At 44.3% G+C, this 72,089-nt stretch overlaps 1 protein-coding gene across 1 annotated transcript; it reads left to right on the top strand.

Annotated features, from left to right (window-relative positions):
* The first annotated feature begins 30,340 nt into the window (after positions 1 to 30,340).
* On the top strand, positions 30,341 to 60,363 carry LOC133364419 (5-hydroxytryptamine receptor 7-like). Its single transcript, XM_061584903.1, has 2 exons — positions 30,341 to 30,849; positions 59,510 to 60,363. The coding sequence occupies exons 1-2, from the start codon at positions 30,341 to 30,343 to the stop codon at positions 60,279 to 60,281; spliced, it is 1,281 nt and encodes a 426-aa protein (XP_061440887.1). The 3' UTR covers positions 60,282 to 60,363.
* Positions 60,364 to 72,089: the final 11,726 nt, after the last annotated feature.

Genomic DNA, 72,089 nt, shown 5'->3' with positions numbered 1-72,089 from the left:
TCAGCATCAAAAATAGAATTTAGGGATTAGATGGAAGTGTTTGATTAGTAATTTGTTTAATGCCCTTAAATACTTTTTTCCAAAATTGCTGAGCTCTGCGTCAGGACTACCACAAGTGGTAAAAGGAACCAAAGCACTTATCTCCAGTCCCCAAGATTCTGCTAAAAGTCACTGAGGGTACATAGACCAGTTATGGAGATGTTTAATGGTATTTTCCCATGCCCTGGCAAAGACTGCTTTTAAGGGTAACTTCCCCCACAAATCAGACCAGTCCTCATCAGCAGTATAATCCCCCAAAATCACAGCTATTCTTTAGTTCTTCATTATTGTTGTTGTTGTTGTTAGAACTAGAATTTATTACTCGTCCTTCACCCAAAGGTCCCAGGGCAGGTTACAACAATTTTAAAACACAGAATTAAAAACAGCCTAAGCATTGTGTATTAAGGATTCAGATGAGGTTAGCAGCCTAGTGGCCCTGGTTCAGCACAGTAAGGGTGGTTATCAAATGAAGAATATGTAGCCAATTAAAGTGTCTTTTCATTTTGAGTGAATTTGTTCACCTGTTAAATGTGTTATGCTTTTACAGAAATCTTTAACAGTACAGAGCTCAGCTGCTTCCCAATTTTCAAAATGATGAAAGCTGCCGACGTTGTAGAATTGAGGATGAGCAATAATAGGAGCTGTGGGGGAATCTGGAATCAAAGCAGATTCTGAACTCGTATTTTCAACATCATTTTTCCTTCAGCACCAACAAGATGGTTAAAAACAGAGCCATATTATAAAAGTCAAGGCACTAGCTTTGTTAGTCGGTTCGGTAATCCGGCCTTGGTCAAAACAGTCCCAGCATCCATTGTCAGAAAGCATAAATCAACGGTAGAGCATATCCTTTGTGAAGTCCCAGGTTGAACCCCAGGCATCTCCAGGTAGGGCTGGGACTGGGAGAGCCAATCAGTGTAGGCAAAACTGAGCTAGATTGACCAATGGTCCAACTTGGTCTAAGGCAGCTTCCAAGGCTAGGCCTATAGCTGTGGTAGGACGTCTGTGTGCAGAAGGTCCCAGGTTCAGTCCCCAGCATCTCCAGGCAGGCCTTCCTTTGCCCCTATGTTCCTACGGGCAGGGTCAAGCACAGACTTTCTTGACTATTTCATGGTCTTTCCACAGAGCCCTTGAATGGAAGAGGCTGACCACCAGCGTCCTGCTAGCTGCCCTTTGAGAAGCTCTGTTTTAAGAGCTTTCTACCCACTCAGGGTGACTTACAAGAAGTTAAAACTGTGGTGAAACAAATTAAAACAAAACAAATTAAAACATGATATAAAAGTATGACAGCAGTCAAGAGAAATTAAAACAACAACACGAAGCACAACATAAAAGCAATTTACAGAGGATTTTAAAACCTGTGGAAATACAAAAGGCTCCATCAGCTAGTCTCAGGGTAGAAACACACTCCCTGTTCTGCGGGTTCTGGTGCGCCTCCACCTCTCTCTTCTGAAAATGGGGGCACATGATACTAGGCAAACCCTGCCCCTTTTTACTGTCAAACCTGCTGGGAGCAGCTTCAGTGCGTTTTATTTTTTAAAATTCAGCTTCAAAGAGATTTCGCAACTGATTGGCAGATCAACCCGTTCCCCCTCCAGGTGTTGCTAATGGAAACGTTTTGCTGTGTTCACAGCCCCAAAATTACAAAATAATGTGGCAGCTGAGTCTCTCTGAGGAGAGCATTTCACAGTCAAGGATTATGTAACTTGTCCCTCAGGTCCTCCTTCGTGCCCGAGGACTGGAAAGTGGCAAATGTAACACCAATCTTCAAAAAGGGATCCAGGGGGGATCCCGGAAATTACAGGCCAGTTAGCTTAACTTCTGTCCCTGGAAAACTGGTAGAAAGTATTATTAAAGCTAGATTAACTAAGCACATAGAAGAACAAGCCTTGCTGAAGCAGAGCCAGCATGGCTTCTGCAAGGGAAAGTCCTGTCTCAGTAACCTATTAGAATTCTTTGAGAGTGTCAACAAGCATATAGATAGAGGTGATCCAGTGGACATAGTGTACTTAGACTTTCAAAAAGCATTTGACAAGGTACCTCACCAAAGACTTCTGAGGAAGCTTAGCAGTCATGGAATAAGAGGAGAGGTCCTCTTGTGGATAAGGAATTGGTTAAGAAGCAGAAAGCAGAGAGTAGGAATAAACGGACAGTTCTCCCAATGGAGGGCTGTAGAAAGTGGAGTCCCTCAAGGATCGGTATTGGGACCTGTACTTTTCAACTTGTTCATTAATGACCTAGAATTAGGAGTGAGCAGTGAAGTGGCCAAGTTTGCTGACGACACTAAATTGTTCAGGGTTCTTAAAACAAAAAGGGATTGTGAAGAGCTCCAAAAAGACCTCTCCAAACGAAGTGAATGGGCGGGAAAATGGCAAATGCAATTCAATATAAACAAGTGTAAAATTATGCATATTGGAGCAAAAAATCTGAATTTCACATATACGCTCACGGGGTCTGAACTGGCGGTGACCGACCAGGAGAGAGACCTCGGGGTTGTAGTGGACAGCACGATGAAAATGTAGACCCAGTGTGCGGCAGCTGTGAAAAAGGCAAATTCCATGCTAGCGATAATTAGGAAAGGTATTGAAAATAAAACAGCCGATATCATAATGCCATTGTATAAATCAATGGTGCGGCCGCATTTGGAATACTGTGTACAGTTCTGGTCGCCTCATCTCAAAAAGGATATTATAGAGTTGGAAAAGGTTCAGAAGAGGGCAACCACAACGATCAAGGGGATGGAGCGACTCCCTTACGAGGAAAGGTTGCAGCATTTGGGGCTTTTTAGTTTAGAGAAAAGGCGGGTCAGAGGAGACATGATAGAAGTGTATAAAATTATGCATGGCATTGAGAAAGTGGATAGAGAAAAGTTCTTCTCCCTCTCTCATAATACTAGAACTCGTGGACATTCAAAGAAGCTGAATGTTGGAAGATTCAGGACAGACAAAAGGAAGTACTTCTTTACTCAGCGCATAGTCAAACTATGGAATTTGCTCCCACAAGATGCAGTAATGGCCACCAGCTTGGATGGCTTTAAAAGAAGACTAGACAAATTCATGGAGGACACGGCTATCAATGGCTACTAGCCATGATGGCTGTGCTGTGCCACCCTAGTCAGAGGCAGCATGCTTCTGAAAACCAGTTGCCGGAAGCCTCAGGAGGGGAGAGTGTTCTTGCACTCGGGTCCTGCTTGCGGGCTTCCCCCAGGCACCTGGTTGGCCACTGTGAGAACAGGATGCTGGACTAGATGGGCCACTGGCCTGATCCAACAGGCTCTTCTTATGTTCTTATGATTCCACTACCAAATAGGTCCTTTTCCATCATAGGCACTGGCCACATCCTAGATGAGGGTGCCTGAAGAAGGACCACCCTCATCATTTTGGCCACACCCAGAGCCAATTCTACATTTTAGGAGGTCATTGGCAGAGAGCTCTATTGTCAGCTCTTTCCAGTATTTGATGGACTTCCTACGTAGTGTTGGTTTCCCTAGCATCAACTGCAAACTGCTGCAAAATGCCATTTGGAATTTCCCACAGTGTTCCAGTGTAGCATCACTCCAAATATTGTGGGGAATTCTAAAAGGTACTGTTGGTTGATGGGTTATCCACCCAGATGAATAGTGCTCAGCCTATTTTACATGAGATTGCCCTCCCCCTGAAAGGATCAGGCTCACAGGCTGAGGGTGTTTATTGATCCAGCACTGTCTTTAGAAGCTCAAGTGACCTCAGTGGTTGAAGGTCGCTTTTTATCAGCTTCTGCTGCTGATAGGTCAGCTGCAACCTTCCCTTCGCCCCAATTAGCCATATTCTGCTAACCTCCCATAAAGACAGTGGTGTTGCACGTGGGGCTGCCTTGAAAAATGGTATGAAAACTGCAGTTGGTCCAGAACAGGGCCAAGAGATAATTGAGGCCACATCCAGACCCCTTTAAACAGGCATGCTTCCCCCAAAGCATCCTGGGAAATGTAGCTTGTGGAGGGTGCTGAGAATTGTTAGGAGATGCCTATTCCCCTCAGAGAGCTACAATTCCCAGGGTGGTTTAATACTCAATCCCTCTTCAAAGAGACCTCTAGGAATTATAGCTCTGTGAGGGGAATAGAGTTCTCCTAAGTATTCCCAGCATCCTTGTGAAACTACAGTTCCCAGGATTCTTTGGGGTGGGGGAAGCCATGTTTGTTTAAAGTGATTTGTGTTTTTTTTGTTTTTTAAAAAAATCCTCATGAAAATTCTTCAGCATTTTATTTATTTATTTATTACATTTCTACCCCGCCTTTCTTCTTCATGATAGATACCCAAGGCGGCTTACATATGGTTCCCAGGCGGTCTCCCATCCAGGCGCTGACCAGACCCGACCCTGCTTAGCTTCAGCAAGGAACTGGCCTCATGTGCCTTCAGACCATAGCCTGGGAATTTATGCATATTTCTCCTAGTAAACACATTTTTGTAGGCCTTTTTGACTCATGCACACATTTTGCAAGCAATTTCTCCTAAAACAATGCATGCATTTGTATGTTGTTTTCAGTCATGAATTCATTTTTATGCACATTCTCCCCTAATATCTGCATTTCTGTAAACATTGGTTGGTTCGAGGACTGCATCACAACATTTGGATAGGTGAATTTCAAAGGAGGGCAGTGTTTCAGTTCCCATACCACTTCTGAAAGCGTGCATTTAATAGATTCAGCTTCAAATGTGAATTTCTCCCTCCAGCTCTGAATGCTGAAGGTGCACCTCTTTAACCTGGCCTTTGACAGTTATTTTTGTGGGACCACCTCACCTCTCTTTTGTTAAACCTGCACTGTGCTGCATTTTTTGGCTTCTTTTACTTCTTATTATTATTTATTTACTATTGGGTTTATTATTTTATTTATATCCCACCTTTCCTCCCAGCAGAGCCCAGGGCAGCATTTATGATTGCATTAACTGTTTTACCTGTTTTACTTATTTTAATTGTACAGTATGATTACGTTGCTGTAACTCACCCTGCGATCTTGTGGTAATGAAAGGGTGAGAAATCTTTAGAAATAAATAGATCCTAGAAATCGGGGGTTCCTCAAAGAAGCTGATTGGCGGCAGGTGCAGAGACTGACTAAAGGCTGATCATCTTCACACAAAGCATAATTAGCTTGGGGAAGGCCAGGCCTGGGCAATAACAGAGTGGCAAATTCAGAAGTGCAGGATTCCTTCATGATAGTCACAGCCACATAAACACACCTCTTTTTTTGCTGCTGGGCTAAGAAAGAGATTTTATTTATTTATTTATTTAATTACGCTTGTTATTTAAGATGCTTGTTAGTACCCTCTCCCACAACAATATATGTCCCTAGGAGCCAATCAGCATGGAAAGGGAAAGTGTTAGCTACTGAAAAGAGTCTTCTCAGTGGCTGAATCACCTCATTTCACTCTGATTGGCTCCAATCAGCAGAAAATGACAAGGAAGCATGTTAGAAGACTCATCTCAGTGGCTAACACACTCCCCTTTCATGCTGATTGGTTCATTGGATGCTGGAGACATAGAGGCCCCTGCTGGGACCCTGGTCCCAAAAAAGTAAGGGGTTTAAGACCCCTCCAAGACCTCGGATGGCTACATCCCTGGGCCTGGGTTACAGGCAACAGTCTGGGGTGAACCAGGAGCCATCTGATGAGCCAGTAGTCAGGATCAAAGTGCAAGTCAGGCCCGAAGGACAAACCAAGAGGCAAGAGTAAGAAGTGAAGATGGAAGAAAAACAAAGCTCAGCTGGAACAGGAAGGCAGTGTATAATGTAGTGGCTCTAGCATATCAGGCTAGGATCTGGGAAACCAGGGTTCAAGTCCCCACCAGCCATGTGACTTTTGCCCAGTGATCTGGCTGACCTTGGCCCAGTCACCTTCTCTCAGCCTAACCTACCTCACAGGTGTTAGGTCCAAACCCAACACGCAAGCCGCCCTGTCTACCCCAACTCGCTTATTACACCCGGGAAGAGTGCGGAGCTGAGTGCAAATGAACCCACTATCAGAGATCAAGTAACACGAGACAAAAACCTTTGCAAAGGGGACCCAATACTTACAAGCCGAAGCAGGCCAGCATGGGAACCTCATTTATTGGTGTTCAAGGGTTTATATAGGCTTACCCCGAAGTTTACAATATCGGGTTCACGTCATAAAACGCAAAAGAAGCAATTGCTAACTGTCATAGCTTTGGGGCATATGTAAGGAGGTAAAGGGGTACAGGGGGAAGGACAAAGTGGAAACATCAAGGCTATCTCTCAGACTCTATGTCTGCATACTTCGCATGTCCTTGAGATAAGCACTATGCAGGAGCAGACAAAGGCAACTATTGAGGGGAGGCCCAGCTGCAACCGGGCACCCCCTAAACTGGAGACAGACATGATATTACTCTGCTTACATATCAAAGGAGTAGTACAAGTCAAGGATATGAGGGGCATTGGAATAGCGTTTGACATTTCTATGCAATGCACGTTTGTAACAATAAGCAAGGCCATAAGCACAAATGTGATACAGAAATGCATAGTAGGGAAGTTTCCAGCTTAAACCGGCTTTTATTATGCGAGCCACTGGAATGTAGGTAAGGGTCAGGTCACCAGGAAATAAACCGACATTTTATATCAAGAGTCAAATAAAGGCCACTTTGGTTCTATTTCCCATAAAGCCCAAGCTGGTTTAGATAGGACAAGTGAATTATAGTTTTACTGGCACTGGGGGTTTCAATTTATCCCTAACACAGGGTTGTTGTGAGGATAAAATGAGTGAGGGGTAGAATCATGTTTTGTGTGCCACCTTGAGCTCCTCGCAGGAACGGCAGGATAAAAATTTAAATAAATAAATAAATATACATTTTGCTGTTGAGGAGGATCCAATGGCACACCTGAATGGGTGAAGTCAGTCCAGGGCCTGAAGGTACTTTACTGAGAAGTTGCCATCTGCGGTTCACTGGTTCACCACATGGGAGAGCTGCAGAGAGATCTAGCAATTCCCAACAAGGAATTGTCTCCTGCATGTTGTGTGAATGGCTGCTAGCTTAGATGGCTTTAAAAAAAGAAAAAATTAATGGAGGGAAAGCCTATCAGCAACTGTTAGTCATGATAATGAACCTCCACTTACAGAGGCAGTGTACCTTTGAGTAATAGAGAATCAGGGCAGACTACAATGACAGTTGCCAATTTTATGTCCTGTTTGGGAGCCTTCAGTGGAAACTGGTTCGCTTTGGTTGGGCATAAAATGCTGCACTAGGTGGGACTGGATCTGACTGGGAGGGGAACCTGGCCTTGGCCTGGTGGGAGAGATGGAAGTAGAACAGGACCCAGTGAGCTTTCAGGAGGTTAATATCACAGGCAATCAGAAGGAGATGGTAGGAGACAGCCTCATTGCAAAGGCAACAGGGATGCCAGGATACTTTCCTAAGAAGCTATGTCTACTCCCAAGCAACGAGAGGGGAGATAGGCCCTACTCACAAATGAAAAACTGACATATCAACAGGTCCAGATAAAGGTTGCCAGGCTGAGGGCCTGAGACTCATCCTGTATCTTTAGGAGAAGAGAAAGTCAGCCAAGTACAGGTGTTCTTGCAACCCTGTAATGGGAAAAAACACAAGGTAGAATTCTCCCTTGCCCCTGCACAACTTTTAAAGATACAGAAGACCTTGTGGAGGCCGGGCCTGGCAACCAAGAGATCTCCTGTATCTTTAAAAGTTGTGGAGGGGGAAAGTAGAATTCCACCTTGTGGTTTTTCCCATTACAGGGTTGCAAGAACACCTGCACTTGGCTGACTTTCTCTTCTCCTAAAGATACAGGATCAGTCTCAGGCCATGAACCTGGCACCCCTAGTCCAGATGGTACCCACCCAAAAGCTCTCAAAGAACTCAGATGTGAAATTGCTGAACTTCTAACAAAAATGGGAAATTTGTCCCCAAATTCGGTCTCTGTACCCAAGGACTGCAAGGTGTCCAATGTAATCCCCATTCTTAAAAAGGGTTCTGCGAATTTACAGGCCAATTAGTTTGACATCTGCTCTGGGAAAACCAGTGAAAAGCATGAGCAAAGATGACACTACTGAGCATATAGAACAGTGGTTCTCAAACTTTTTTGGTTCACAGCGCACTGTAAAACATATAAAAATTTTCTGGCGCACTTCATGTACAAAATTGAAAATATATTAATATATTTTAAACTATGAATAAAAATAGCTAGCTAACTTTTCAGTGTGACACATTCTGTACTTGGATTTTTAAAAATATTTTGATAAAGTTCTTTACCAAAAAAACCCCCAACCCTCCTGAGTAAGCTTAGCAGCCATGAAATAAGAGGACAGGTCTTCTTATGGATCTGTAAATAGTTAATTTTCATGGAAAGAGTTCAGATTATCTGTGAGAGGTATCTCTCACAGGTCGATCTCTGACTATGTCCCTGGTACATTGACAATGGCGTTGAACGGGGGGATTCAAGTAGACTTGGAAATCAACAGTCACCAACTTAACCCTGACTGCCTATTCTGAACATCATTGCTGCATTATGCCCCTCTAAATAAAGTTTAGTGGTGGACACAGAAAAGGAAGACTTGGGTTCAAATCTACACTCTGCCATGAAACTGACTGGGTGATCTTGAGCCAGACACACTCTCTCTCCCTCCCTCTCCCTCTCTCTCTGCCTAACCTACCTTGCAAGATTGTTGTGATGATAAAAGGTAAAGGTAAAGGTGTCCCCGCACTTATAGTGCGAGTCGTTTCCGACTCTTAGGGTGACGTCTTGCGACGTTTACTAGGCAGACCGTATCTATGGGGTGGGATTGCCAGTTCCTTCCCCGGCTTTTTCTTTACCCCCCAGCATATGCCGGGTACTCATTTTACCGACCACAGATGGATGGAAGGCTGAGTGGACCTCGACCCCTTTTACCGGAGATTCGACTTCCTCCTTACGTTGGAATCGAACTCCAGTCGTGAGCACAGCTTCAGCTGTGTTACCCCCTCTTACCTCTCTGCGCCACAGAGGGTATGTTGTGATGATAAACTGGGATAATTCCCCTGACTTCCTTGGAGAAAGGATGGACTATAAATAGATATGATCAACTATTAATCTCTCATTTTGTGAACAGTTTCAGTGTCCCACAGGCCAGATGGATAGATGAATCATCTCATATATTTTGAAGAGATAACAAAGCGCTTGTTAATAAGTCAGGATATTTTTGGGCCCACATCTTATCATCAACTTCCTCCACACTGATTCCCAGGCAGAAAAGTTCTTGGCAAACAGCCCGTCCTCACAGTAAGCCATAACTTTACTCGTGGTGGAGATCTTTAAGGAGCAGAAGGGAATGTCTGCGTCTCTCTTGGCTGGAACAGATTCTTGAGAATATTTCTCTTTCTGCCTTTGATTTACTCGTTGCCTGATTCTGGCCTGCACTTCTCGTGACTTGCCAAGCCAAAAGAAGCCCTTCAGTCATGCATTGTGAACAAAGGAACATGGGAGGCTGCTGCATACTGAGCCAGATCATGGGTCCACCCAGGGCAGCATTTCCTACACAGACCCCCCAGGATTTCAGACCAGAGTCTCTCCCAGCCCTATCTGGAGATGCCAAGGATCAAACCAGGGACCTTCTACATTCAAAGCAGGTGTTTTAAGCACTGAGCTACAGCCCTTCCCTTAAGACATAGAATCCACTGGTTAGGCCTCATTTTGAATACTACATCCAGTTCTGGTCTCCGCACTTCAAGAAGGATGCAGACAAACTGGAACAGGTTCAGAGGAGGGCAACAAGGATGATCAGGGGACTGAGGAGAGACTGAAAGAACTGGGCATGTTTAGCCTGGAGAAGAGAAGACTGAGGGGAGATATGATAGCACTCTTCAAGTACATGAAAGGTTGTCACATAGAGGAGGGCCGGGATCTCTTCTCAATCGTCCCAGAGTGCAAGACACAGAATAATGGGCTCAAGTTGCAGGAAGCCAGATTTCGGCTGGACATCAGGAAAAACTTCCTAACTGTTAGAGCCATACGACAATGGAACCAATGACCTAGAGAGGTAGTGGGCTCTCTGACACTGGAGGCATCCAAGAGGCAGCTGGACAGCCATCTGTCGGGAATGCTTTGATTTGGATTCCTGCATTGTGCAGGGGGTTGGACTTGATGGCCTTATAGGCCCCTTCCAACTCTTACTATTCTATGATTCTATGAAAGCTGCCTTATGCAATGTCAGGCCATTGGTCTGTCTAGCTCAGTATTGTCTACACTGACTGGCAGTGGCTCTCCATGATTTCAAACAAGGTTTCCCCCGAGACCTACCTGGAGATGTCAAGGATTGACTCCGGAGCCTTTTGAAGGTGAAGCAAATGCTCTAGCGCTGAATTTACGCGGTCCCAGGCAGCCAGCAAAATCAGAATGTTCATCACACCCTTGCTTCTTTGCTTCTTGATGGCTCACAAGTTAGGCAAATCTGGATTAATCATTCCCAGTAGTTCTGCTTGCCATGAGCAAGCGAAAAGCCAGGTTGGCTTCAGATATCAGCAGGAACCAAGGGTGGCTGGTAGCTCCATGTGAGAGGGCAGTGGAATCTGCTCCAGGTTTTAATCCGAATTGTCTTGGACAGCTCCTTGGAAGTTTGGACTAAAACCTGGACTTCCCGGAAGTGAGTGCTCAGCTGGTGATTGTCTCTGAGAGATCTCTGCCTCATAGGAAGCTTTTTTCAGTTTAAAAGCCAGCCAAGAGGAAACTTTGACTGGCTTAAATGTTCTCCAAGGTATAGGTGAACCGATCAGATTTTCCACAGGACTTCGTTGAGCTGTCGGCTGCTGGAATTGATCAGGAATTCCCTGAGATAAGAAGGCATACCGATCAGCTGAAGACGGAGTCAGGACTTCCAACAAGCTGTACTGAAAAAAAGCGAAGCGTTTTTTTTTCTTTTTAAAAACGTTCTTAACCAGCAGCCTCCTTCTGTCTAAATCTTATCATTTGGCTTAAATTACTACAATAAAAGGGATTTGTTTACGAATCAGCAACTGAGAAATCTGGGTGAGCCATACTTTTTCTCTTTTAAATATAATTAAGGAAGAAAGAAAATGTAAACAATTTATATATATATATATTACAACAAAAAGCTGGCCTGAATTTGGAGTTTTAAAGATTAAAAACGGATGAGAGGTAATTATTATTTGATGGAAATATATTTTGGACTATTTTTCTCCTTGGATTATTTCTTTTTGGACGAATCTGCTGTTCGTATATGTTACTAATCGCTGGGTGTTGTGAACCAGAATTGTTTTGCATTCCTGGACGTAGATAAGAACTGTGCTGGCCGGACTATAATAACAGGCCTGGAATATTAACTCTTTTGTTGGTGGAGGAAAAAAAAAGAAATAGACTGCCTCTAGGTTTTGGAACAGTGGTTAATATCAGAAATTAAAGGCTCTTTTTGAGAATGACAACCAGAAAAGCAGCTAAGGCTCAGGAGCGAAGAGGTTCAATTGATCCACAGGAAGGGGCTTTACCCCCAGATATGTTTCAAAAAATAATGGAAGGGATTAGTGATATAAAACAGGAAATGAAAACTGAATTGATAGATATAAAAGACTATATTAAAACACAAGTGGATGAGATTAAAGGGACAATTGGGCAAATAACAGAGGATGTAAAAAATACTAAAGAAAAGGTACAAATCTTGGAGAATAGAACGGATATATTAAATCTGGAATTAGAAAAAAAATTGGACTACATGGCTGTGATTGAACATGAGAAATAAAGAACATTGTTTGAGATTCCGTGCAATCCCTGAGGAAACAGGTGAAGACATCAGAGATAAAATTGTTAATGCTTTAGTAAAATTTCTGGATTTGAATGAAGATCGGATGAAATTTGAAATAGATAAAGTTTATAGAATTAATTCCAGATATGCAACAATGAAAAAAATTCCAAGAGATGTGCTTGTTCACTTTATAAAAAAGACGACCAGAGATATGGTATTACAACAACACTTCAACAATACCTTTAAAATTGATGGTAAGGAAATACTGGTGATGAAAGAAATTCCTATTAGACTTTTACTTAAGAGAAAAGAATATGCTTTCTTTACAGAAAAATTTAAGCAAAGATATGGATATAATTCCTGGGAAACAAAGTCAACAGGAACATGCAGAGGAGGGGAAGGAAGATGATGGATTAAAGGGAGCATCAGGTACATTTTAAAATACATGCTTAAAGATGGATTACAAATATCTAACTTGGAATATAAATGGAGCCAACACGGCGCAGAAGAGAAAGAAAGTGTTTCATTATTTGAAAAAATTAAGATTGGATATAATTTGTTTACAAGAAACTCATATTAAGAAGAAAGATTCCAAATATTTGATTTGTAAAAATTTGGGTGAAGAATTTATTTCGGCTGGATCAAAAAAAAAATGGAGTTGTTCTTTACATTAACCCACAATTGCTTCCTAAATTGATATTACTGGATTATAGTGGTAGATTTGTTGAAATTACTTTACAGGGCATAAAAATTTTGATAGTGGGTATTTATGCCCCCAATGAAGATAAAACAAGGTTTTACACAGGACTTATGGAAAAATTGTCAGAGTTTTCATATGATAATTGGTGTGTTATGGGTGATTGGAATGGGGTAATCTCACCAAAAATTGATAGACTTTCTGAAAAAAATATTAAAGAGACACAGGGTAAATTACCGAAGATTTGCTTTGAACTGATGGAAAATTTAGAATTGGTGGATACCTGGAGATATATAAATGATAACGCAAAGGAATTTACTTATTTTTCAGAAAGACATAAAACATTCTCGAGGATTGATATGATTTGGATGTCTAAAAATCTAGTGAAAGATATTTTTAAAATGGATATATTACCAAAAACTTTTTCAGACCACAATCCTGTGATATTAACTTTTTTAAAAAAAAATCTTGGATTTAGATGGAGACTAAATGAATCTTTATTACAGAATGACAAAGTAGTACAAGAATGTAAGAAGAAATTAAAAGAGTTTTTTGAACATAATTTACATAAAGGAACAGATGAAAATATTGTTTGGGATACAAGCAAGGCATTTATGAGGGGATATTTTATTAAATGTAACTCTGAATTTAAAAAAAAGAAACAACAGAAAATGCAATTAATTTTGGAAGAAATAAAACAAAAAGAGGAAGAATTGAAAAAGAATCCAACTAAAGTTTCTATTGTAAATCAAATTAAAATGTTACAGAATCAAGTATCAATGCTGACAGTTAGAGAAATTGAAAGGAAACTAAATTTTGCTAAACAAAGGACTTTTGAATTTGCAAATAAACCGGGGAAATTGTTAGCATATAAATTAAGAAAAGAACGTCAAAAAATATTATTTTAAAGATACAAGAAGGAGATGAGATGCTGACAGATAACGTAAAAATCAAAAAGATTTTTCATCAATATTATTCATCATTGTACAAGTGTCAGGAAATCCCATCTGAAAAAATAGAAGAGTATATATCTAAACAGAATTTGCCTAAAATTACAGACTTTCAGAGACAAGCTATTAATGGCCCTATCACGTCAAGAGAGATATCTGAAGCTATAAACAAAATTAAATCAGGAAAGGCGCCAGGACCAGATGGGTTATCTGCAATGTACTATAAATGTTTGGAGGAAGAACTCTTGCTACCTTTACAGTATACAATGAATTCTATTTTGCAAGAGGGAAAGATACCGGATAGTTGGAAAAATGCTAACATAACATTAATACCTAAAGAGGAGCAAGATTTAACTAAAACAAAAAATTATCGGCCGATATCTCTATTGAATAATGACTATAAAATTTTTACAATGATCTTGGCAGAAAGAATGAAAATAATATTGCAACAATTTATCCAGGAAGATCAATCGGGGGTTTTACCTAAAAGACAATTACGTGACAACGTTAGGAATGTCTTGAATGTGTTGGAATATTTAGAACAACGAAATGATAAACAAGCAGCTTTGATTTTCTTAGATGCTGAGAAAGCATTTGATAATTTGAATTGGAAATTTATGTTTCAGGTTTTGGAGCAAATGGATTTTGGAGACAATTTTATAAAATGGATTAGATCGATTTATACATCTCAGAAGGCTCGGATAATTGTTAATGGAGATTTAACGGATTCATGTGAAATACAAAAGGGTACAAGACAGGGATGTCCATTATCTCCCCTTCTATTTATTCTGGTCTTAGAAGTGTTGCTTAGAGATATAAGGCAAGATAAAAGGATTTCGGGATTAAAGATAAAAAAAGAAGAATATAAACTGAGAGCATTTGCTGATGATTTGATAATTGTATTAGAAAACCCTTTGGAAGGAATTAATGTATTGATGGACAAATTAAAAGAATTTGGACCGTTAGCAGGATTTAAGATCAACAATCAAAAAACAAAGATGTTGGTGAAAAATTTAACTTTAAGGGAACAGAAAGAGTTAATGGACAAGACAGATTTTACAATAGAGAAAAAGTTGAAATATTTAGGTATCATTATGACAAATAAAAATTCAAAGTTGTTTCATAATAATTATGAAAAATTATGGACAGAGATTAAGAAAGATCTGCTAAAATGGGATAAACTACAATTGTCATTAATGGGTAGAATATCTGTGATAAAAATGAATGTATTACCGAGAATGATGTTTTTGTTTATTTTATTTTATTTATTTATTTATTAAATTTATATACCGCCCGACTAGCAATAGCTCTCTGGGCGGTGAACATAAAATAGCATAAAAATACAATGAATAACAAAATAATACTAAAATACAATCAACAATCCAATACAATAAACATTTTTAAAATTAAATCAGTGTAACTTAAAATGCTTCAGAGAATAGGAAGGTTTTGACCTGGCGCCGGAAGGAGAGCAGAGTCGGCGCCAGGCGTACTTCCTTAGGGAGACTGTTCCATAGTTCGGGGGCCACCACTGAGAAGGCCCTAGTTCTTGTCATCACCCTCCGGGCCTCCCTGTGAGTTGGAACCCGGAGGAGGGCCTTCGTAGCAGAACGTAGTGCACGGGCCGGTTCATATCGGAAGAGGCGTTCCGCAAGGTATCGTGGTCCCGCACCGTATAAGGCTTTATAGGTTAATACCAACACTTTGAATCTAGCCCGGAAACATATTGGCAACCAGTGCAAGCTGGCCAGAACAGGTGTTATATGCTCGGACCGCTTGGTCCTTGTCAGCAATCTGGCCGCCGCATTTTGCACTAGTTGTAGCTTCCGAACTGTCTTCAAAGGTAGCCCTACGTAAAGCGCATTACAGTAATCCAAATGTGAGGTTACCAGAGCATGTACCACTGATGTAAGGTCCTCTTTACTCAAATAGGGACGTAGCTGGGCTACCAACCGAAGTTGGTAAAACGCATTCCTAACCACCGAGGCTACTTGAGCCTCAAGTGAGAGGGAAGAGTCTAAAAAGACTCCCAGACTACGAACCCGGTCCTTTAGGGGGAGTGTAACCCCGTCCAGGACAGGGTATATATCCACCATCCGATCAGAGAACCCGTCCACCAACAGCATCTCAGTCTTGTCTGGATTGAGCTTCAGTTTGTTAACTCTCATCCAGTCCATTGTCGAGGCCAGGCAACGGTTCAGCAAATCGACAGCCTCACCTGAAGAAGATGAAAAGGAGAAGTAGAGCTGCGTGTCATCAGCATACTGATGACAACGCACTCCAAAACTCCTGATGACCTCTCCCAACGGCTTCATGTAGATATTAAAAAGCAGGGGGGACAAAACTGACCCCTGCGGGACCCCATATTGGAGAGCCCGCGGTGTCGAGCAATGTTCCCCAAGCACTACCTTCTGGAGACGACCCGCCAAGTAGGAGCGGAACCACTGCCAAGCAGTACCTCCAACTCCCAACTCTGCGAGCCTCTCCAGAAGGATACCATGGTCGATGGTATCAAAAGCCGCTGAGAGATCAAGGAGAATCAACAGAGTTACACTCCCTCTGTCTCTTTCCCGACATAGGTCATCGTACAGGGCGACCAAGGCTGTCTCAGTGCCAAAACCGGGCCTAAAACCCGATTGAAATGGATCTAGATAATCAGTTTCATCCAATAGCGCCTGGAGCTGGCCAGCAACCACCCGTTCCAAGACCTTGCCCAGGAATGGAACATTCGCCACTGGCCTGTAGCTGTTAAAATTGTCTGGGTCCAAGGAAGGCTTTTTCAGGAGTGGTCTCACCACTGCCTCTTTCAGACAGCCCGGGACCACTCCCTCTCGTAAAGAGGCATTTATCACTTCCTTGGCCCAGCTACCTGTTCCATTCCTGCTAGTTTTTATCAGCCAGGAGGGGCAAGGATCCAGTACCGAAGTGGTTGCACGTACCTGTCCAAGCACCTTGTCCACGTCCTCGAGTTGAACCAACTGAAGCTCATCCAACAAAACAGGACAAGACTGTGCTCCGGACATCTCACTAGGATCTACTGCTATAACTTGAGAGTCTAGGTCCTGGCGGATACATGAGATCTTATTCTGGAAGTGATCGGCAAACTGATTACAGCGGGCCTCCGATGATTCCACCGTGTCTGGAGGGTTTGAATGGAGAAGCCCCCGGACAACTCGAAAGAGCTCCACTGGGCGGCAAAGAGATGATTTAATAGTGGCAGCAAAATGATGTTTTTTAGCTGCCTTCACTGCTCCTACATAGAGCTTAGTCGAAGCACTAACCAGCGCATAATTGTATCCGTCGGGAGTTCGTCTCCATTTCCGCTCAAGCCTCCTCCTATCTTGCTTCATCGCTCTCAGCTCCGGAGTATACCATGGAGCTGTATGAGCTCTACACAGGAGAGGGCGTGCAGGAGCGATCGTGTTTACAGCCCGGGTCATCTCCGTATTCCACAGAGCAACCAGGGCTTCAGCAGGAGCGCCAGTCCTATCAGTCCTTTCAAACAATACCTGTAATATCCTCTGATTTACCTTTTAAACAATGGCAAAAAGAGATCTCTAAATTTGTATGGCAAGGAAAAAAACCAAGAGTTAAATTTAAATTACTACAAGACGCCAAAGAAAGAGGAGGACTGGGATTACCAAATCTGAGACTTTATTTTGCTGCCTGCTGTTTAGTCTGGATAAAGGAATGGATTTTATTGAGGAATAAAAGACTATTGAATTTGGAGGGCCATAACCTGAAGTGGGGATGGCATGGATATCTATGGTATGACAAAGTAAAAGTAAATGTAGACTTTAATAATCATTTTATAAGACGTCCTCTGTTGAAAATATGGAATAGATATAAACCAAGGTTCTATTCGAAAATACCATTATGTGTCTCAAGTCAAGAAGCGTTTTACAGAAGAGAAATGGCTGGAAAAGAGAAATGGTTAACTTATCAAGAACTATTAGAAAATGTACATGGAGAATATATAATGAAAGAGAGAGAACAACTGATGAAGGATATAGTTCTCAATGGTTTGCCTATTTACAATTGTTAGAAAGATATAAAATGGACAAGAAAATGTATGGCTTTGAAATAAGTAAATCTGATTTTGAAATAGGTTTGTGTACAAATGATGAAAATATAATTGCGAAAATGTATAAACTCTTACTGAAAATGGATATGGAAGAAGAACAAGTAAAAGAGTGTATGGTAAAGTGGGCAAAAAAATTTGGTTATAACATACAAATGGATCAATGGGAAAATATGTGGAAAAAAGGCTTGAGATTTACATTATGCTATAATCTTAAAGAAAATTTTTATAAAATGATGTACCGTTGGTACATGACTCCAGAAAAGTTGTCAAAAATGTATAGTAATGTTTCTAATGTTTGTTGGAAATGTAAACAACAAGAAGGATCATTTTATCATATGTGGTGGCTGTGTAAAAAGGCAAAATCATTTTGGGCACAGATAGGTAGGATGATGCAAAAAATTCTAAAGATAAATATTCAGTCAAAACCAGAATTTTTTTTATTGGGTTTTATGGATAAACAAATAGAAAAGAAATATGGAAGAATAATATTATATATGATTACGGCAGCAAGATTATTATATGCACAAAAGTGGAAAATGGAATCAACACCAACAACGGAAGAATGGCTATTGAAATTAATGGACTTAGTAGAGATGGATAAATTGACATGTCTACTTAGAGAAAAATCGACAGACACATTTCTTAAGGAATGGAAGCCTCTCTTAGACTTTTTGTTGAAAGATCAAAATAAAATGATGATATTGGGATTTGACGATTAACTAAGATAGCCCATGGAGAAAAGTGATCCTATATGTATATATTAAGGGACAGGTTTGATGTATATTATATACTTATAGCTTGTCTGCGACAAATCGGAAGTCAACTATTTTATTTTTATTTTTTTGTTGTCTTGTTATGTTTTTTACTTTGTTTTGTTTGTCTTTTGAAAAATTTGAATAAAAATTATTTAAAAAAAAAAGGAAGTTTGGACTAAAACCTGGAGCGGATTCCACTGACACGGAGCTACCAGCCGCCACTGGCAGGAACCAAGGTCTGTCTTTGCCTAGTCAAAGTCCATAGCATCTAAATTTATTTTAGCAGCCAATGCAGAAAAGGGGAAGGGCTGTAGCATCTGTTTTGCAGGCGGATGGTCCCAAGGTCCATCTCAAGTATCTCCAAGTAGAGCAGGGGAAGACCAGTATGGACAATACTGAGCAAAAAGAGTTTGGGTCTGACTCCATATAAGACAGCTTCCTATGTAAAGGACAGGCTGTGCTTTATATGCAGAAAATCTCCTTTATATGCAGAAAGTCCCAAGTTCAATCCACAGCAACTCCAGTCAGTGTAGACAGTTCTGAATTAGATGGAGCAATGCTCTAGTTCTGTGTGAAGCAGCCTCATATGTTCCCAAACCAGTTTATGAAAGGAAAAGAATAAACGATATGAATCATCCTAAAATAGCAATAAATGCTGACAGCTTGGAACAGCCGCCAAATTAAAACCAGGATGCATCCGACTGACGATCTAACATTGTACATGAAAAGCACACTGATGGACTCCCAGTTTGCTTTTTAGAAAAGCTGTGCATTGCAGGATGATGGCTTTTAAGAGTATGCAGCATACATAATGCACAAAGGCTCATTCAAACACAAAAATCACTTGATAGATAAAACTAATGCATTTCCTAAACGATCCTTTTGGAATGCTCTTATTGTTAAAACACCTCTGCTTACGTCTTGCTGAAGGGACCATTTCTGGATATCTGTTCAAAAGGCACATTTAAGCACGAACATAAAAAGGAAAGAAAATCAGAAGAGGTTGAAAGGGTGAGGAGGGGGCTAGGAATTACCTTAGGCTTTCCTGATGTTTGTGATCAATTTGAGTACGAATGTGCCTTTTCCCTGGGAGTGCCTATTTGGCTACGGGTGCCTATTTCCAGGTCTGGCTGGTTCACCAACTACAGCCCCTTTTGGACAGAGATGACCTGGCCATGGTACTCCCAGCTCTGGTAACTTCCAGCCTGGATCGTTGCAATTTACTATACATGGGGCTGCCCTTGAATACATCACAGAAACTCCAGCTGGTCCAAACTGCAGTGGCTGGAATTCCCTTTAGAACTCATATAACTCCTGTTTTAAAACAGCTGCATAGGTTGCCAGTTTGTTTCCAGGCTTAATTTAAGGTGCTCACCTTAGTGTTTGAAGTCCTAAACGACTTAGGTCCCAAGTATCTGAAAGATGACCTCCATCCCTGCAGACCCTCTCTGGTGTTAAGATCAGCAGAGGGGGGCCTTTTGGCAGTTCCACCACCCTGAGAAGTTTGGGGGTGGCCCAGGAGAGGGCAACCCCTAAATTGTGGAGCTACCACCCCACAGAAATGCACCTGGCACCTTCATTATATAGTTTCTGCCATATGCTGAAAACATACCTCTTTACCTTGGCCTATGACACCTGAGGTTTATGTTTTCTCGGACCCACCCTATTCCAGTAGATGTAATTTGTTGTAAGCTGGTTTTAATAGAGTATACCTCAGTTAACAAATCCTCCAGGAAGGACGCTCCTTTTAAGGAAGGTTCTTTTAAAAGGTGAAACCAGCTTTGTTTTGCTATGGATAAACTTTCAAGCCTGTGTCTTTGCTTTAAGGTGAAATTGACCATCCTGTGTCTTTGCTTTAAGGTGAAATTGACCATCCTGTGTCTTTGCTTTAAGGTGAAATTGACCATCCTGTGTCTTTGCTTTAAGGTGAAATTGACCATCCTGTGTCTTTGCTTTAAGGTGAAATTGACCATCCTGTGTCTTTGCTTTAAGGTGAAATTGACCATCCTGTGTCTTTGCTTTGCTATCAATAAACGTATATACCTCTGTCTTTGCTTTACTAAGGTGAAATTGACAGTCCTGTGTGTTTGCTTTGCATTAAACAGATTCCTTACTTTCTCCCAAAAAGAAGAAAGGGAGGGAAGGATCCAATACCATTCAGAGGAGGAGAAGGAGGGGAAGGGGGTGCTGGGTAGTCACCCCTTAAAGCCCCTCTTAAAGCTGCCCCCACCATCTATGAGCAGGTATAGCAACCTATCCCTATTCTTTCCATGTTATTCCTACCTCTGGTACCAAAGTTTCTGCTAAAGAAGTGATGTCCAGGAACACATCAACTTTGTTAACTGAGGTATTACTGTATTGAATTTTAAATTGCATGACTAATAAACATTTTTTTTAAAAAAAACACTGGCTAATTCTGTTTAGGAGCCTTGCATCTCTCAACCAAGATGTGTGTATCGGTGGCAGGAAGGGAATTTGCACATTCTTTGTGTCATTTTCCACTTCAATATTACTTCACATGCTCTGTGGCTGAGCATTAGGATTGAAAACAGGCTCTTGAATGGAGATCTGGCTCAGATTCAGTCCTGGGGAAGCGGGGGTGGGAAGAGAGAACTCAAAATACAGCTTAGGTTTTACAGAATCCTCTATCCTGTGCCAGAGTGGAAAGGTTTACACATTATTTGAGGTGAGTTTTTAAAATTTGTTTTGATTTAACTGATTTTAAAAGAAAAAGGATGGAAAAATTCATGTATTCAGACATGGGAGGAAAGATAGGGAATAAATGTCTAAGGCAACATTGTAAGAAAAAAAAGAAAAAATATTTAAATTTTTTAATAATGTTTGAAGATGAACATTTTATATATGTTGTTGTTGTTATGTGCCTTCAAGTCAATTACGACTTACGGCGACCCTATGAATCAGTGACCTCCAAGAGCATCTGTCGTGAACCGCCCTGTTCAGATCTTGTAAGTCCAGGTCTGTGGCTTCCTTTACGGAATCAATCCATCTCTTGTTTGGCCTTCCTCTTTTCCTACTCCCTTCTGTTTTTCCCAGCATTATTGTCTTTTCTAGTGAATCATGTCTTCTCATTATGTGTCCAAAGTAGGATAACCTCAGTTTCATCATTTTAGCTTCTAGTGACAGTTCTGGTTTAATTTGTTTAATTAATTTGTTAATTTATTTTACATATAAATAACAGTTTTTTCTCATTACTTCCCAATGTTTAATGCTGAGCTTTTGATACCCTGATCACTTTGATCAGATGAAGCAGCCCTCAAATCTTACTAACTCTTTCTCAGTCTCAGTCAGGTTTTCTGATTGCTTGTACAAATGTTCCATGCTGACTTTAACATGTAAAGAAAAGGTTCTTGTATACACAAGGTATATTTTTAGTCTAGTTGAACAGAAATAATTGTGGGTCTGGCTTAATCTGAAGATGAAAGACTTTAACTGATAGTGTTAGTGACACCATTTCCCAAGATCTACAATACTATTTTGGCAAAGTTCCTGCAAGGTGTCCCAGACCAGCTGTCCCCATTGGGATTTATGCATTCCCAAAAACCAAAGATCCACACCAGACAATTACAGATTCTTGTAATCCTGGCAATGTTTTTCTCCCTTTAGCTTTGCCTCCAGCAGCACAAGTTGCAGCTGCGAGCAAGGATGATACAGGAGGGATCCAGACAGGCAATATTTTGATTCAATGACTTTCTATTAGGAGAAATGGGTGAGGTTTTTCTAGCTTTCCGGAGGAGCTGTCCCTCCTGAGTTTCTCGGCAGCCTTAAAGCTCTGCCTTGGCATTGCTTTGCCACTCTCTCTGTCTGCAGCAGCCAGAGAACTGGAAAAGATGCTTACGAGGTGAAGGGGGGTTGAGGCAGCCTGCCTCTTTGCATCCTGTCCTCTTGCTATAACAGATCTGAGGTTGCCCATGAAAGAGGCAGCATTAGAGGCAGCCTCCAGGGATGTAACCTAGCATTCCTTCCTCCCTTCCTTGCAGCCTGATGTCATCGTCATCACTGTTGGAGCCTCCATGGGAACATTTGGACCACTAAAACTCGGTGACCGCACTCTGTCTTCCAGGCAATTTAAGAGTCCAGCAATTTTTAAAACAGAAAAAAAGACTCTGCTCCTAGACAGAAGATGTCCATATCAAGAGATCAGGTGAAAGGCATCTCCTGCCTATTATTTCTTCCCTCCTGCTGCTCTAGAGGTAACACTTGTTTAAAAAATTGTTTTGTAGGAAAGGTATATTATTTGTGGGGCAGCCTTTCATGTGCTTCATGGAGCAAGCCAATCTCAGCCTGGGATTTTGCGGGGAGTGGGGGAGGAAGGAGAGAAGTTTTACTTCTTCTGCAAACATTCATTTGGCATTTGATAAAGTGTTTGTTTTTTTATCGGTGGGAGTCTTTGGGGGGAAAAGATAGTTCTTCTAAGGACTTCTCTCCTAAAAGGCAGAGGATTCATTGTTAAAAGCCGAGGGAGAAGGGAGATAGATGTGGGAAATAATGGGCACTCCGCAAGATATCTAATCTGGGGTAATGCTCACAGAGAGTGGGTAAGTGGATATGTAACAGTTCATCAAGAAATGCGTAACTCTACGGGATGGCAAGGTTGCAACATGTAGATGTGTTGTATCCACAGGATACATAGAAACGAAAATGGTTTCACTGGTCTGGGTGTCTATGGTTTTTAAAGTGATGGATTTGGGAGAGTGAGGTCTACGGCTCTGGGACCATGGTAGTGCCAACTCTCTTAAGACAAACAGGGAACCATTAGGTCCTCCAGTCTGACCTCCACAAGCTTCCATTCTTACCTACCCCATTTAAAAATCAAACCTTCACCACATTGTACATTGGCTGAAGGTGTCCAGTCTAGACTTGTTGGCTGCCAAGATCGAATCCACTCTCGCCCTTTGGCAATCCGTGTCTGTTACCTTAAGAGCATGTTCCTATATATCAAATGAATTTCTCCAGCAAATTGATTGCTATAGGCCAATTTGGTGCCCTCCATATGTTTTGGACTACAACCCCCATCAGCTGGGGCTGATGGGAGTTATAGTCTAAAACAGTGGCTCCCAAACATTTCCCCCCATGGACCACTTGAAAATTGCTGATGGTCTTGGCAGACCACTTAATGATTTTTCTGCCTGCTGTAGCAATTGTAATGCACTGTGCTTGATACTGTGTGATTCTGCATTGCATTTCATTGCTTCTTTTGCTTCTTATATATTGTTTTCAGTGCGTTGCAGTTTGCATTCAATCAAATTCAAATTGCAGTACAATAAAATACAAGATAAGAAATGTAAAACAAACAATAAAATATGATTAAAAGTCAATACGAACATTTCATGCAGAAGTGCCACAAACCACATGAATGAAGCTTGATCCATGGGCCACAGTTTGGGAAACCCTGGTCTAAAACATCTGGAGGCCCTCCAGGTCAGGGAAGGCTCTTACGGGGTTCCTTAATGCATAATGTGTTAAATATAGGACATATTGTTTAATACCTGTATAGTACCATCAATGTAAGCTGAGGTCCCTGACCACAAGGAGTTTCCAGTATAAGTGTTGGGATGGGGGCAGAGACAAAAGGAAAAAAATAATCACAGAGATATATGAATGTAATTACCTCCTAGTATAATAAGTTAGAAGCCTTATTGATGCAGCTCAGGTATCTGAACTGCTTGATGACTTGAATTGCTTCCTACAATATATATTATGTCAGTGGTGGCTGATGCAGCACCTTAGACAGCTCCCTGAAAGTTCAGACCTAAAACCCGGAGTGCATTCCACTGCCCCACTGACATGGAGCAAGCTGCCACTATATTTTATACATTAACTTGCCATGTCGATTTATTCACACTTGAGTTATTTTTATGAAGGGCAGTGTGTGTGTGTGTGGGTATGTGTGGGGTGTGTGTGTGGGGTGTGTGTGTGGGGTGTGTGTGTGGGGTGTGTGTGTGGGGGGGGTGTGGGGGGGTGTGGGGGGTGTGGGGGGTGTGGGGGGTGTGGGGGGTGTGGGGGGTGGGGGGTGTGGGGGGTGTGGGGGGTGGGGGGGGTGGGGGGTGTGTGGGGGTGTGTGTGGGGTGTGGGGGTGTGGGGGGGTGGGGGGTGGGGGGTGGGGGGTGGGGGGTGGGGGGTGGGGGGGTGGGGGGGGTGTGTGGGGGGTGTGTGGGGTGTGTGTGTGGGGTGGGGTGTGTGTGGGGTGTGTGTGTGTGTGTGTGTGTGTAATGTATGTCAATAATTCACACATGACTATACAAAATGAATCCAATATTAGGTTTCCCAACCCCTTCCTCCATCCCTTTCCAATGATTTGAGCACAATATTTTATCTAGTTCTCTAATTAGAGGGGAAAGGGTAGGGTAGGGAGTCCCTTAATGAAATTCACAAACCTTACCCCTCGACTCTCTCTTCAGTTCCAGTCAAATCATGCCCTCCCCAAAGTCTTCTAAAAACAGTAAGTAAGGAGATCAGGTCCCCTCTGCCCCTTCAGTAATTCAAACATTGAACATTTGTCTGATAGATTCTGCAACAGAAACAGAAAAACAGGATTAAGCTTATCTTGCATAGAGAAACTGATGTGTAACACATTTAACACATCTCTTCCAGTAGGGCTGGGTGAGAATTTCAATTCCATTTGCATTTCAAGATGAATCTATCAAATTCACACTTTCAAAACAATTTGAGAACCAAAACACAGCCATCCTTCAAAATTCACACTTATTCAAATTTTGCAACACAGTTTACCAACCAAACAATGTTTACACAAATACATAAATTTAAGGGGAAGTGAGCATAAAAAGGAATATATGAGTGAAAATAGCCTGCAGAAATGTATTACAAGATGAGAAACAGCTTGCAAAAATGTGTACCTATGCAAAACTGGTTACAAAAATGTGTTTATTGGGAGAAGTTTGCACTAAGATGCTGGAGAATTTTCATGAGGATTTCTTAATGAAAAATCTCATATTGCTGCAGAAATGTAGAGAACTGAATTTAAGATTGGAAAAACTGACACTGACAGATCTTTCTGGCCCTAACTTTCATTGGGGAGTTCTGAGCAAGCCACATTGAAATGAAAGGAGGCTGTGTTATAGACAGTGGAGGCCAGTCTGCAGCCTTGACGCTTCCAAGCCCGTCTGCCTTCTTAATTGCAACCAGCCCAGAGGGTGCCCCTGGCTGCCTACTTCCTACTCCTTAAGTCTCAGGTTTGCCCATGTAGAACTCAGCCAGGAGAAGGACGGGGAAGGGGGAGTAGAATTAGTTGCCTCCACCTTTCACTGGCTTTGGTGCCACCTACTGTTGGCCTCCTTCTTTTTCGCCCTACCAGCCCCTATGGGCACCACCCACCACTGTGTGCAGGAGCACAGAAGAGAATGTCCAGCTGGATTGTGCCCATTATCTGGGGCTACGGTATCCAGTGTTAGCCAATGTGGCGCCATCCAGATGTTGTTGGGATGATGGGAAGGTACCACAAACAAGGAAAGGGGAAACCGTCAAAGTGCCTTGCCAATCAGAGTGAGACTTCCATTAGATTGCCCTTGATAAAGGGTCCTTTCCACCCGAAACGCGTCAGGCAGCAATAAAAACACTTTTGTTTCCACCTTTGGCTTTTCACTGGCAAGGCACTTTGAGGGTTTCCCTTCTCCTTGTTTGTGGTACTTTTGGGTGCCTCCCTCCTTGCTTTTCCGATGATGGGAAGGTGCCATGTTGGCTATCCCTGCTGTATATTGTTGTTTGCTGGGAGAGGGTGCAACCCAGAATTTGTTCACAATAAAAGTTAATATTTCTAAAACGAACAAGAATAATCTAGGATGTCCTTTGATATAAACAACCAACACATCTTTTAAAAGTGAGGAGATTTGTTGGGGGAGAGTCAGTTAGGAGCATCCTTATACTACACCCCTCCCCAACCTGGTGGTCTGCAGATGACCACTGGCTATGATGGCTAAGGCTGATGGGTGATGTAGTCCAACCACAACCATTAGAGGGCACTAGGTTGGGGTAGGCTGCTATCAGTCGTGGGTGGTGCCCATTGGGAATGATAGGGTGGAAGGCAGGAAGGCCAACAGTAGGCGAAGCCAAAGCCAGTGATAGACAGACACAGAGCCAATGACAGGTGGAGCCAACTAATTTTACTTGTGCCCCCATCCTTCTCCCTGTTGAGTTTTACATTGGCAAACTCTCCCTGGGTCCAGAAAATCTAAATAATTATCAGCCAATCACTAATGTTCCCTTCTTGGGCAGGGTCCTGGAATGCTTGGTTGCAGGCCAGATCCAGGCTTTCTTGGATGAAACTGATTTTCTAGATCCACTTCCATTGGAGTTTAAACCCAGTTTTGGCACAGAAACTGCCTTGTCACCTTATATGATGACCTATGTCAGGAGAGAGACAGGAGGAGTGTGTCCCTACTAATCCTCTCTGATCTCTCTGTGGCTTTCAGTGCCATTGACCGTGGTGTTCTTCTGGAGCAGCTGTCCAAGTTCGGGGTGGATGGCACTGATTTGCAGTGGTTCCAGTCCTACTTGGATGGTCATCTTCAGAGAGTGGCGCTTGGGGAATTCTGTTCAACCCAGTGGAACCTTCAATGTGAGGTTCTGCAGGGTTCGATTTTATCTCCCATGCTATTTAACATCTACATGAAACCGCTGAGAGGGGTCATTTGGAGTTTTGGAGTACGCTGTTAGCAAAATGCTGATGACACACAACTCTCTCTCCTTTATATCTCCAGGTGTGGCAGTAGATATGATAAACCAGTGTCTTGACTCAGTAATGGATGGATAAGAGCCAATAAACTGAAGCTCAATCCAGATAAGACTGAGGCATTGTTAATGGGCGGTTCCTTAGACTGGGTGGAGTGGATGTGGCCTGCTTTTGATAGGGTTACACTCCCTCTGAAGGAGCAAGTACATGGGGGTACTTCTGGATCCATTACTGTTGCTTGAGGCTTAAGTAGCCTTAGTGGCAAGGAGCACCTTCCATCAGCTTTGTATGGTGGTCCAGTTATGACCCTATCTAGACAGGGATAGTCTGTTATTTACTTTCTGGCAACCTCTAGGCTAGTTTAGTGCAATGTGTTTCACACGAGGCTGCCTTGGAAGACAGTTTGGAAACTGAAGCTGGTGCAGAATTCAGCAGCCAGATTGCTCAATTTAAGCAAATAACATCAATTTTGACACAACTGCACTGGCTACCAGTTAGTTTCTGGGCTCAATTCAAAGTGTTGGTTTTGACCTATAAAGCTTTATACGGCTCAGAACCCCAATACCACAAGGACCACCTCTCCCCATATGAACCAACCTGGATCCTGTATTCAGCATATGAGGCTCTTCTTCATGTGCCTCTTCCAAGGAGGATGCAGATGGTGTTGACATGAGAGCAGGCCTTCTCAGTGGTGGCCCCCATTTATGGAATGCTCTTCCCAGGTAGGCACACCTGGCACCTTCATTATCTATCTATAGACACCAGGCAAAAAAACACTTGTCTTCTCCCAGGCATTCAGCTCTTAATTTTGGAGGGGTTTGTTGGAGGGGTTTTGATGTTGTAGTCTCTTTTAGGGGTTGGGATGCCCTTTTAAATTTATTCTATTGTGGTTTTTTCAACACTTTTTATTTGGTTTAGTTTTTAATATTGATTTGAATCTTTTTATTGATTGTAAGTCCCTTTGGGTTCCCTATTGTGAAGAAAAGTGACTAATCAATTTAATAAATAAATATAAAACCTGAGACTTCAGAAGACGGAAGTATAGAGCCAGAGGCACCCTCTGGACTGGTTGCGAGTGAGAAGGCAAGTGGGCTTGGAAAAATCAAGGCTGAGGTTGGTGGGTCAGTATCCTATTTGTCTTGATGGACCAGGCCTCCCCTGGTTGTAACAGCAAGCACGTCCAACTGATTACTGACAACTATGATGGGCAGAGGAATGTGCATCCAGCTCTCTATAGAGTACAGTATATCATCCTTTTGTCTGCTTCTACGTTAAACAAAAAGAAAATTCTTTATAATATTTTACTACAGCTGTGATGTTCAAATGACTCATCAGTTAGATTTGGCAATTTAAAACACTTTTGATCTACTGAAAGGATGCCCGAGGCACCAGAATTTTAAAAAGGTATTACTATTTTTTAAATAAAAGTGCTTCTAAAAATTGCAGTCAGCAAGAAACATCTTAAAAGAGGCACCCACCCCACTTGCCTTTCATGCTGGAGAGAATGCCTCTTTTTTGAGAATGAAATCATCACCTAAGTACGCTTTTTGCTTTGGAACAATTGTTTTCACTCATTTGCAAATGTATGCAAATCGTATTAATATTATTATTAATTACATTTGTATACCACCCCATAGACGAAGCTTTCTGGGCGGTTTACAACAATTAAATACATTAAAAACAAATATACAAATTTAAAAACACATTTTTAAAAAACAATTGAAAAACACATGCTAAAATGCCTGGGAGAAGAGGAAAGTCTTGACCTGGTGCCGAAAAAATAACAGCGTTGGTGCCAGGCGCACTTTGTCAACAAGATCGTTCCATAATTTGGGGGCCACCACCGAGAAGGCCCTCTCCCTTGTTGCCATCCTCCGAGCTTCCCTCTGAGTAGGCACCTGTAGGAGGGCCTTGGATGTTGAGCGTAGTGTACAGATGGGTTTGTGTCGGGAGAGGTGTTTCATCAGGTATATTAATTGATCAGTTGATGATTCAGCATAGACCTATATTGCCTGTGTCGGTTTTGTTAAATTGTTGGACAATCAATACTGCAACTGGCAAATTATTTTTAAAAAAGGAAATGAATAAGAAGACTTAGGGCTGCATGGCTCTGTTTGTACAAGCTACCTTAACTGCTTAGTCTGTTAGCATAGGTCAAATTCTCTGTGCACTCTGAAACTGGGCAATCCTTGTCTCCAATAGTATGATGATGCTTCATGTGAACTTAAAGAGAGTGAGCCTTAAGCACTTATGATAACAGTATATTTGCCTGCAGTCTATTTAGCACAGAATTCACAGCAGATATGGCTTTGCCAACTTTCCTTTCTCTCAGTCGGATCAAGGCAGGCTGTGATTTTTCAAACCTCCTTGGCTACAGGCTTGCAAGAGTACTTCATTGATTTGATTGAAATGAGCCCTCCTTAGCTATTGCTTCATCTGCTGAGGGGTTATGGAGTGTTTATCAATACTTTCCAACTGATTAGAAGTTTCAAGAAGTTTCAACACACAGAGCCCCAGGGGACAACTGGGGCTCTGTGCTGTTGGTGAGAAAAGGTGAGCAAGGAAGGGAATAGGCAACACTTCCGTTGTTGCTGAACTCTTAGACCAGCCTTTGCCAACCTGGTGCCCTCCAATACCACTTGCTCACTGGGGCTGATGGGAGTTGTAGTCTAAAACATCTGGTAGGCATCAGGTTGGCAAAGGCTGACTTAGACTCTGTGTGTGTGTGTGTGTGTGTGTGTGTGTGTGTGTGAGTGTGTGTGTGTGTGTGTGTGTGTGTGTGAGTGTGTGTGAGTGTGTGTGTGTGTGAGTGTGTGAGTGTGTGAGTGAGTGAGTGAGAGAGGCACGTGAATGGTGTCTAGGGCTGGCCATTATGCTGCCTGGGGCAAAGGAGAAGATGGCGCCCCCTCCCTTCCACTTAGAGATGCCAAGTGGACTGGAAGTTAAATCCTCTTTTAACACTGACTGTGGGACAGTGTTCCCCACCATCCCTGAGGATAACAGGTGAGCAATCTGTGTGGCATAAAACAGCTCTGTTCTCCAACAGAAAGGATCGGCCATGACGTTCTGGAGGAATGGCAGGGGACTGGCAGTGCTGCACCCACCCACATGCCTCAGAACGTGCTTCCCAAGGCAGCCACCTCACCCTGCCTAATGGTAGGGCCGGCCATGATAATATCTCTATATGAGTGTTGCATTTTAGTGTGAGTAGGAGAGTCTCAGAGTCTGAAGGGGAATGGACAAAGCACATCTGTGAATCTGCATCAGTCTCCAACTGCAAAGATAAGCCTCCGGCAAGTTAGATGCAACAAATGAAAGACGTTGACCTTAAATAGCAATAATAAGTTTGTGTTTCTTCTCTGCACAGTGGTCTGCTTGAAGCATGTTGATCAGGATTGGCCCCACTCAGTTTTCGGAGCATCATCTTCCTGTTGTGAAGAACGTGGGGCCAGAATATCCCACCCAGAAGTCATCCCCAGCTCCATTCATGACTGAAGGAACTTCTACATCAGTTGAGCTAGACTTGCAGCCCTCCAATGCCACCAACACCACGGACTGTGGGGAGGATATCTTGCTGTATGGGGACACTGAGAAAGTAGTCATTGGGACGGTCCTCTCGGCCATCACCCTGTTGACCATTGCCGGCAACAGTTTGGTTGTCATCTCTGTCTGCATAGTGAAAAAGCTCCGTCAGCCGTCCAACTATCTGGTGGTCTCCTTGGCTGCTGCCGACCTGTCTGTGGCTTTTGCCGTCATGCCCTTTGTTATCATCACGGACCTGGTGGGGGGGGAGTGGCTCTTTGGGGAGGTCTTCTGCAACGTGTTCATTGCCATGGATGTCATGTGCTGCACAGCATCCATCATGACTCTCTGTGTCATCAGCGTGGACAGGTAAGGATGTGCTCCTCAGAAATCATAGAATCACAGAATCGGAGCGGGCTTTGCAGGCCTCTTCTTCTTCTTCTTCTTCTTCTTCTATTATTATTATTATTATTATTATTATTATTATTACATTTATATACTGCCCCATAGCCAAAGCTCTCTGGGTGGTTTACAACAATTAAAAACATTAAAAACAAATATACAAATTTAAAAAACACATTTAAAAAAAATTAAAAACTCATGGTAAAATGCTAATCTAGTCCAACTCTGTGTCTGACGGAGGAAACAGAGGGTGAGACCAACCTCTGGTTGAGGGTCCCCAAGGAGAGCGAGTGTCCATCACAATTCTAGTTAATTCATTCCATTGACAAATTGCTTATTTCTCTTAAAGTTCTTAAAATTCAAACAAAAATCTACCCTCCTGTAACTTAAGCCCATTCAATCTTGTTATGGAAATATATGTGCAGAGATCTTCAGCGGTCTGAGCTGCGTGTGCAGGTGTATGCATTTACCTTAGAAGCAGGCTTTTGCCCTGGGTTTGGATCACTGAGACGTAAGACTTAGTAAAATAAGAAAAGCAACTTTATTTATAGAAATGCATAGTAGATAGGAAAGGCATACCTAGTTCTAACTAACTAAGTTGGAGGTGCAATGCCCAGACGTGGGCCTTGCCTTCATGGCTCAGGAGAGACAACAAAGACACAGATGTCTCCTCTCTCCTCAGACTGTCAAAGAAGAAGACAAAGGAAGGTGGGGCAGGTCGGCTGAGCATATCAGTTTACAGCGGAAGGAAGTTAGGTAGAGAAGAGCACAGATAAAGGTAGGCAAGCCTAGCCAGCTGGAGGACCCTCACTCTGTCTTCCTTCTGGAATACAAACAGAAGAACCCAAACAGGAGTTGCTCTTGCCCCATTTCTGACAAATCTAGACCTGTCTGCTAGTTCAGTGGGTAACAAATCTTTGCCCTCTTCTATGTGATGACAGCCCTTCAGGGATTTGAAGAGTGCTAGCATGTCCCCCCCCCAAAAAAAATCCTTCTCTTCTACAGGCTAAACATGGCCAGTTCCTTTGAGTTTACCTCATTGCCCTTGATCATCTTCATTGCCTTCTGCTCTGAACCCATTCCAGTTTATTACACCTTTCATATAATGCAGGGTGGTGAATCTGTGAGTCTCCAGCTATGGTGGGACTCCAACTCCCATCAACCCCAGCCAACGAGGCCATGGTCAGGGATGATGGGAGATGGCATCCAGCAACATCTGGGGAACATAGGAAGCTACCTTATATGGAGACCTTCAGACCATTGGCCCATCTTCCTCAGCATTGTCTACACCAGGTGTAGGGAATTGAACTGAATTGAAACTTTGTTTTTACCCCGCCCTTTTTCCAAACTGGAACTCAGGGCGGCTTACAAATAGAACTACATGTAGTTAAAAACATAGAAAAACATACAATTAAAATACAATTAAACTATGCACAACCTTAAAACCGTAAAAGGCACTTAAAAATCTAAAAACAATTTAAAATAATACAAATAATAATATAAAACAATAAAACAAGCCTTGTAAAGTCTTGTAAAGCCATGACCCTCCAGATGTTGCTGAACCACAACTTCCATCAGCCCCAGCAAGCATGACTGATGGCCAGGGATGATGGGATTTTGTAGTTCAGCAACATCCAGAGGGCCAAAGGTTCCCCATACCTGAGATATGATGTGTATTATGTTATTTTCATCTCGGGACAGCAAAACTCTTTACAAAATTATTGGATATAACTATTGGAGGTGCAGAAAACCCAGAGGGAGCATGTTTGGTCATTGTTGCCTTATGTTAGGGTAGGCAGCCATTTTGAATTCCACCATTTGAGGAAATCCAAACTGACTTGAGTTAAATGACTTCATTTCTGACAGGCAATTCCAAACACCACATAGTGTTCAGGGCTCCAAATGGCAAGCAACGGCATTCATTGTGCGCAAATCAGGTGCAGTCCAGAAGGTGGTCATCTTGAATTGCACTTGTAAGGACATCCATGATGGCAGCCCGCATCCAAGATGGGATTTTCAGTAATATGAACGTTTGTGCGTAAGCAATGCAAAGGAGGCTTTGAGCCCCGAATCAGAAACAGATGGAGTGAGAGATGGAGATTTTGATTTTGTTAGCCTTTGGCCTGTCTCTGGAGATATTAAATCTACTCTAAAGGAGGTAGGGATGGAAAGATCTGTCAGTTTCAGTTTTCTCAGTTTTTCACTTTTCTAATGTTAAATTCAGTTCTCTACATTTCTGCAAAAAAAAATCCGCATGAAAATTCTCCACCATTTTAGTGCGAATTTCTCCAAATAAACACATTTTTGTAGGCAGCGTTGTGTTGCTGCCTGGGCATTGCGGCTCTGTTTCATCGCCGCCGCTGCGGGCCGTGCCGTGCTGCCGGGGTGCCGTTGTTGCGGCGGTCGGGCCGCTCTTCGGAGTGCCATCGCAGAGGCTGGGCCGTTGCTTTTCGTTGCGGCCTGTGCTGCTGTTACCGGCGCTTGCCCGCCCGTGTGCCGCTGCGGGCTGTGTCGCTGCCCGGGGCGCTGTCGCTGCGGCTGGTGCTGTCGCTGCCGTTGTTGCGGGCCCGCCCGTGTGCGGGCGTTGTGACCGCCGCCTCTGCCACTGCGGGCTGTGCTCTCGCCCGGGTCGTCATCATTGCGGCTTGTGCTGCCACCGCCGTCGTCACCCCCGCCGCCGCGGGCCGTGTCGCCGCTGGAACATCATCGTAGCGGCCGGGCCCATTGCTTTTCCACTGCTGCCGGGGCCTTCGTGCCGCTGTTGCTCGGACATTCTTTCGGCTGCTTCTGCCTGCTCCTTGTTGTTGTTTCATCGCTGGATCGTTGCTGCTGGGCTCCGTTGCTTCTGCCTGCTCCCATGTCTTTGTTTCATCGTGGCTTTCTGCCTGCTTGCCGCCACTCCATTCAAGTTCGCTGCTTGGGGCGTGTTTTACCCTTTTGGCTTGCTTACTTGTTTGTTTGTTTATTGGGTCGTGGGCAGATATTTTACAACTTTATTTGTAGATGTTATTTATGGACGAAGTTTGATGCGGAGGAGTATTCTTAATACCGGCTGCTAGTGTTGATGTTTGGGTGTATTTTAACTTGTTAGTTAGTTTGTTTGTTTGTGCGTGTGAATGAGATTGTGTGGATGTGTTTGTGTGCGTTTATGTGTATTTTATGTGTTGTTGTGTGAATGTGCCTGTTGTGTTTTAGTATTTTTAAATATGTGCCTGGGAGAGCATATTTTGCATTTAACGGGGAGGCTTTCGGGGGCCCCAATTAGCGTAGTGACGGGTTATGGGAGGTATGGCGCTAGGAGGAGAACGTGCCAGGTAAGGGGAACTCGCCCCAGACAAGTTGTGTCTGTGCCTTGTTCCGGTTCTCCTCAAGGCCACAGAACTGCTGGTTGTTCTATCAGCCAGCCCTTAGATCTCCAGGTGCTGCTTTTGAATGCCAGGTCGGTATATAATAAAACCTCCCTTGTCCACGACTTAATTGTGGATGAGGGTGCCGACCTGGCATGTCTAACTGAGACCTGGGTGGGTGAGCAGGGAGGAGTTGCTCTCTCTCAGCTTTGTCCACCTGGGTATACGGTGCAGCACTATGGTAGACCTGAGGGTCGGGGAGGCGGGGTCGCTGTGGTCTATAGGAGTACTTTCTCTCTCACGAGGCATCCTGTCCAGATGGCGACTGGTCTAGAGTGCCTCCACCTTGTGCTGGGTCAAGGAGACAGACTGGGAATCCTGTTGGTGTACCGCCCACCTTGCTGCCCAACAGCTTCCCTAGCTGAGCTGACAGACATAGTCTCGGAGGTATTGCTGAGGTCCCCCAAACTTGTGGTGTTGGGGGACATCAACATTCATGCCGAGACTGTTTTATCTGGGGCGGCCCAGGACTTCATGGCCTCCATGACAACCATGGGGCTGTCTCAATTTGTTACTGGCCCAACGCATGTATCGGGTCACACTCTTGATTTGATCTTCGCCACTGGTCATGGAAATGGTGATCTGGAGGTGGGGTGTTTTTCATCTACTCCATTGTCATGGACAGATCACCGCCTGCTGAGTTTTAGACTTACAACGACTCTTTCCCTCTGCAAGGGTGGGGGACCTATTAAGTTGGTCCGCTCTCGGAGGCTTATGGATCCTATTGGTTTTCAGACGGCTCTGGGAGTTTTTCCAGCTGATAGTACTGGCGCTCCTGTCAAGGCCTTGGTCGAACTGTGGAATACGGAGATGGCCCGGGCTATTGACACGATTGCTCCCGCGCGCCCTCTTCGATGCAGAGCTCATACAGCTCCGTGGTATACCCCGGAGCTGAGAGTGATGAAGCAAGAGAGAAGGAGGCTGGAGTGCAGATGGAGACGAACTCCAGACGGATGCAGTTATGCTTTGGTAAGTGCCTCTACTAAGTCGTATATAAAAGCGGTAAGGGCGGCGAAGAAGTTTCACTTCGCTGCCTCTATCAGGACATCTCTCTGCCACCCTGCAGAGCTTTTTAGGGTTGTACGAGGACTCTTACATTCTGGTCCTCGAGATACTATTGAAACATCTGAAGCTCGCTGTAACGACATCGCAGGGCACTTCCAAAATAAAATCGCATGCATCCGTAGGGACCTAGACTCCGATGTTATGACAGACGAATCCATTGAAGTGTCCAGAACACGGTCTTGTCTTTCATTATTGCATGAGTTTCAGTTGGTGCAGCTTGAGGAAGTGGACAAGGTACTTGGATTGGTGCGGGCGACCACGTCTGCTCTAGATCCTTGTCCATCTTGGCTAGTGAAGGCTAGCAGGACTACTACCACCGGCTGGGCCAAGGAAGTGATAAATGCCTCCTTGAGTGAGGGAGTAGTTCCTAGTAGCCTCAAGGAGGCAGTAGTAAGACCTCTCTTAAAGAAACCTTCCTTAGACCCAGATGACCTGAACAACTATAGACCGATGGCGAATGTCCCCTTTTTGGGCAAGGTTCTGGAGCGGGTGGTTGCCGGTCAGCTCCAGGTGCTCTTGGATGAGACCGATTATCTGGATCCGTTTCAATCCGGTTTTAGGCCTGGTTTTGGCACTGAAACAGCCTTGGTCGCCCTGTATGATGACCTTTGTCGGGAGAGGGACAGAGGGAGTGTGACTCTGTTGATTCTCCTTGATCTCTCAGCGGCGTTTGATACCATCGACCATGGTATCCTTCTGGGGAGACTCGCGGAGTTGGGAGTTGGAGGCACTGCTTGGCAGTGGTTCCGCTCCTACTTGGCGGATCGTCACCAGAAGGTAGTACTTGGGGAACATTGCTCAACTCCTTGGACTCTCCATTGTGGAGTCCCTCAGGGGTCGGTTTTGTCCCCCATGCTTTTTAACATCTACATGCAGCCTCTGGGTGCCGTCATCAGGAGTTTTGGAGTGCGTTGCCACCAGTACGCTGATGACACGCAGCTCTATTTCTCCTTTTCATCTTCTACAGGTGAGTCTGTGGATGTGCTGAATCACTGCCTGACCGCGATAATGGACTGGATGAGAGCTAATAAACTGAGACTCAATCCAGACAAGACTGAGACACTGTTGGTGAATGCCTTCCCTGCCAAGATGGTGGATGCTTACCCTGTTCTAGATGGGGTTACACTCCCCTTGAAGGAACAGGTTCGTAGTCTTGGGGTTCTTTTTGATCCTTCCTTGTCTCTGGAGGCGCAAGTGGCCACGGTGGCAAGGAATGCATTCTACCACCTTCGGTTGGTAGCCCAGCTACGCCCCTATCTGGACAGGGATGACCTCGCCTCAGTTGTTCATGCTCTGGTAACTTCTAGGTTGGATTACTGTAATGCGCTCTACGTAGGGCTGCCCTTGAAGACAGTTCGGAAGCTTCAGCTAGTGCAAAACGCAGCAGCCAGACTGCTGACGAGGACCAGCCGGTCAGCGCATATAACACCTGTTCTGGCCCGTTTGCACTGGCTACCTATTTGCTTCCGAGCCAGATTCAAGGTGCTGGTTTTGACCTATAAAGCCTTACACGGCGTGGGACCGCAGTATCTTGTGGAACGCCTCTCCCGCTATGAACCGACCCGGTCACTTCGCTCAGCGTCTAAGGCCCTCCTCCGGGTACCAACCCATCGGGAAGCCCGGAGGACAGTTACTCGATCTAGGGCCTTTTCTGTAGTGGCCCCCGAATTGTGGAATAGCCTCCCCGAAGAAATACGCCTGGCGCCGACGCTTCTATCTTTTCGGCGCCAGGTTAAGACCTGGCTATGCTCCCAGGCATTTTAAAGCGTTTAATGTTACAATTTTAAATCTCTTTGTTTCAGTTTATTTATCGTGATATTTTGTATTTCTGTACTTTTAATCTTTTGTACACCGCCCAGAGAGCTATTCGCTATGGGCGGTTTAAAAATGAAATAAAATAAAATAAATAAATAAATAAAGGTACGCATTTTTGCAAGACACTTCTCATGCTTTTTTATGTTATTTTCACTCATATATTCATTTTTATGCACCCTTTCCCTTAATAAATGCATTTTTATAAATGTTCTTTAGTTGGCGAACTGCATCCAAAAATTCTAATAAATGCAAATTTCGAAGGATGGCTGTGTTTCAGTTCTCATATCGCTTCAGAAATGGCAGATTTGATAAATTCTGCTTGAAATGCGAACTGAATCGAAATTCTCACCCATCCCTAAAGGGAGGTGACCCTAATCAGTGAACATTAGACATTCATCTAGTCTGCAGCCATTTTTCCTTTGATGGAGACATGGGCACAACTAGAGATGGCTTGCGAGAGCGGAGTTAGAAATGCTTCACAGGGCTCAATTTGGATGTATTTATAGCTCTGTAATTGTGACCAGAAAGAGGCATAATACTGCTGTGAAGGAAGAGAAGAATACCGAGTATGTGACGCCTCATACATATTTACTATGGGAATAGGGTGGTCATGTGGCCTCTTTTATGGCAGACAGTCCTCTAGTTGAATGGCTCTCTGGTTCAAGTCTGGCTTAAAGATAAAGAGCCCCAAGAAAGGAGATTAGGGGCATCCTTGCAGTTGTCCATCCAGAGAGCACCAGGACAGCGGGCTATGCAGGCACATAGGTCACCTGGGCTTGTATTCAACTAAGGCTGCAATCCAGTACATGTCTACTGAGAAGCAAGATCCATTGGGTTCAATGGGACTTAGTCCCAGGTAAGTGTGTATTGCATTGCAGCCTTAGTAATGTCCATTAACTTCAGTGGGTCTACTTTGAGTAGGGTGACCAATCTTCCCTGCTGTGGCCAGATGTGTTGTATTTCTATATAAATTATGGTATTTTTTTTTTAAAGATGTTTTGTTGTAATATGTTTTCAAAGTGTGTTTTAGTGTGCTTTTAGAGTATTTGTTTGGCACCCTGGGCTCCTTCTGTGTGGGTGTGTTTTTAAATTTGTATATTTGTTTTTAATGTTTTTGATAGTTGTAAACCGCCCAGAGAGCTTCGGCTATGGGGCGGTATACAAATGCAATAAAAAAATTTAAAAAATGAATAGATGAATAGATAAATGAATACATATAAATTTGCATCTATACGTATTTATTTATTTATTGTTGTTGTTGTTATGTGCCTCCAAGTCGACTATGACTTATGGCGACCCTATGAATCAGTGACCTCCAACAGCATCTGTCATGAACCACCCTGTTCAGATCTTGTAAGTTCAGGTCTGTGGCTTCCTTGATGGAATCAATCCATCTTTTGTGTGGCCTTCCTCTTTTTCTACTCCCTTCTGTTTTCCCCAGCATTATTATCTTTTCTAATGAATCCGGTCTTCTCATGATGTGTCCAAAGTATGATAACCTCAGTTTCATCATTTCAGCTTCTAGTTATAGTTCTGGTTTAATTTGTTCTAACACCCAATTATTTGTCTTTTTCACAGTCTCCAACGCCACATTTCAAAAGAGTTGATTTTTCTCTTATCCCCTTTTCCAGTAATTTATTTATTACTGGATTTATATCCTGCCCTTCCTCCCAAAGGGAGCCCAGGGCAGCAGACAGTGACAAAACACTAAAAAAAAACCCCACCCCTCTTCAAAAACCTTTAAAACAAAAACATCTTAAAAGCAAAAAAAATCTTTAAAAACAATTACAATGCAGATGTAAGTAGATAAGAGATCTACTTAAATAGATATCTACTTTAAAAGACTTGTTATGCTAATATACACTAGGATATACAAATTGTATGCAAAACTATCACCTCTGTGGCCCTCTTTGGTTGGGGGTGCATTTCCTCTTTTGTGAGCCTCCTGCCTATGACAGGAACGGGGAACCTCAGTGGCTCTCCAAGCCTCTCTACATGGCCCTCGAGACTATCCCCAGACCACAATCCCCCCCCAAGCCACAGTCCTCCTTTGTACCCTCCTCGAGTGCCTTTGCCTGGTTGGAACGTGTGCTTGAACTCTAATAATGCTCCCTGCTTGCCTAGATGGAGGACAGAGAGGGCTTGGCGAGTGTGTGTAGAAACCAACCTCCTGTACAAAGTTACATTGAGATTCATTGCTCCTCCCACTTTTGACTCTGGCCTTGCCTACCACTGGCATGTGGCCCCTGGATAAGTTGCCTAGGAGGGAACGCGGCCCTCAGAGAGGGGATCCAGGCTTGGGCTGAGTCAGGCCAACATAGCCCCATTCACCCCAGGTCAGGCCACCCAGAGCAACCCAGGATTGTCAGGGTGCAGAATAATGGACAGCATGTTCCCCACAAGGAAGGTGCTTGTGAAGGAGCACCATGCAGGATTGGACCCTCTGCTCTTGGTCTGGGGGGGGGGAGGCACAGCATCTCCTTTCCCCACCTGCTGCCCGGCCATGGGTTTGTTTAGTCAGAGATGGAGCTGGCTGTGTACAGCCCTACACAGAGTCCCTGACATTCTCCTACAGCAGAATGTGAAATGCATACTCTTGAGGGTTGTCCTAAATAAACAACCATCACAAGGGCGGTATATGGAAGCAAGTTTTGCATGCAGATCCTTTTGTTGGATTGGAACAGTGCTAAGACGCATGGAGATTGAATTCAATTTGGGAGGGCCATTACTCAAGGACAGAAGACGTGCTTTGCACACAGAAAACCTTAACCAGGGCGATTATTTAGAATCATTCTCATTGTGTGAGGCACTCTGTATTCAATTGTAAGTGAAACTCTGTTTACATTTTTCAGTACATGGAAATTAAGTGACTGTTGTGTGTCACCTTAAGGTGACAGAAATCGCTCTATATTCCTAATCACTTCAATTGTCCAAGTGCCACTGCTTATGAAGTGAAAGCTGGAACAGGGAGATACCAGCAGATTTAGGGCAACTCTGCGGTTTGCAGATGTACCAAAAAAAAAACAACCCACCACCATCCTTGAAAAAAGCCAACTGAAAGAAGATGGTGTGTGCTCAGTGCCTACAGGATGTTGAGAGGGGAAAAAACTGAAAACCAGATGGGAGGGAGGAGTGGAAAGAAAATGAGGATAGAAGAAGAGATACTTAAAGGTTTCCTCCGTTCACTCGTTCTCTCACCAGCTGACACCCACCTGTTCACTTACTCTGGACAGCCTCTTGCCTGGAGATGGTGAGCTTTAAAAGCTCCCCGCTCCCAGCCCCATACATCTGCAACATTTTGTTGCTGGGCCCTGCTTGTGCATACTAATAGTGAACTTATTCTCTGAGTCCCTATCCTTAACATAGCCAAAATGGCACCATCTACTCAGAGCTTGGAAAAGTTACTTTTTTGAACTACATCTCCCATCAGCCCCAGCCAGCACCATGCTGGCTGGGGCTTATGGGAGTTGTAGTTCAAAAAAGTAACTTTTCCAAGCTCTGCATGCAAGGCTTGTTGGAACCCCAAGGTTTCAGCCCAATGAGGACTGGGCATGCCCAATGGGCATGGAATACTAACTTGGGGGGGGAGGTAAATAGAAGACTGGGGGGAAGTAATAGAATGGCGCATCCTGAAAAAGGGAAGGCCCAGCTGGCACTCTACACTGCAACATTTTGTTGCGGGTTGCACTTGTTCAGCGTGTAACAATGTTGCAGGCCACCCCAATCTCCGAGCAGTGAGAGATCTCCAGGGGTCCCCTACGGCTTGGTTTCCTTGGAAAGAAGGTCAGCAGAGACGGTGGTGTCTTTTAGGAAATATGGTTTATTTAGTTACACACATTTTGACCTGAGCTTAAGATGGAGGGGTTCAAAGCATCAGCAGACCCATAGATCTTGCTTTTCCATCAGGTTTACAGGAGGCATCCTAAAGCCATGGTGCAGGGAGCCAGCCTCTCTGCATGTCTCCAGCTCCCAGCCTTTTTTCTCCCACAACTAAAAACACAACCCTCTCTTTTCCCCAGGAGGGGGGGCTCTCCTGAAGAGTTTCAATACAATAGGAGCTCTCTGGCCCATTTGTCAGTTAATGGGCACTTGACAGACCCATTAGCTCCCCTGACACTCTATTAGCTGCTGCAGAGCCCACCACTAGGTGCAGGGTTCCAAATCAGAGGCTGGAGGGCATTCATAGAAATCATCTGTCTCAGCCCCCAAACCCATAACAGTAATAAACTCGCCCTAAAAAGGAGTTATGGTTTAAATAAGTGTTTCTGAACCTTTTAAACCCACACCCCCTTTTAGCTAACATAAAAATTCCACGCCCCCTTCAAACCAGGCTCCCCTAGTTATTTTATTTTAATGTTCAAAAGGACTGAAACATCATGACTTTTAATTATAAATAAAAATGGGGAAATGATAAAAATGAATCAAAGTCCTTATCATTTTTAAAAAAATATTAAAATGTTACCTATATTGTACATTCTTTAAGCAATCACTTACTTCCCCCTGATTTTCATACTCCCCTCTGGGGGATGCACCCCATCAGTTGAGAAACTCTGGTTTAAATAGTAGCCAATAAATAGGGTTGTATAGTTGTATATAAGTACGGCATAGCGTAACCCTAGAAATATTTCTTAAATCATGTATTTAAAATGTGTGACCCGGGGGCAAGGCAGCTCCATATACACAGAATACATTTAAAGCGCATCCAATGCACATTTAAAGCGCATGACTTCCACCAAAGAATCCTGGGAACTGTGGTTTTCCCCTTACAGAGCTACAAATTCTCCGCACCCTTAACAAACTACAGTTCCTAGGACTCTTTGCAGGAAGTAACACACTTTAAATGTGCATGGAATGTGCTCTGATGTTGGTCTCCTTGGGGAAGGAAGATAAATGTCTAACTCTTCTCCAACCTACTCAACCAGGCTATTAGCTGAGGGGGGGGGGTTGATTAGGAAAAAGCTGCAGCCCCAGCCCACTTCTGTAGGTCGCCTCTGCAGCTTTTAAGCTTTGAGAAAGACACAATCCTTTGGTACTTCATTATTATCTATGTGACACTATTCCTGTACATTCCTGCCACTCAGGGGTGGCTGGTGCCCACTGGGATTGGTAGGGCAGAAGGCAGGAAGGCCAACAGTAGGCGGAGCCAGAGCCAATGAGAGGCGGTGCCAAGTCATTCTAGCTTTGTCTCCATCCTCCTCCCTGTAGAGTCTTACAAAGTGGACGCTGAGGCCAGGAAGGAGCTGCCCTCTGGACTAGCTGTCCTTATGAAAGCGGGCAAGTGGGGGCTAGCTGAGAGCAGTCTGAGGTTAGCGGGACAGAGACTCAGTCGCCCTAAGGCAGGGGTTCCCAAACTGTGGTCCATGGGCCACCAGAGGTCCCCAAGCTTCATTCAGGTGGCCCACGGCACATCCACATTGAATATCCATATCGATTTTAGTTGTATTTTTATTCTTTCTTTCATTTCATTTCATTATAATAATAATAATAATAAAATTTTATTTCTAAGCCGCCTATCTGGCCGAATTAACGGCTACTCTAGGCGGCGTACATAATAGGATAAAATACAACATATAAAATACAACATATAAGCAAAACATCAACTGTAATCAATCTAAAACCACCCACAACTGCAACAAGATAAAAACTAGTCCGCCCCAAGAATCTTGTAAGCCCGCCTGAATAACCAGGTTTTCAAGGCTCGGCGGAAACTTGATAGGGAGGGGGCATGGCGGAGGTCATAGGGCAAAGAGTTCCAGAGGGTGGGGGCCACAATCGAGAATGCCCTCTCTCTGGTCCGCACCAGCCTAGCTGTTTTAACTGGTGGGACCGAGAGAGCCAGTGTGGTGTAGTGGTTAAGATGTTGGACTACGACCTGGTTCGAATCCCCACACAGTCACGAGGCTCACTGGGTGACCTTGGGCCAGTCACTGCCTCTCAGCCTCATGAAAACCCTATTCATAGGGTCGCCATAAGTTGTTTTCATTTCTCATATTGTATTTAAGTGTGTTACAGCTTGAATTCTGTGGACCGCAAACTGTAGCGGGATAAAATACAATATACTGCATAAGAAAAGAAATGAAGCAATTAGAACGTAACTGAAAAACCAAACAGCATCTAGCCCAGTGCGTTGCAATTGCTAACAACAGGGAGAAGAAGTCATGAAGCAGTCTGCTAAGACTCTCCGCAGTGGTCCATGGGGCGAAACGTTTGGGAACCACAGCCTCCGTCGCTCCTACCCAACACTGAACCGCTAGCTAGGAACTCCCTGTGAGATTTCACAGCCAAGGTGGGCTGGGTGTTTGGGAAGAAGGAAGGCACTAGTTCTCCACCTCCCCTTTTTTATTCCGCACCCCAGCTTCTCACTTTCTCTGCCTAGGATTTTGACACGTTCCCTCCCTCACCCTTACAAAGCCAGCTCCTGGGTTGGGAGGGAGAGTGAAAAGCGCTGGAAACACATTGCCCCCTCCTCCCTCAAACCAGTCTCTTTGACACTGATTGTGGGGGGAAGTCTGTATATGAATGACCTCCCCTTACCTCTCCTCTGCCTCCGGCATGGTTCAGTCAGTGACAGATGCAGAAGGTCCCAGAAAGTGATGGGCGAACCTTTCAATGATGAGCTGAAAGATCGTCTTACCCCTTATAGATCCAGTTGATCAATGCGCTCTGCAGACCCAGTTGATCAATGAGCTCTGCAGGTGAGGGCCTCCTGCAGATACCATCTTATCAGGAGGTCCATTCCGCACAACACAGGAAGAGGACCTTTAGTGTTGTGGCACCAACCCTTTGGAATTCCCTCCTCTTAAGTATTAGACAGGTGCCATGTCTATTATCTTTTTGGTGCCTCTTTCAACAAGCCTTTTAAGTAGAGACCTTATCCCAGTCTGCATCTGTGTTGGAATTGCTTTTTAAAATATTTTCAAAGCTTTTTTTTTTAAAAAAAGATGTTTTTAAAGATGCTTTGTTTTCATATGTTTTTAAATATATTTTATTTTAATATGTTTTAAAGTCTTTTGTTTTTAAGATGCTTTAGAGCATTTTTAGTGTTTTTGTTTGCCACCCTGGGCTCGTTCTGGGAGGAAGGGATATAAATTTAATAAATAAATAAATAAATAAATGTTAATTTCTCATTTTTCCAATCTTAAATTCGGTGCTCCATGTTTCCACATCAGCTTGTGATTTTTTTTAATCTCATGAAAACCCATCAGCATTTTAGTGCATACATCTAAACATACATCATTTTGTATGCAACTTTGTCTAATATGCACATTTTTGCAAAGCAATGTTCCCTAACATAATGCATTTTAATGTCATTTTCATGAATATATGCATTTTTATGCGTGCTCTAGCCAAATATATACACTTTAGTGTAAGTTCCTTGGCTAGAGAACTTCATTGCAAAATTCAGAAAAGTGCAAATTGTGAAGGATGGTTGTGTTTTGGTTCATGTATCATTTCAGAAAGTGCAAATTGAGTAGGTTTGCCTTTAAATGCGAACTGAATCAAATTTCTTCTCCATCCCTAGCCCCATCTCAGTCCCTAGCAGCATCTCCAGTTAGAGGAACATGAGGTAGCAGGAGAAAAGAATCTTCTCTGTTTCAGATCCCTGACAGCTGCTGCCAGTCAGAGTAGGCAGTCCTAAGATGGGTGGACAAATAATCTGACCTAGTATAAGGCTGTTTCCTATATTCCCTAAAACTACTAAGCAGCCTCCCTCCAGTTCAAAAAAGAATCCAAGTAAGCTGCAACGGAAGTGTTCACATTTGAGACCAATAAAATGAAACTATGCTGTACTGTCTGATTTGCTGCCAAACTGTGTGAGCTTCAGAAATATTAGCGTGACAAATGTCTGCATCAGTGTTGGAACACCCAAGTGGAAAATTGGTGGGAAAAAGCAGAACTGTGCATTCTGTGGGGGGAAATGACCAGCCAACCAACCAGTTTAAAATACCTGGAGGATTTCAAAATGCTAATTCATTGCTACATCCACCAAACTATTTGTATCCTTACCATCAGTATCACTCTGGAAAAACAAACAAACAAAACCCCAAGGTAACAATCTGTGCATTTTTTAAAAGTCAAGAAACTCGTACATTGAGACCAAATTTTTGGATTTTGTGTTGGTCAAGAAACCTTAGACCTGTGGATCTTCTAGTCCAGTCATCTTCAGCCAGTATGCATGCAAAGAGAACCAGTGTGGTGTAGTGATTAGAGGATCGGAGTAGAACCTGGGAGACCAGGGTTCAGATCCCTGCTCACTGGGTGACCTTGGGCTAGTTACTGTCTCTCAGCCAAACCTACCTCACAGGGTTGTTGTGAGGATAAAATTGGGAGAGGAACCATATTTATATGCCATCTTGAGCTCCTTGGAGGGGGAAAGGTGGGGCATAAATGTAATGATAAATAAATAATAATAGACTTTCAAGAACTATCTTCAACCAAAACATGTATTTGGGGATCCATTTCTTGATTTTTTAAAACCATCTAGAGCTGGATTGATTCCATAAAGGAAGCCACAGACCTGAACTTACAAGATCTGAACAGGGTGGTTCACAACAGATGCTCTTGGAGGTCCCTGATTCATAGGGTCGCCATAAGTCGCAATCGACTGGAAGGCACATAACAACAACAAAGTTATATGATGGTATTGCTGCTGTTGTGAAACCCACCTTAAATGAGGCCGCTACCCAGTAGAGTGTCCTGACCCACCAGTTAAGACCAGTGTTCTAGTTCATTCTCACCCCACACCACAAAGGAATGTCTACAACATATATTGAAACAAGTTTCAATCAAGTCAGGACCAGACAACCTGTTTATCGCATGTTTCTTAGATACAGGGCTGGCTCCAGGCATGCTGGGACCCTTGGGCACCAGCCTGCCCCGGGCCCCTCCGGTCCCCTTCTGCAATCCGCAGCAGGAGTGGCGGATCGCAGGACAGGAGCTTCCGAGCTGCCCACCATCCCCTCGCTTCACCTACCTTTCTCTGCTGTTTTTTGCGGCTGCACTCACTGCGTGCACAGGGTTGCCATCAATCAAGATGGTGGCCGAGGTTTCCATAAGCGGCTGAAGCCTTTGCCGCCATCTTGGTTGATGGCAGCAGAGGCTTCAGCCGCTTACGGAAACCTCGGCCGCCTTCTTGATTGATGGCAACACTGCACGCACTACAAAAAAAAGCAGAGAGAAAGGTAGGTGAAGCAGGGGGATGACAGGCAGCTCGGAAGCTCCTCTGAGCCACGGATCACAGAAAGGGAGTGGAGGGCCTCTCAGGGGCCCCTCAGGGGCCCCTGTAGCTCCAGGGGCCCTTGGGCCAGTGCCCCACCTGGCCACCCTTTAGAACCAGCCCTGAGCGCAAAGTTAGGAACAGAGGAAGTTGCCTTATACTGAGTCAGACCACTGGTCCATCTAGCTCAGTAAGCAGCAACTCTCTAGATTTCAGACTGGATTCTCTCCCAGCCCTACCTGGAGATGCTGGGGATTGAACCTGGGACCTTCTGCATGCCAAGCAGATGCTCTGCAGCTGAGCTACGTATTGCTAATACAAAGTCAGCTGTTTATTAAGCATTCATTCTGATTTGTTTGCAGAGGTGTGCTGTGACGTCCTGTCTCATTCTTATCCCATACTTTTCCGTGCATTTCTCTGTCACCTCCTGTACTGGAAAAAGTGGGGGTTGGGGGCTGGAAGCTGATTTGTTGCTCAAGAGCACCCAATCTCCTTCAATTGTGCAACCTGAATTTGCCAGCATGCATTTGAATCTCACCCGCAAAATAGTCTGGAAATCTGGAAACACCCCCTCAGTCTCACTGCCTTAACTCTAAGCCAAACCTGTCCAGATCATTCATAGATAGCTACCCCCTAAATGTTTTTAAACCACTTTGCTCTTCTCCCAGTTCATGAAACTAATTCCCTGTCTAGATGACTTCATAATTTTTTTAAAAAAACTTCCTTTAACAAAAGAAAGAAAACTGAGCAAATTAGAAAGGAGATGCTTAAAGTTAATTGTGCACGTTAAGACGGCGCCTCTGAATGCAAAGGCAGCTGTGAGGAATTCACAGCCAATTCCAGTCTGCACGTATTTAATGTTTTAAGCTCCTCTTAGAAGGAGCCATAAAGTCTGAGATATGGAGATTCATTTGGAAACGTCCGTGCTGCCCTGCAGTATAAATATGCTCAGAAATAAAAAGAGCAGCATTTTCAGTGAAGGGCACCCATTGTACCTACGCTGTGTTAAGCCTTCAAATTTATTACTGCCTTTCCCCCCCTAGAAAATGGCTAGAATGTAGAAATCATTTACTCCACAGCAGGAACGGGGAAGTACTTTCAACCTGAGGGCCAGATTCCTTTCTGGACAACCTTCCAGGGGACACATGCTGGTGGTGGGTGGGGCCAGAGGCAAAAGTCGGTGGAGCAATGAACATGAATTTTATCTCTGTACAGTAGGCTAGTTTTTACATGCACACACACTTCAGTTCAACGGCACATTCCAGCCAGACGAGGAGCGTGTGAAGCAGAACCAATGAGGGGTGTGGCTTGCGAAGAGGGGCGTGTCCTGAGGAAGGTACTAAGGGCCATATAAAGAGGTCTGGAAGGCCACATTTGGCTCCCATGCCTGAGGTTCCCTGTTACTGCTCTAAAGGAATCCCATAAGCACTCTTGCTTGGTGTCCACCCTGGATCCAGCGATCACAAGACTCAGGGAGCTGCTTCATTCCTTCTTCTGGAACACAGACATAAAGCTCACACCCTTTGGATGGCCTTTTCAGATCTTGTAAGTTCAGGTCTGTGGCTTCCTTTGTGGAATCAACCCATCTCTGGTTTGGTCTTCCTCTTTTTCTGCTCCCTTCTGTTTTTCCCAGCATTGTTGTTTTTTCTAGTGAATCATGTCTTCGTCGGGGCAATGTTGGAAATGTAAAATTGTGGTTTGCAGCTGCTTGCTGCAGACTACCCATGGGAGGCACAACAGTATATCTGCCCCTCTCAGACAGTTCTTTGCCAGGAGGCCCCTCACTCCTGCAGCCAGTCTGCTTTGAGCTGACTAACAAAAGACTATGAGAACATAAGAATCGTTGTCTTGATGGATCAGGCCAAGGCCTATCTAGCCCAGGGTCCTGCTTCCAACAGCAGCCAGCCAAATATTCACAAGCAAGGCATGTAAATGACACCCTCCCTGTTCTCTGCCTCTAGAACCTGTTACTGGGAGGCTGCCTCTGCATATGGAGGTTCTATTCAGCTATCATTTATTTATTATTACATTTATACCCTGCCTTTCTTTTCATGATAGAAACCCAAGGTGGGTCACATAGGGTTTCCATGCGGTCTCCCATCCAGGCACTGACCACACCTGACCCTCCTTAGCTTCAGCAGGGAGCTGGCCTCATGTGCCTTCAGACCATAGCCTGGGATCATGGCTATAGACCCATCCTGCATAAATTGTACTACAAGCCAACTAAACTGGTGTCTCCTGCTGCATCTTACTTTGTGATGGTGGGTTCCATGAGGTAATTATGTGGTGTGCAAAGGAGTAGTGCTTCCTTTTTTGTCGATCTTGTAATCTTCCGGTGATCCCAGGCTGATCCCACACCAGGGGTGTGGATCCTATGGCCCACCAGTTCCCATCATCCCTGCCTATTGGCTATGCTGGCTGGGGCTGATAGGAACTGGAGTCCAACAACAGAGCCACAGGTTCCTCAGCGCTGGTCTACTACACTGTAGAGCAAGGGTGGGGAACACCCTTCAGTCCAAGGGCTACAATCCCTTGTAGGTAACCTTCCAGGGCCGTATGGTGGGCAAGGCCAGAGGGGGGAAGAGTTTGGGGCTGAGGCAACAGTGGGCAGAGCAACGGATATGACTATTAACCTTTGTACATTAGGATATATTCCAGACACCAAAAAGCCGGTGTTTTTCTATACACATACACACATCTCTTCATCTTCCATCCAGTTCTGCTCAGGAAAGCAAGAAGCAATCTCACAGATTAAGAACATGTTCCAGCCAGGGAGAGCACATGAGAAGGGCAGGGTGCAGGGCTGGTGAGGGGTGTGTGGCCTGGGGAGAGGAGGTGTGGCCTGGGGAGAGGAGGTGTGGCCTGAGGAGAGGGGGTGTGGCCTGAGGAGAGGGGGTGTGGCCTGAGGAGAGGGGGTGTGGCCTGGGGACAGTCTTGGTCAAATAGGGAGGCTTTGAGGGCCGCATTCAGCTCCCAGTCCTGAGGTTCACCCCTGCTGTGGAGGAGGAGGAGAAGCATTTTGTTTCTTTCCATACTCTTTGAGCCTACATAACTTTTGATTGCACTTATTGCCCCCAATCCAATATGCCATGTGTGATCCGCTGAGTCTGCACATGCATCCTTCCGCACATGGAAGATGAAACTCCCTAGAGCATCTCCGGGGAGTTTCTTGCGCCGCAAAGATTTCCTGGATCTAGATTACGATGATGCACACTTGTGCATCCACATTTCTCTTTCACTTATTAGATCGTTACAGCAGTTGCAAACAAGCCTTTCACAGGAAATGCCAGTGCTAGGTGGTTATGCAATGGATGCTAGACCCTGCTATTTTTACATTAACTCCAGGAGCTGGTTGGACCCTCTGTGATACAAGCACGCTTTGTTGCCTGGTAACCAACTGTTGTAATTAGAACAAAGTAGTTTTTTTTAAAAAAAAAAACACCTTACATGCGCGTGCTAGTGGCAACTCTTGAGAGGGAGGTTAAAAGGTAGCTGCATTCATTGCTGTAAAAATGTACAATCTACTTTGTGTTGTCCAAAAGAGGCTTGATGTAGCATCCACAGTCTAGTGGGCAGGGGGAATAAGTGCCTATGTGAAGCTCTATTTTGCCAAGTCAGAGCAATGCCCCATCTTGCCCCGAGAGGCATCTGCTCTGAGAGGCAGCTCCACTTTAAGCTCTTCCCCCTCACATACACACATGCTAACTGTGATACTTCAGCTGGAGGTGCCAGGGGTTGAATCCTGGACACAGCGCACGGCAAGCACATGCTCGGCTTCAACCACTGGCCTTCCCCACGTGGCGGAGCCACAAGAAGAGACAAGAAAGGGAGGAAGGAGGGAGTGCAAGAGGAAAAAAGCAGCGTCTTCTTCCATTGTGAGTTATTATATCGGCCATTGCATGCAAAAGGCCTCAGGAATGGGAAAGACTGTCTGAAACCCTGACAAGCCACTGACAATCAATGCCGACAGCACTGTGCCAGATGGACCAATGGTCTGCCTTGATACAGGGCAGCTTCCTGTCTAGAGCAGAGGCTCCCATACTGTGGTCTACAGACCACCAGTGGTCCATGAGCTTCATTCAGGTGGCCCACAGCAAAGCGACAGCTGCTCTGTTGACATTCTTAGAACGCAGCGGTTTGCCCAGAAGGTGAGTAGGGGAGACGCAGTGGGAGGGGGAGAAAGAAGCACTTTGAAGAAGTGGAGAGAATTTGCAGCAAAGTTAATGGAAGGCTAGAATTAAGAAGTTTAATCCTGAGCCAATTAAAAATCATGCAGCCTCTAGCACAGCGCATTACAATTGCTACAACAGGCAGAAAAACCATTAAGTGGCCCGCCAAGAGACAAGACCCTCAGCGATTTTCAAGTGGTCCAATTGGGGGGGGGGGGAGTTTCAAAACCGCTGATCTCAATGCAGAGAACTGAACTGAAGACTGGAAAAGTGAGAAGCTAAGACACTGAAATGGACAGATCCTCCCATCCTTAACTGTTAAGTCCCATTTATTGCTTTCAATAGGGCTCAAGTTGTGGCTACCTTGTGCTGGATTGAGGCCCACCGTTCCTAACTAAAAAATATAAATGTTACTCCTAAAAATGGCATCTCATGCTTGGCAAAGGTGCCACCTCCATTTCTAAAGGAAGAGATAAATTTTAAACTGAATCCCACCAAGTTAAATTTAGATTCCACCGAGAACCTTGTAGTAGGAAACACTGTCACTGCTGTCGGGAAAAAGCAGCCCTTTTAATTATTAAAGTCCTTTTTTACTTTTCACTTATTCACATAAAGTTCTTGATTGTGGCACTTCTCTGGCCACCAGTCCAACATGGCCATTGCCCCATCTCCAAGGCTGAAACACGTACGGCAAGCATCACGTCTGTACTGGGACTCTGTGTTATAATTTGAGATGCTCAGACTGCATATTCATGACTTGTAGGGCGCTGCAGTAATAGAGTGTGCACTGTCAACAGTGTAAAGTAAAAGAGTCATCAGAAGCTGAACATGAGCTAGCAATATGGTGAGGCTACTAAATATTAGAGTCTGCATTAGCAGAAGCAGAGGGCCCAGATCACACGAATAAGCCCTCTCAGACCTAACTAGGGATGGGTGAGAATTTTCATTCAGTTTGCACTTCAAGCCAAATTTATCAAATTTGCACTATGAGAACTGAAACACAGCCATCCTTCAAACTTCATACTTGTTCGAATTTTGCAATGCATTTCACCTACCAAACCATGTTTACAAAAATGTATATATTATTTATTTATTTAATTTGTATCCCGCCTTCCTCCCAGCAGGAGCCCAGGGCGGCAAACAAAGCACTAAAGCACTTTAAAACATCATAAAAACAGATCTTAAGATACATTGAAACAAAACAGCATTAAAAACATTTTTTTAAAAAAACAACTTTACAAAAGGGTTAAAAACATTATTAAAAAACATATTAAACAATTCTGACACAGATGCAGACTGGGATAGGTCTCAACTTAAAGGCTTGTTGAAAGAGGAAAGTCTTCAAAAGGCACTGAAAAGATAGCAGAGATGGCGCCTGTCTAATATTCAAAGGGAGGGAATTCCACAGGGTAGGTGCTGCCGCACTAAAGGTCCGTTTGCTATATTGTGCAGAACAAACCACCTGATAAGATGGTATCTGCAGGAGGCCCTCACCTGCAGAGCGCAGTGATTGACTGGGTATGTAAGGGATATCTTTCAGGTATCTTTCAGGTATCCTGGTCCCGAGCTGTATAGGAATTTGTACGCCAAAACTAGAACCTTGAACTTGGCCGGGTAGCAAATGGACAGCCAGTGCAATTCTTTCAGCAGCGGGGTGACATGTTGGCGATACCCTGCTCCAGTGAGCAGTCTCACCGCCGCATTTTGCACCAGCTGAGCTTCCGGACCAATCTCAAGGGCAGCCCCACATAGAGCGCATTGCAGTAATCCAGCCTAGAGGTTACCAGTGCATGGACAACAGTAGTCAGGCTATCCCGGTCCAAACACGGCCACAGATGTCTCACCAGCCAAAGCTAGTAAAAGGCACTCCTAGCCACTGAGGTCACCTGGGCCTCTAGCGACAAAGATGGATCCAGGAGCATCCCCAGGCTACGGACCTGCTCTTTCAGAGGGAGCATGACCCCGTCCAAAGCAGGCAACTGACCAATTATCCGAACTCGGGAACCACCAACCCACAGCGCCTCCATCTTGCTAGGATTCAGACTCAGTTTACTGGCCCTCCTCCAGCCCACCACGGAGTCCAGGCACCGGTCCAGGGCTTGCATGGCCTCTCCTGATTCAGATGTTACGGAGAAATAGAGAAATATATTAGGGGAAAGTGTGCATACAAATGTATATATAACATGCAAAAATGTATTACATGATGAGAAATGGCTTACAAAAATGTGTACTTTAGTCAAAACTCCCTACAAAAATGTTTTTATTAGAAGAAATTTGCACTAAAATGCTGGAGAATTTTCAGGAGGATTTTTTAAACAAAATAATAATCGCAAACCGCTGCAGGAATTGTGAGAACTAAATTTAAAATTGGAATTTTTAAAAAAAACATTTAAAAAATGGGCTCCTGCTGAGAGAAAGGGCGGGATATAAATCAAATAATAAACAAATAAATAAATAAAAATAAGAAACAGAGATAACCAAAACTGACAGATCCTTCCATCCCTATTCTGAAGGCACAAAGGGGCAAGTGGGAATCTGCAGGTAGAGTCCTGCCTCTCAGTGACATTACACATCAGGCACTCTCCAAGAACAACACGTGCTCATCCGAATGAGAGTTCCTTACCTGCATGTAGGGTTTCCAGCATCAGAACACCTGAAGAGACTTTGCCTTCCAGCCTGTAGGGCCCTCCAGACATCCTTCTTTATGAGCATTCATGATGATTTGTGCTCATGAATGGTATCGAGGCTGCTATATGCAATCCCACTTTCCATGCTGTTTGCAAAAGCTGCAAAAGTTTGGGGGCAGACATACTGCTTCAGTTCCAATTGGTATATGCCCCATAGCTTCCTACTGAAATCCTGCGACTTTTCATACCACAAATATTCCAGGTTCTACCCTAGCGCAAGCATACCGCTCCAGATGGCAATAATGCATGGACGCTGGAGAAGCATCGCAGAACTGATAAAGCGGAATGATGTGCTGATAGTCCAGTATAAATCCAGCAGTAATGTACTATTATTGCGTCACTGGCATGACGCTAGCATACACCTGCAATAAAACGCCAGTATGGAGAGGCCCTGTTCTGGGCTGGTCAGAGTGCATCTGGAGCATGGCGCACAGTTCTGAGTCCCAAATGTAAAGATGGACATTGACAAACTGAAGCAAATCCCAGGATGGGTTGCAACAATATAATATACAATTATAAAAACAGATAAAACCATTCCAGCCAGAACAGAATAGTATAGATTCAATAAAAGAGGTACGACACACATAGACTTCCGGGAAGGGTGACTTAGCCTGTGCCTGCTTTTGAGACGGGCTCCTGCCTCAAAAGAAGCTTATTCAGATATATCAGTCAGTTTTTTCTTTTTTTTTTGACTGATTAAACTTCTCCCGGGTAGGGAGAAACGAAGAGATTAACCTCAAAGCCTATTTTTGTTGGGACGACCAGATCTCATTAATTTATGGGACGAGGTCCAGCCGACGAAGGTGGGACGGATTTTCAACAGCAAGCTCTATCTGATAAAGCGAACGTTCACCTTATCTTCTAAGAGAGAACGCACTAACAGGCAAGCACCCTTCTTTCTATATTTTTCTTTTACTTGACTTAAATTGTTGCTGTTTAAAAGAGATTTGCCAGATTGATCGGTTTTTGACATCTCACTGGGGAGCCGTAACTTCTCTCTGCTACGCACTAATTAATAGCTTATCTCTGTTTTTGTTGCAAAAAGCTGTCCTGGATTTGCATTCTAAAGATATACACAGAAGAGGGATTTCTATTCCAGATTTTTATTTTGAAAAATATTATACTGTTTTGAGACTACTCTCTTTTTGGTCTATTTTATTTTGACGAATCTGTTTCTTGACGATTGCCATTAATTGTTTCGATCCTGGGAACTGCATTTTGTTTACTTAACTATTGGAGAGATAAGGCTGTCTGCTCTGTTTATACTGTGATGTCACCAAGTTTGGAGTATTAACCCAATTGTTGCTGAAATAAGAAGTGGTTTTCCTATATTTTTCTTTTAAAATGGCAATTAAGAAAGTGGCTGAGAATCTGGAAATAACTATGTTTCAGAAAATAATGGATGAGATTGAGATAATGAAAATTGAATTGAGTAAAATGAAGCAGGAGATTAAAGATATAAGGGTCCCTGTGAGAGAGGTGACCCTGGAAGGGGTCCCTGTGAGAGAGGAGACCCCGGAGATTGGAACAGGGGTCCCTGTGAGAGAGGAGACCCTGGAGACTGGAATAGGGGTCCCTGTGAGAGAGGAGATCCCGGAGATTGGAACAAACGTGGAACAGGAACAAGATTTGGAGTCTATGGACTTTAGAAATAAAATCTATTGTTTGGAACTCAATGTTATCTCTGAAGAAATTAATGAAGATTCTAGAGATAAAGTTATCAATGGCATGGATTATCTTTTGGACTGGAATGATGTGATGGAGCCCAATATAGAGAAAATCTATGGAATTAACTGCAGCCATGTGACAATGGAAAAACTTTTAAGAGATGACCCAGTGTATTTTGAAAAAAAGAACAGAGATATGATTTTACAGCAGTATTTCAGCAACCTATTCAGAATGGATGGCAAGAAAATATTTGGGATAGAGGTAATTCCCATCAGACTCTTACTATATGACTATGGCTTTGACAGCAAGATTATTATGGAATACTGATAATGGAAGATTGGATATTGAAATTACTGGACTTAACAAGACTACTGAAGATGGAAGATGGAAAATGGAACTAATAGAGATAATAGAACAATGGCTACTGAAATTACTGAACCTAACAGATTCTGATGTGATGGATTAATTGAAATGTTTATTTTGACTATGGTTATGACAATAAGATTATCATAATTAGTAATGAGATGGATTAATCGATATGCTTATCTGGAAAAAAAAAATTGATAGATATATTTCTTAAAGAATTGAAACCTCTCTTTGACTTTTTGTGGAAAGAATAAAGTAATGTTTATGAGATTTGATGATTAAGTAAGATAACTACTGGAGGAAAGTGATTTTATAATATGACTTAAGAGACAGGATTGTTATATATTATAGACTTATAACTGATTTGATCTTTGACAAATGGGAAGTCAATATTTTACTCTTTATTTTTTATTTTTGTTTTTTTTTTCTTTTTTTCTTTTTGTTTAACTATTTTTGATTTTGTTTTTTGTCTTTGAATGTTTTATGATTTTGTTTTGTATGTTTTATGAAAATCTGAATAAAAATTATTGAAAAAAAAAAAAAAAGAGGTACGACACACAAAACAAAATACCTTTAACTGTCAAAGGCCAGGGGAAAGAGATGTTTCTTTAGAGTACAGTGAAAGCGATGCAATGAAGATGCTCTCCGTGGGGAGGGAGTTCCACAATTTAGAGGCTGCCATAGGGGAGGCTGCCTCCCACAAGATCATTCCCCACATTTCTGAAGGCAGTGGAACTACCAAGACAGCCCCCTCTGCAGATGTTAGTACCCAAGAAGGTCAGTAGAGATGGAGATGGTCTTTCAGAGGCCTAAGTCGTTTAGGGCTTTAAGCACCTTGCTTAAGCAAAGCACCTTGAACTGGGCCTGGAAACAAATTGGTAACCAGTGCAGCTATTTTAAAACAGGGGTGATAAGAGCAGAGCTTGGAAAAGTTACTTTTTTGAACTACAACTCCCATCAGCCCAATCCAGTGGGCATGCTGACTGGGGCTGATGGGAGTTGTAGTTCAAAAAAGTAACTTTTCCAAGGTCTGGATAAGAGTTCTTAATGGACTCTGGCTGCTGCATTTTGATGAGGAATCTGGAAACCCAGATCCTGTGAGAAATAGTTGCAACAGCTCAGTATTAACCTAAAGAAGAGAAAACTAAGATGAAATTACTGTTGCTGCTGCTGCTGTTAGTTGAATTATATCCCGCCCTTCCTCTCAAAGGAACCCAGGGTGGCAAACATAAACAAACAAAACAGCATTTAACAAAAAGAAGAAAAACATATTTAGAAGAATTAAAACCATTCCAAAGCATAATTACAATTAAAACCATTCTAAAACACAGTTTAAAATATTGTAAAACACAGTTGAAGATGTGCTAAAACACAGCTAAAAATATTCTTTCATCAGTGATCTTCAGGTTGTTAGGTAACAGTCCTCTTCAGCTATCGAATGCCTGGGTAAACAGGAATGTTTTCAAATTCCTCCTGAAAGTTAACAGTGATGGAGAGATGCACCTCACTGGGGAGGGCATTCCACATATGGGGAGCTACCACTGATAAGACCCTGTCATGGGTCATCACCAACTGGACAGCTCTTGGTGGCACCACCACCAACGAAGCCTCGCAACTGCTTCAAAATGCAGGGCTGTAGTGCTGAAGATGGAGCAGGCTTGTTCTCTCTTGCTCCACAGAGCAGGGCTAGAGTCAATGGGTAGAAACGGCAAGGAATTCGATTTTGGTTAAACATTGGGAGAAACCTCCTAATGGTAACATGAGAACATCAGAAGAACCCCACAGCTGCATCCATCCAAAGGTCCATCTAGTCCAACAGCCTGTTCATATAGTGGCCAACCACATGGCCGTATGAGAATCCCACAAGCAAGAAATAAGCACAACAGGACACTTCCCACTTGTACTCCCCAGCAACTCATATTCAGAGACATTCTGAATATGGACTCACCTTTGCTGGAGATATTTAAGCAGAAGCTAGACAGCCACCTGTCAGAGATGCTGTAGCTGAATCCTGCGCTGCAGATCTGCATTGATGTTGGGGTTGGAGTGAATGACCTCCACGGTTCTCTCCAACTCTGAAATTCTGTGAGTCACCAGTGGGAGGGCTATGGGCCCAACTCAGCTCCCTGAAAATTTCACTCCCTTAAAAGGTTGGGGAAGATCCATAGCTCAGTGGCAGAGCATCTGCCTTCCATGCAGAAGGTCCTAGGCAGGGACGGCGCCAGGCATGACTGGGCCCTTGGGCACCAGCTTGCCCCAGGCATGCAGCTCCTGCCTGTTCCACCTACCTCTCTCTTGTCTCCTGTTGCCGTGCACGCTGCGCACACAGGGCTGCCATCAACCAAGATGGCAGCGGAGGCTACTCTCAGGGGCTGATGTCCCTGCCACCCTCTTGGTTGATGGCACGCATGTGTGGTACACTACACATGCGTGCCATCAACCAAGATGGCGGTAGAAGCATCAGCCCCTCCACCGCCATCTTGGTTGATGGCAACCTTGCGTGCACAGCGCACACAGCCTCAGAAGACAGGAGAGAGAGGTAGGTGGAGTGAGAGAATGGGCGGGCAGCCTGAAAGCTCCCTCCCTGCGATCCGCAGCAGGCTCCTGACACAGATCACGGAAAGGGAGCGTTACTCCCCCAGCTTAATGAGGGTCCCTTCAGAGGCCTACCTGGCCGCCCTTTGGCACAAGCCCTGGTCCTAGGTTCAATCCCTGCTGTCTTCAGCTAGGGCTGGGATAAGGCTCCTTCTGAAACCTTGGATAAGAACATAAGCAGAGCCTTCTGGATCAGGCCAGTGGCCCATCTAGTCCAGCATCCTGTTCTCACAGTGGCCAACCAGGTGCCTGGGGGAAGCCCGCAAGCGGGACCCACGTGCAAGAACACTCTCCTCTCCTGAGGCTTCCGGCAACTGGTTTTCAGAAGCATGCTGCCTCTGACTAGGGTGGCAGAGCACAGCCATCATGGCTAGTAGCCATTGATAGCCCTGTCCTCCATGAATTGGTCTAATCTTCTTTTAAAGCCATCCAAGGATAGTCACTGCCAGTCAGTGTAGACAATACTGAGCTAGATGGATTGATGGTCTGACTCAGTATAAGGCAGCTTCCTATCTAAGATGTTGCCTACCTCTCACAACAAATGTGGCATGCAAAAGTATCATCTGTAACAAGAGCTGGTAGCCCACTATGGAGAGTGAAATGGAGGGTGAAATGCTAGCCTGCTCCAACACACATTTGTCCTCCTGGGAAAATGACTTGCTAACTAGCCAGGGTCATCTATTTACCAGAGACAAGCTCTACATTTTGATACCTTGCCCTACAAACCATTGTTTCTGCATCCTTTTTAGGATGCTTTGGTAACATTTGTAGGGTGAGTTGCTGGTGGTGTTGTTCTTCAGAGTTTGTCTTCCTCCTCACCCCATGACCACCACCAGGGTAACCAGAAGTTAAATCCTGCAATGGAAAGTGGACACATCATCTCTAGTGAAAGACCACATGCCCTTGTACAGAACTTGTAAGATCACTAAGATCATCTGGGGAAATTCTGCTTGTGGAACATCAGAGGGCAGTGACCCCCCAAATGGGCATTTTCTGCTGTTGCCCCCATACGGTGCAACGCCTTTCCCTCTGCTATACGTGAAGGAGCAGCCGTCAGTGGCTTCAGATGACTTGTGAAGATGTCACTCTTTGACCCTTAAGATTGGACTCTGGGTCGTTTTTTTAATTTCCATTTTGTTCACTTTTATATGCTTTTAAGTGTTTTTTTATAGCTGTTCTGTGGGCCTAAGTTGTGTCTTTAATGTTGTTTAAATGATATATTGTGTGTTTTTAGACTGACACCTTAGTGGTATATAAATGCTCTTAAATAAATAGTGTCAATGGATGCCATTTTGTGCACTGTACATGCTGATGAGTATATTTTGGACCAGTGGAGAACGATAACTTTTCTTTTTTCATTCACCAAAAGAACACCCTCTTGATTTTAATAAATGAGCCAGTGATGCAAAACAGCAGTGGAAGGTTAAACCCTGATCCTTGGTAAGAAAATGGGGTGTCAACAAGTGTGTTTGTCACTGTTTCTATCTCTGCAATATTGGAGATGTAATAAATAGGTATATATAATCAGCAGCATTTATGCACCAGTTTTGACTCTGAACTAATCCTCCCCCCTTTATAAGCAGCAAAAAAACAACAACCCAAAGTACAATCTAGCAACCTTTGGCTGTTGTTTTCCAGGTACCTGGGAATAACCCGACCTCTGACATACCCTGTGAGACAAGACGGGAAGCTGATGGCCAAGATGGTGTTCATTGTTTGGCTCCTCTCTGCCTCCATAACTCTTCCACCCTTGTTCGGTTGGGCTAAAAACATCACCGTGGAACGGGTGTGTCTCATCAGCCAGGACTTCGGTTACACCGTCTACTCCACTGGGGTCGCCTTCTACATCCCCATGACGGTCATGCTTGTGATGTACAACAGGATCTACAAGGCGGCCAAGGCCAGTGCTCAGAAACACCGATTCATGGACTTTTCCAGACCCTACGAGCAGGACGGTGTCTACTGCATTGAGACCGGCGCCCGGTGCCAATACAGCACCAAGCGAAACAAGGCAGTGGAGGAGTGCGCCACCTTGTCCAAACTTCTCTGTCAAGACAGGAAGAACATTTCCATCTTCAAGAGGGAGCAGAAAGCAGCCAGGACCCTGGGCATCATTGTTGGGGCCTTCACGTTTTGCTGGCTCCCGTTCTTCTTGATGTCAACGGCCAGGCCTTTCATCTGTGGCAGCCGTTGCAGCTGCATACCACTACGGCTGGAGAGGACCCTGCTGTGGCTGGGCTACACCAACTCTCTCATCAACCCCTTGATCTACGTGTTCTTCAATCGGGACCTGAGGACTACTTTCTGGAACCTGCTGCACTGTAGCTACCGCAACATCAACCGGAGACTCTCTGCTGCCAGCATGCATGAAGCCTTGAAAGCCACAGAGAAGCATGATGGCATACTTTAAGGCTGTGGGCCAACTGGCCATTGATGTTAAAGATGGTGGAATTAGGGTTGCCAGATTCAAGGCCTGAGACTGATCATGTATCTTTAGGAGAAGAGAAAGTCAGCCAAGTGCAGGTGTTCTTGCAACAGTGTAATGGGAAAAATCAAAGTGGAATTCTCCCTTCCCCCTGCACAACTTTTAAGGATACAGAAGACGTCTTGGTTGCCAGGCCCAGCCTCCAAAGTTGTGCAGGGGGAAGGGAGAATTCCACCTTGTGGTTTTTCTCATTACAGTGTTGCAAGAACACCTGCACTTGTCTGACTTTCTTTTCTCCTAAAGATACAGGATCAGTCTCAGGGATTGAACCTAGCAACCCTAGGTGGAATTGGTACATGCTCACTGATGTAGGGGGGCCCTCCTTGCAGCAGTCTGCTCATCGTGGGCTGGGACTCATACACCTCGTCTGGGCGAACATCTCCAACGTAAGGCCACAGTTGCTTGGTCCTTCCCTGTCCCCCCAAAACAGCTTCGCAGATAAGTCTACAAAAGATACTAATTAACAAAAATACTAAAAAATAAAAATACTCACTGTCAAAATACACATATGGTAACCATTTGTGCTACAAAAAGACTAAATTGTTTCCCATTTACACATTTTTTTCAGTGTGGTCACCTAGAGGTGATTTCACTCCCAACTGGTGACCAGGCAAGTGGCTCTCACCAACTGTGCTGAAATATAAAGAGAATAAGTGAGACAGGGTTCTGACTGCAGTGCGTCCACTTTAGTTCTTGGCCCTCGCTACAAAGTGACTGGAGGAAGCGACTGTAGCCAACTTTAAACTCCTCATAACAGACAGTCAGGAAACTAGCTTGCAAGCAAAAAGAGACTTGCGTATTACAGATACAGAAGCACTGGTTATCCATGCAAGGCCTAGGCCAGACTTCCTGACCTGGTGGTCTCCAGGTGTTTTGGACTACAACTCCCATTGTTGCTGACCTTTGGGTATTCTGGCTGAGGCTGATGGGAGCTGGAGGCCCACAGCATATGGGGAAGGCTAGATAAGATTGGGGAAGGCTAGCTAAGGGCATACCATCTACTATAGTGCTGTCAATATGTGATAATAATGCTTAACATTTATACAGTTCTTCCTGAGTGTTCAGAGCATTTCAAGTAAGGCTGGTGCAGAGCTTGGCAAAGTTACTTTTTTGAACTACAACTCCCATCAGCCCAATCCAGTGGCCATGCTGGCTGGGGCTGATGGGAGTTGTAGTTCAAAAAAGTAACTTTGCCAAGCTCTGGCAATCTTATCTTACCCATTGGGTGCTGAGAGAGAGTAGCTTATAGCTTATGTTAAGGGGCCACCTAATATGGTCAGAGATGAGGCAAGATTTGGACTTCACAACACACATCTTCCATGCAGGGTTGTGTGTTGTCATTTTTTATTTTTATTTTTTTATTTGCTTTCTCCCTGAGGTTGTACTCCCACACCCATCCTTTGCCCTAAGGTCTCGGGATGGGGGTGGGGGTACAACAATTTTAAATTCAATATTAAAAACAACTGAAAACAGATCACAAGTCACAGGAATAGGGCCAGGGAAAAGAGATGTGTCTTTAGCATGCAGTGGAGACAATGCAACGTTGGTAGCAGATGCAGCCCTGTAGGGAGGGAATTCCACAATGTAGGGGCTATCCCAGAGAATGCCCTCTCCTGGGTCACCCCCCTCAAACGTCTGAGGGTAGTACAACAACCAAGAGGGCCCCCCTGCCATTCTTAACACTCGAGAAGATCTGTAGGGAAGGAGGCGATCTTCCATGACTGTGCATGCACACTGCCCAAGTGAAGAATTTGGTTTTAAATGCAGAACTCAGCATGCTGAGACTCTCTGTTCGCATTTAAAATAACAACAAAAATGCAAGTTTCTAGTCCCTTTTGGCTAGAAAGGTAAGCAAAAAGGAGGAAATGATTCCAGTGTCAGCACCTTGCGCCTCCCCACAGTGGGGAAAAGTAGAACATCAGAAAGTGCCTTATATCAGTTCAGATGGTTTGCCCATCCAGCTCAGTAATGTCCGCTCTGACAGGCAGCAGCTCTCTAAGGTCTCAGGCAGAGGTTTCTCCCATCACCTGCTCTCTGATCCTTCTACCTGGAGATGCCAGGGACTGAACCTGGAGACTTCTGCACACACAGCAGTTGCTCAGTCTAAAAGCATTGTTCCGGCCCAGAAGACATTATACCAAATGAGTAAATAGATGCACATCTGCATCCTGTACACAGGTATTCAGTTTTTCTCAGTCTTCCCTAACAACTCTCCAGCCTCCCTATGGAGACCCCCATCCCACTCTGAGACCCACTGCTGAATGGGTTTGTTCCTCAGCTGATGGCCTGAAGTCTAGATCAGATCCACCAAGCATCTTCGGTCCCCCTATTGAGCTTGACTCTCCAATGACCCTACCCATTTCTTTGATTTCATGATGGCTGCTGACAGTCTTTTATGAGTCTCTGCTGCCACACAGTAATCGCACATGCATGTGCATGCACAGCACTAGAGACCCCTGTCAAACATAAACAAGACACCCTGACATTCATAAGGTGGAAACGTGGTTTGGCTACATGCATTTAAAACAACAACAGTGTGTACACCTTATGATAAAGAGAGGCACTACATAGGATGGGGAACTGTTAACCGTTCTGAGCAGCAAATACCTGAGAACGACGGTGTTGTGATAGTGGGTTAGGAAGTTTAGCTGCCCTGCAAGGGAAAGCAAGGCAGTAAAACTGCAAAAATAATATTAAAAAATCCTTAGTGATTTCCTCCCCACCCCGCTGCTATTTCCAGAGCCAAAGCTCCCAAGACTTAGAGATGTGAGGTCTTAAATGACAGAATCTAAATTGAAAATTTCAAAGCACTCACGAGCTTCAACTCTACTTTCTGGATATCAAATTTCAGCCAGTTTGGGAAGTGGGGCATTGGTGACACATTAGGTTAATTTAAATATGGGACACATGGCATCTTGAGAGTCAATGCTTCCACTCAGTAGAAACAAAAAGGGCAACTTACTTTTGTGTGATGCCACCTTGTCCACAGTGGTGCCTACCTGCTGGGGCAGATGGGAGTTGTAGTCCAAAACATCTAGAGGGTACCAGGTTGGCAAAGGCTGCCCTACACCAAGCACATGATTAGTGCCACATGGTGAATATTCTGCAGGAGCAAAAGAACTACAATCCTCAACATAACCTTCTTTCTCCCACTGATCCAATATGGCAGGTGGGGGCTAAACACTTGGCATATCTATTCCAGGGTGGGGAATCTTTTGTCAATCTGAGGGCTGCATTCTCTTCTGGGCAAGCTTCCAGGGCCACCAGCCAGCATTGGTCCTGCCCACTGTCTGGCCTCTCCCTCCACTGACATGTGGCCCCCAAAAGGTTGTCCAGAAGGGAATGAGGCCCTCTGGCTGAAACAGATCCCCCATTCCTACACTAGCCTATTCTGCTCTTTTTGATATAGTGAACATGTCCAAATCTTGCCGTTTAAATAACATCCTTGTTACCGTAAATATACTATTACTAATCTATGCTCCGTGCTCTGCTTTGACCCAGCATCAGCAATTAAAGTCAGTTTGCGTACCGAGAATTAAGCAGAGCCCAAAACAAACTGAACCTTTATTTGCATGTCTGTATCTTTGTTTCCCCTGAAGTGGAAATAGATCATGAAACGTTATTGCAAAGTGACAAACTGGAAAGAGAATCCTAAAAAAGACAATTCAGGTTACAGGCTCAAAATCAGGGTTTGACTTAAGAAATCTGATGTGGAAGAACACTCATGGCCTCAACCCAGAATGAATAATGAAACATGTAAAGCTGATATCGGGAAGGGTTTTACACTTGCTGGCTTTTTAGAGGCTTCTGTTTAACCTTTGAAAGGATTTGGAAGCGGGAAGCAGGAACACAGACCAGGTTTGAGGGTGAAATCCACAGTAACTGAAGAGCCCAAATTAAATAAAGATGTTACCAATTTACTAATAAGTGTCCTGGTTATTTGAATCTCATATGTGCCTCATTTACTTTTAGGCTATGATTGAAAATTAATGTTTTATTTTATTTTAATTTGTTTGCTTATCATAGAATCATAGAATAGTAGAGTTGGAAGGGGCCTATAAGGCCATCAAGTCCAACCCCCTGTTTATGTAAAGTATTTCCCGCCCCCTTCCTCAGCTGAAAAGGGATCGCAAAGCAGCATGCAACGATAGTAAGAAGATGGTCCCTGCGCTTACAGGCTTACAGTCTAAAAGACACAACACAAAATGGCTGTTCACATGTTACGTTCGAAGAGTGTACACAAATAGTTGGCCTGCACAAAGCAATAAGTGTTTTGTTTGTTTGTTTTATAACATGCATATCCCACCTTTCCTCCAAGGTGCTCAAGGAGGCATACCTGGTTCTCCTCTCTCCCCTCCCCATTTTTCTCCTCAGAACAACCCTGTAAGGTAGGCTAGGCGGAGAGACGGCGACTGGTCCAAGGTCACCCAACTGAGCTTCATGGCTGAGTAGAGCTTTGAAGCTTGGATCTCCCAGGTCCTAGTCCATCACTCTAACCACTGCACCACACTGCCTCTCACACTTGCACATGCGTAGAGACAGCTTGTACCTGGGCACAGTGCAATGTGTGAACAAATCTAAAAGGAAAAGAGATGGGGAAGGAGGACAGATTAAATCCTTTACTGATGTCCATTTAGGTGGAATGAATGATCATATACATACATACATACAATAGTAGAGTTGGAAGGGGCCTATAAGGCCATCAAGTCCAACCCCCTGCTCAATGCAGGAATCCAAATCAAAGCATTCCTGTCAGATGGCTGTCCAGCTGCCTCATGAATGCTTCCAGTGTCGGAGAGCCCACTACCTCTCTAGGTAATTGGTTCCATTGTCGTATGGCTCTAACAGTTAGGAAGTTTTTCCTGATGTCCAGTCGAAATCTGGCTTCCTGCAACTTGAGCCCATTATTCTGTGTCCTGCACTCTGGGACGATCAAGAAGAGATTCTGTCCCTCCTCTGTGATGTGTTGGAAGGGGGAATGACATTGTGGCAGAAAGCTCTGCCCAGCCGTCTATTTGAATGTCAGCCTGTGCTCCTCCGTGGTAGGCTCACTTCTCAGAGCTCAGAGATGGACCTTGCTGTTGCAATGTGTGTTCATTCTGCTCAAATCAGGGGTAACCAACATGGTACCCTCCAGATGTTGCAGGACTCCACCTCCCATCATATCATATCTGGCCATTGGCCATCCTATCTGAGACTGATGGGAGCTGCAGTCCAGCAACATCTGGAGGGCACCACATTGGCTACCCCTGACCCAAATGAATGTCTCTAAGGGGCTGTAGCTGTATAATAATAATAATAATAAAATTTTATTTCTAGGCCGCCTATCTGGCCGAATTAACGGCCACTCTAGGCGGCGTACATAGACTAAAATATAACATAGAGTAAAATATAACATATAATACTAAACAAAACCCCAGTAGTCTATAGACATCCCGAGCAGCAGGTTCACGCACACATACACACACACGGTCTCTGGCCCCTTCAGCAGTTGCTGCTTTTGTAGCTGGAGAGGGACAGGGCCCCGCCCTTCCAGGCCAGGTGGAAATCAGCCAGAAATGCAGGGAGCAGGTCTTGCAGAAACTCACACAGGTAGATGGTCTCTGGCCTCTTCAGCAGTTGCTGCTTTTGTAGCTGGAGAGGGACAGGGCCCCGCCCTTCCAGGCCAGGTGGAAATCAGCCAGAAATGCAGGGAGCAGGTCTTGCAGAAACTCACACAGGTAGATGGTCTCTGGCCCCTTCAGCAGTTGCTGCTTTTGTAGCTGGAGAGAGACAGGGCCCCGCCCTTCCAGGCCAGGTGGAAATCAGCCAGAAATGCAGGGAGCAGGTCTTGCAGAAACTCACACAGGTAGATGGTCTCTGGCCTCTTCAGCAGTTGCTGCTTTTGTAGCTGGAGAGAGACAGGGCCCCGCCCTTCCAGGCCAGGTGGAAATCAGCCAGAAATGCAGGGAGCAGGTCTTGCAGAAACTCACACAGGTAGATGGTCTCTGGCCCCTTCAGCAGTTGCTGCTTTTGTAGCTGGAGAGGGACAGGGCCCCGCCCTTCCAGGCCAGGTGGAAATCAGCCAGAAATGCAGGGAGCAGGTCTTGCAGAAACTCACACAGGTAGATGGTCTCTGGCCTCTTCAGCAGTTGCTGCTTTTGTAGCTGGAGAGAGACAGGGCCCTGCCCTTCCAGGCCAGGTGGAAATCAGCCAGAAATGCAGGGAGCAGGTCTTGCAGAAACTAGCTGTAGCAACTTTGACCCATTAACCTGGGATCCCAGTTTACGTATCAGCAAATCATCATACCCAAGGTTTGCCCCATGTGAACCAGAACTGAACAAGCTCAAGGGCTGTGTTGAACCGGTTTGCCAACTCTGTCATTGGCTTGACCTGGAACCAGAACCATATGTAAGCCGCCTTGGGTTTCATGAACAAAGAAAGGTGGGGTGTAAAAGCAATAAATAAATAAATACTTTTCTCTCCTTCTCTCTCTCTCCTTTTCTCTTTGTGCCACCCCAGCTTCTCTCTCCCTTCCCCCTCCCTCCCCCCATAGGGTGCCGGAGGAGGATAGCTTGCTGTTGCAAGAAGCTTTTTCACCCTCCAGTGTTCCATCCCTTTTATGCTTTCCCTGCCCCCCCTTCTCACTCTCCGGGTGTGCGAAATGAAGCCGAGGGCCACATTCTTTCCCCCCGGCCCCCGCTCTCATGGCTGGCCAGGACAGCTGCCTTTTTCCTCCCACCCAACCTTGCCAAATATTATTCAGTTGGCGAACTGAGGCAGTGAGGAACAAATCCCAGAAAAGGCATTCACATAAAATATATGTGAACAGATGAAGCTGCCATATGTTGACTATCAGCCTATTTAGCCTTGCGCAGTCTACTCTGATAGGCAGTGGCTCTCCAACATCAGGCAGAGCATCATATTGGGGATAAGACACCAAATCCTCCATCCTTCCAAAAAAAAATGGGGGAGCATGCCCCCATCCCAAGTTCTGCCTGTGCTTTGATATACCAAAGGTGACGTCTCAAGAACATGGGCCAGTGGCCTGATTCAGCAAGCACTTCTTAAGTTCTTATGAGATGAAGACGATGATCTTTTCTCTTTTGGGGGAGCAGCAGGTGTCTCACGGCCCCTGAATTTGCCCCTTAAAACAAGAGCCATAGGGCCAAACTTCACATTAGACACATTGATCTGCTTAGCATGCAGCGTCATCTTTTCCTCCTCGCAGCTACAAGCAACTGAGAAAAAAATCCATTTGGGCATCTTTCAGAGGGCTCACAGCTGGGGATGGACAAGATAAACCTCCCCACACATTGCAACCCCCAGCCCCACTTCCCCCTACCCCTCTAGGAATTAAAGAAAATTGGAAGGCACAGCTGAGTGCTATGCAGCTAGTATAGTGTGTAGTTTCACCCTTGGGGAACGTCCCATTGACCTCTGGGCATAGGAGTAACTTGCCCAAAACCATAGATTGGACCTTTTTGGTTGGAGGGTCTGAATCAGCCAAGGCTGTTTGCAGTCACAGGAGTCCTTAGAGGGGATGAATCCCAGACTCTTCAAAAGTGCTGTGAACTAGCAAGCTGGCTCTTATCTCTCGGACTTCACTTGGAGGACAGAAACCAGAGCAACTCCTGTTATTCCTGGGAACTCTCCAAGGTACTGTTTCAAACCAGCAGCTTAACAGCTGCCTTTTCTACTTTCCCTGACCTGCTCCTTCATCCTCCAGCTTTGTCTTCTCTACTTCAGGTAGGTTCTCCCAGGACTTGCACTCTGTAGTATCTCAGGGTGGCTCTTGCAGGAGACACAGCCCTGTTTGTATATCTTGTTAGGAACACCATAGGAAGCTGACTTATATTGAGATGATCTCCAGATGTTGTGAACTACAGCTCCTGTCAGCTCCAGCCAGCATGGCCGGGAGTTGTAGTCCAAGACATCTGGAGATCACCAGGTTAGGGAAGGCTGCATTTTGCCATCATGCTGTCTCATCCCTATCAAACAAAGTTAAGGTACAGACATATAATTATAAAAATATCAAAATTTTAATATGTATATGAACAGTCAATATAAAATCCCTATAAATATTTTCATATAATAATAAAAAGGCCAGCAAAATAATAGATAAATCAGTGCCCATATACAATAAAATACAAAATATATGATATAGTCAAGATAATATCAACTTGTGAACAGTGGCCAATATGCATAAATCAATGCCCATATGTAATAAATTGCAAAATGTATAACATATGTTAAGGAATTTATATTGACTGTTCATATACATATTAAATTTTTGATATCATTTTATAATTATATGTCTGTACCTTAACTTTGGAGCACTGTGTTTGCATTAAGGTAGATTTTAACTTCACAGTTTTTGTCTCATCCCTATCAGCATTGCTTTGCATGGATTAGATTCTCTTCTTTCCAGGAAGGTCAGGGAGCTGTCCAGCCGAGCAGAGAAGAAGTGTTCCGGCAGAGCAAGGAAGTTGTCCATCTACAGAATGCTAACCTAGATGCTTCAGCAACTGATGGGGAGCTTTATCAGATGCCCCACCTCTTACTGGAGCATCAACAGGGCCCTGATTCAGAGCCTGTGTTTAGGGTTCCTCCTCCTGAGTAAGGCTCAGGGAAGGGAAACCTCAGGCTACCAGGTGGGCATTGCCCTTTATGTTTGCCACTGTCTCTGCTTCTGGAGTCCGCTGGAGGATTTGGAGCTGGGCTATGTGACTGATTGGTGAGCTGGGACTTCCAAATATGTAACTGCCCCCAACATGGGGCTCCTCCCTAGATGGTAAGCTCAGGAAGGTTGCCAGCTTCCTCTGAGTCCCCTGGATCCCCGCACAAGTTAAGGCTAGCAATGGTATCTTCCTCCTCTGGTTGATTCTGGTCCAGTTCCAATAGAAATCTGTTCTATTTCTACTGAAGAAGGAACATAGCTCGGTGGCAGAGCATCTGCTTTGCATGCAGAAGGTCCCAGGTTCAATCCCCGGCATCTCCAGGTAGGGCTGGGAGAGACTCCTGCCTGAAATCCTAGAGAGCTGCTGCCAGTCAGTGTAGACATTACTGAGCTAGATAGACCAATGGTCTGACTGGGTATAAGGCCGCTTCCCATGTTTTTGCTGAGCAAAATTGTCAGTTTTGTAATTTCTTGGTTTGGGAATGTGTGTGTGTAGGAGAAAGAGAGAGAGAGAGAGAGATTGCCTCACTAATCAGGACTAACCACAGGTTTATTCCTCCCTGATACATGCAGGAAAACTCTCTTCTTAGATATATTCCAACCTTCCCCAACCTGGTGCCCTGCAAATATTCTGGAGTACATCTCCCATCAGCCCAAGCCAGCTGACACATTCTCTTTGCATACTTGCCAACCCATCTTTGAAATTAGCTTCCACCCAACATCCACTGCATTATTGCGAAAGATATATCTTTTCCTATCCCAAGGGGATGTTACAAACCTGAACCCTACCGGAACCAACCAAACCAATGGTCTATATTAGGGGCGGAGAACCGGATCCTTATATATCCCACCAGCTGCAAGCCATGTTTGATAGGGAATGGGGTGAATGATCAGCTGATCATTAAGGCTTGCAAAGCACTGTGAATGAGGCTTTGCACAGGGTTTGCATGTGCCTGCAAGCCCCCTTTGGCCCAGATGCATATATGATGCCAGGTGTAAATGGGTGGGCGTGGCGTGGCCAAAACAGCCCCTCAAGCCAAATGGGGAGGCTTGGCAGGCCTAATGAAGCCCATCAGCCAGAAGTTCCCTTCCCCACTGGCTGTTCCTAAATAGTCCAGTGTTCTGTCTTCTAAAGTGGACCATCCAGACCTGTTCCCCCAGCATTTGCTGCCAAAGGCAACTGCCTCACTCTGCCTGCTTGTAGGGCCAGCCAGATGCCTCCAGGATATTCTCAAACAAGGCATGAATGCAACAGTCTTCCACCCTTGTTTGTTGTCCAGCAAGAGATGCTTACAGGTATACTGTTTCCAAAGCTGGAGGCTTCATTAAATGGCAATGGCTACATGTAGGGTGGGAAGTGGCACATAGATGCCCAAAGGCATCCTAAGCAAAAGTGCTGTTTTTCCAATTGAGGTTTTAGTGCAGAAAACAAAGAAAGTCTCTAGGAGAATTCTCCCAAGGGTCTCTTCAGTTTGGGGACCTCCAGGATACAGCTTTGGAGATATATGGACTTGGCAGGGGCAAAGCTAAAGCTCTGTTTCCTTTGACAGAAGCTGGCACCAAATCATATCTATTTTTTTGAATATGTCTCTAATGCAGTCACTGTTCTGGGACTGCAGCCAAGGAAGGTAAATGTCTGAAAGGCAAATCAAGCAACTGCACACACCTTTAGCTGGGAAGTGGAACAATCTAGTTACATGTAAAAAAGTAACAAAAACTACAACATGCTTTGGGATCGGAAGAGGCAGTGCTATCCTGAAGGCAGGTGCAAGGAACTTCCCTTCCTTAAAACCTTGCATCCATATGGTCCCTTTTTAAAAAAACTACATATGTTTGTTTGTTGGATTACATAAAAACTCATCTGTTTCCCAGTGGGACCTCGCTCTCCAGGTTAAACATCTGTCTTTCTGCCTCAGCAGTTCTTTAATGTCATCTCGGAATCAAACAGCATGAAATGAAAAAACTTATTTTTCCTGAGGAATGTGCATCTGGCAATTTGACCAAAAGGATGCCCTTCAAACTCCATCGAGGAGATTAAGTTGCCTCATGCAGCGAGCAAGCCAAATAGAAAATTCCCCTGTCATATATAGATGATGCAGAACTACTGGGGATTATTAGGAGAGAGAGTACGGGTTGTGTGTAATGCAGCACTAAGTTATAGTCACTTAACAGTATGTTGGTTCCACTGGCGAAATGTTTTGCACCAGTGGAATGTTGTTGTTCAAAAGAATGCATCAGCAGGTTGCTGGTCACTTTGGTGTGCGATAGATTCACTGCCCCACTGACATTTACTCCCATCTTAAGGATGGAAAACAGAATATCGGTGGATAGCAAAAGAGGTTTAAAGATGCTCTTAAGACTAATCTAAAAAAATCATAGAATCATAGAATAGTAGAGTTGGAAGGGGTCTATAAGGCCATCAAGCCCACCCCCTGCTCAATGCAGGAATCCAAATCAAAGCATCCCCGACAGATGGCTGTCCAGCTGCCTCTTGAATGCCTCCAGTGTGGGAGAGGCCACTACCTCTCTAGGCAATTCATTCCACTGTCGTATGGCTTGGCCTGGTTTGTAACATCAGTGCTGCTCCTCTGGTGTTTTATGTTGTTTTTCACATTGATTTTAAAATTGTGTTTATTATTTTAACTGTGCACCCCTTCCCCCTCCCTCCCCTGCAGCTCATGCTTCAAAGCGGCCCATTAACTTTCTAATCAATGAATTGTGGTGAACTATTAAAAGAGGACTTTTTATGGCACATGAGCCAAAGTCACTCCACCTGCCCTGTGGTGTTGACCAGGATGGAATGTGATTTTTCGCTTCTTTTCAGGCTGCCGCTACCTTTCTGCTGTACATCCTTGGACCGGATTCAGGAGAATCTCAGAACTAAGGGGCGCTTGTTTACTGAAGAGGAGGGACACTGCTTTTAGCAAACTCTTTCCTGGCTACTTCCAGACACAGATCAGTCTGCCATCCCCTCTCCTTTCCAAGCATGTCATGTGGACCAGCTGGCCAGGCACAACGCTGGGACAACTAGCCCATCAGCTGTGCAAAGTGAGCATGTTGTCAGCTCCTGGTTT

Source organism: Rhineura floridana, chromosome 9 (assembly GCF_030035675.1).
Source record: "Rhineura floridana isolate rRhiFlo1 chromosome 9, rRhiFlo1.hap2, whole genome shotgun sequence".
NCBI classification, from domain to species: Eukaryota; Metazoa; Chordata; class Lepidosauria; order Squamata; family Rhineuridae; genus Rhineura; species Rhineura floridana.
Note: the sequence above shows the minus strand (reverse complement) of the source record. Positions and strands in the feature narration are given on the sequence as shown.

Bases quoted from the DNA above. Each gene is read 5' to 3' on its own strand.
- LOC133364419 (XM_061584903.1), top strand. From the start codon at position 30,341: ATGTTGATCAGGATTGGCCCCACTCAGTTTTCGGAGCATCATCTTCCT. The intron at 30,850-59,509 runs GTAAGGATGTGC...GTTGTTTTCCAG, and splicing joins TGTGTCATCAGCGTGGACAG to GTACCTGGGAATAACCCGAC.